At 33.9% G+C, this 54,699-nt stretch overlaps 6 protein-coding genes across 7 annotated transcripts in view; 1 reads left to right on the top strand and 5 right to left on the bottom strand.

The window, feature by feature from the left end:
* Nucleotides 1-9,764: 9,764 nt before the first annotated feature.
* Nucleotides 9,765-12,766, bottom strand: LOC106776963. Its single transcript, XM_014664446.2, has 3 exons — nt 12,327-12,766; nt 11,803-11,982; nt 9,765-10,165 (listed from the first exon to the last, which is right to left on the bottom strand). Exons 1-3 carry the CDS (start codon nt 12,390-12,392, stop codon nt 9,956-9,958), a joined length of 456 nt encoding a protein of 151 aa, XP_014519932.1. The 5' UTR covers nt 12,393-12,766; the 3' UTR covers nt 9,765-9,955.
* A 3,775-nt stretch (nt 12,767-16,541) lies between these two features.
* LOC106776332 lies at nt 16,542-24,983 on the top strand. Its single transcript, XM_014663754.2, has 12 exons — nt 16,542-16,956; nt 17,507-17,545; nt 17,684-17,808; nt 18,404-18,480; nt 18,581-18,924; nt 19,467-19,535; nt 21,037-21,119; nt 21,834-22,103; nt 22,186-22,292; nt 23,381-23,535; nt 23,934-24,133; nt 24,383-24,983. Exons 1-12 carry the CDS (start codon nt 16,621-16,623, stop codon nt 24,642-24,644), a joined length of 2,067 nt encoding a protein of 688 aa, XP_014519240.1. The 5' UTR covers nt 16,542-16,620; the 3' UTR covers nt 24,645-24,983.
* Nucleotides 24,984-25,196: 213 nt separating this feature from the next.
* LOC106777987 (disease resistance protein RPM1) lies at nt 25,197-28,936 on the bottom strand. 2 transcript variants are annotated; one of them, XM_014665845.2, is made up of 3 exons: nt 28,812-28,936; nt 28,088-28,526; nt 25,197-27,912 (listed from the first exon to the last, which is right to left on the bottom strand). In XM_014665845.2, exons 2-3 carry the CDS (start codon nt 28,500-28,502, stop codon nt 25,505-25,507), a joined length of 2,823 nt encoding a protein of 940 aa, XP_014521331.1. In that variant the 5' UTR covers nt 28,503-28,526; nt 28,812-28,936; the 3' UTR covers nt 25,197-25,504. The 2 variants fall into 2 exon arrangements, with proteins under 2 accessions (XP_014521331.1, XP_014521330.1); XM_014665844.2 differs by lacking the exon at nt 28,812-28,936 and having other exon boundaries at nt 28,088-28,752.
* An 11,553-nt stretch (nt 28,937-40,489) lies between these two features.
* Nucleotides 40,490-43,651, bottom strand: LOC106777031. Its single transcript, XM_014664531.2, has 3 exons — nt 43,382-43,651; nt 41,809-41,923; nt 40,490-40,759 (listed from the first exon to the last, which is right to left on the bottom strand). The coding sequence occupies exons 1-3, from the start codon at nt 43,595-43,597 to the stop codon at nt 40,686-40,688; spliced, it is 405 nt and encodes a 134-aa protein (XP_014520017.1). The 5' UTR covers nt 43,598-43,651; the 3' UTR covers nt 40,490-40,685.
* Nucleotides 43,652-44,368: 717 nt separating this feature from the next.
* LOC106777972 (disease resistance protein RPM1) lies at nt 44,369-47,572 on the bottom strand. Its single transcript, XM_014665819.2, has one exon. The coding sequence runs from the start codon at nt 47,397-47,399 to the stop codon at nt 44,568-44,570; it is 2,832 nt and encodes a 943-aa protein (XP_014521305.1). The 5' UTR covers nt 47,400-47,572; the 3' UTR covers nt 44,369-44,567.
* Nucleotides 47,573-52,089: 4,517 nt separating this feature from the next.
* Nucleotides 52,090-54,699, bottom strand: part of LOC106776444 (DEAD-box ATP-dependent RNA helicase 5) — a 4,394-nt gene continuing 1,784 nt past the window's right edge. Inside the window, exons 5-13 of the mRNA XM_014663901.2 lie at nt 54,396-54,474; nt 54,104-54,189; nt 53,969-54,025; nt 53,824-53,891; nt 53,681-53,749; nt 53,472-53,565; nt 52,760-52,924; nt 52,554-52,646; nt 52,090-52,439 (exon numbers count right to left, since the gene is read on the bottom strand). Of these exons, the coding sequence (XP_014519387.1) occupies nt 52,347-52,439; nt 52,554-52,646; nt 52,760-52,924; nt 53,472-53,565; nt 53,681-53,749; nt 53,824-53,891; nt 53,969-54,025; nt 54,104-54,189; nt 54,396-54,474 (804 nt within the window). The 3' untranslated portion in view covers nt 52,090-52,346. The remainder of the gene's footprint in view (nt 52,440-52,553; nt 52,647-52,759; nt 52,925-53,471; nt 53,566-53,680; nt 53,750-53,823; nt 53,892-53,968; nt 54,026-54,103; nt 54,190-54,395; nt 54,475-54,699) is intronic.

Genomic DNA, 54,699 nt, shown 5'->3' with positions numbered 1-54,699 from the left:
CAATAATTATTTTTTACCAAATGTATTTACTATGATAGAGTCTTATATTTATTGACGAACTTGTACTCTCAAGTCATTTTCGAATCAATATGTTTACTTTTTTCTTTAGCTTTTTCCTTCTCTTGATATCAAAATTCAACTTCTTTTCATTTGTCTTATTTGGCTTTCTTTCATCTCATCTCGTTCATCTTCGTTCAAGTATATGTATTCATTTCTATTGTTTATAATTTCCGTTCTGCTTCGTTTAACATTTTATATTTACTTTTATTATATTTTGCATGTATCAAATTTCGAAATCCAGTTTAGAAAACTTACTAAATTTCAAAATTCAATAAAGGTTTCTTCTGAATTTCAAAATTTGATGAAAGTTTTTCTCAGGTTTCAAAATATTGAATATGTTTCTCCTGAATTTCAAAATCCAATGACGATTTCTCTAGGTTTCGAAATGCAATGAAGGTTTTTCCTGGACTTTGAAATCCAGTAAAGATTTCTCCTCAATTTCGATATTTGATGTTGTTTTTAATATATTTTTTAAATTTTTAATTTTTTTACTTATTTTGTTTTACTAATTTATCGATCTCCAATTATTATTATTTATTGAAAAGGTGAGATACTTAATGATGGTGTTATGTTATAGGTGCTTATAGTTTAAGATGGAAAATCATCCTTTAAATTCTAACTTCATGTCAGATTTCTCTTTTTTTACAAATGAAATGTTTGAGAAATATTACACTGATGACTTTATAACTAATAATATTTTTTCACTCGTGATGAGTTAATTCAATAGATTTGAGGGACTACTTTTAATATTGGTTTTGTTGTTGTCATTATAAGATCTAATAAAGTTAATGGTCAACCTCAAAGAAAAACATATGTATCGTTAGGACGTGAAAGGGGTGAAAAGTACAAGAAATACAAATTTGATATTCATCTTAGTATAAATGCATTGTTGCTTTTTTGGGGATAGGTGAAAAGTCATGTCTCCTTATTTGACATGATTTGTTTAAAGAACTTAGTCAGTGGTGTGATGAATATACAAGATTAGTGAGAAGCTATGATCGACTAGAACAACTAAGGAAGTCTTTACTAGTCGACTCACAATTAGGGGTACATGTTGTTATAATTTACACTTTACTTATTATGTCTTACCTTTTTCTTTCATAATAATTTATTTCATTATCTACAGACTAATATCGATAAGTGGATGACTATATCAGACATTAATTATGTTATTGTTAATTGATATAATGTCATCTTAGTTGTTTTTTCATATCGTCAAAATATTACGATATTCTCACTACATATTATGTCAACTTCATATATAAGACAACATCCACTAACTTATATAGGACATGTTCATGGATTTCCTTTTGTGCAAATAAAGTGATTATTAATTTCTACCATTATAAAATAGGCTATATTTACTAGTTTTATATTTATAGATTCGCCTACAAGAAGGTTGTCCATTACTGATGGTGGATTTCATCATATCGTCTATCCACTATTACCCCGAGACTCGGGCATGGTCATCTTTTCATGTTAGTAGGATTTAAACATTTGTAGAGTTAACGAGCGTCAATACTAGTTATGTAAACTTGCATCATGATTGTTGCATACATTGTGACATTCTCTACTCTTGGGGGCATGTTCTTCAAATGTCGCATGAGTTATTTATAATGCCTCATTAGTCTAGTCTCAGGTTACAATGTCATCACTCACACCATGACAAGTAATCATCACCTGCAAGATTGTCATAACACATCTGATAAAGCCCTACAATGACGATAAGAACAAATTAATTAACAATGTTTAATATCATAAACACATAAACATTGTATGGTAACATACCAACAGACCAAATTCTAACTTCAATCTCCTACGAACTGGAATGTCATTTGGAAGATGTTGATGAAGACGGGGTACAAGACTTATCTAGTTGTCCTTAGTAGTAAGAATAACATAAAGATGAGATACCCTTCTAAATTAACTGAAGATATCCCTAAACACATGCAGATAGAAAGGAAGTTGCTGGGACATTCACCAACATGTGCTCGGTAAAGCATAACCAACAATTATCAATGGTTGCTAAGTCAATATTTAGAATAACATTTGACGACTACAGGATAGGTTGCTCATACCCAAATTGCTTTAACATACGTTTAGGCAAATGACAATGCACAATCTCAACCACCCTGATTAAGCAAGATAACATATTGATTGCAGTTGTGATCAACTAATTCAATGTGATTCACATGGATCTAGATCACCCCATCATATTTCAAGACATTGTGACTTAGCCTCATAAAGTCTGTAAATCTGCCTCCCTGTTTGAAAGTGTGTGTCCCAAGGTCCACCATCATCATAACTAGCCAACAATTGTTTCCTTCCCATCTCAGGGAAATCTTCATATATTCAACTCTACAAAAAATAAAAATATTTTACAATAACGAAAAAATAAAGGAAATAAAAGTGTAAGATACATGTGTACCTGTAAAAGAGTCATACATCCAGCTAATTGTTTTGTCTTTGTAATGCTAGCATCTCCAAGTTGCTTGCATAAGTGGACAAGTGCAACAACTCCCTGGATATATGTGTCACGTGACTGCAGGTCTTGAAGAACATCAAGTACGATACATGGATGAATGTAATGTTCTTATCCATAAAAATTGTGTATCCAACAAAATGCAACAAGTAAGCTCGTGTGACATACTCCCATTGTGGGAATAGTCGTTATATAGGTCCCTTAACCAGCTTAGTCTTACTTAAGGACCTTGACATTGTCTCAACTCATATGTAGCCCTCACGTAATCCACATCCAATAAATCATGAGGGTCTCCAAAGCCTTTTCAAAGTCTAGGACTTTATTCGAACATAATTGTCCCATTATAGATAGATGTAGCAGCGCAAACATGTCATGTAGTATGATGGTCATCTCACTAATACGGGCATGAAAAGTATTTGCCTCTCTATGTCATGTCTCAAAAAAACTCCAATATCAACTCCTTAACAGTGTAATTGTAAGAAATACTGCATAGAGACATTAAACCAAAATTCATCACAAAATTATAAACAACCACATGACATGTCCCAAATTTGTTTCATTTTTTTTTTCATGGGAGACTATCTTTATCTCTTCTCGGTCCTAGACAGAACAACTGCATATAATGTTGAAAAAACTCATCAAGCATCAAAAGCAAAAAGAAAAGTCACGGTGCAAATGTAACATGATCGACACAATTCATCAATAGAGATGTATCGTGTGGACCTTCAGGAAATCCATCAACTTCGTGTTCTTGTTGAACAACATCATCGTGTTGCTTAATAACATCCAGTAATAGAAAAGGTTTTTATCCTCCGCAAATTGAATATGATAAACCCCTACATATAAGTTGTGATAACTCAAAGTACGACAATTTGAAAAATCATTGAAAATTACTTTGCGGAGGGTAAAAACCCTCGCAAATAAAAAAAATTCACAAAATAATATTTTTTTTTATAATATATATATATATATATAATTTCAAAATGTTAATTAGATTTTGAATTTGGTAGTGAACCAAATTTGATACTCTAGATTTTAAAATTCCATATATACTTCTAAATCAAATTTTAAAATCTAATATTCAAATCTAAATCCTTGTATTCATAATTTGATATTTTCTTTTTATTTATATATATAATTGATTAAGAAATTAGTTGGATTTCAAAATTTAATAGTGTCTAATACTCTTGTAATTAGATTTTAAAAATTAATATACATTTCTAAATCAAATTTCAAAATCCGATATATAATTCTAAATCATTGTATTCATAATCCTAAATTCTCAATTTCCTTTCTATGTTCATTTCCGGATTTCGACTAAACATTTACAAATTTAAAAATGTAGTAAACGAATGTTTACCTTGTTGGTGACATGAATTCTTGAAGGTGGGTTGTAGGGTGCGCAAGGAATGTGTGTTGTGTAAGTGTGCAGTGATAGAAATTCCCTTTTGCACCTCCATTATTTTTCTTTTGCTTTCCATACATATTGAATTCTCGATTTTACCCTTTATTTTGAAGTTCTTTTTAGACTGAGCAATCCAAAAACCTCTTATTATACTAGAAAAACCACTAAAAATTGTGATATAAATATTTTAAATTACATAATTTATAATAATAATTTAAAAGTCAATGTCGACTTTCAAAGTAATCTAAAAACTAATTTTGTATTTTATATTATTCAATTCACAAACTTATAACTTTTAACTTATTTCATCTAAACTCAATTTTTGAATTTTGAAATAACTTCCATACTATACCATTTAAAAAAATTTCTTTTAAATAAAAGAAAATTTCAGAATGTGAAATTTAAAAGACACTTTGTTATCGTACATTTAAAAATCATTTTTTATATAAGAATACACTTATTATAAATTATATAATCTATCCACAATTAGAAAGTTGTTACTAAACTAGAGTTCATACGTTTCTTCTATAGGTCAACTATACAGGAAGTTGTCACTAAAGTATGAATTCATACGTTTCATTAATATTATCCAAACAATTATCATTTAAATAAAAGTATTTTTAAAATAAAAATATCCAAAAATCAAATTATACTGAATTTACCTTTTACTAAATTAAAATTGAAAAAGTTACTTTCAATCAAACTTGACTTTTTGAACTTAAATCCAGACGCACACATAAAATTGGAAAAGAAAACCATGTGCAACATAACTAAGATACATCAATCACGTGATAAGACCTAACTTCGTCACCAAATCTGAAGATGAATATTAGAAATTTCAAAATTAATTTTATTTTTACAGTTTCTTTACTTTTCAGGTATCCAGTGAATATACAATTATGTTTTTTTTTTTCTTTCTCAAGTAGATATTTTTCATAAAAATATGATAGTTAATTTTTTCTTTTTAATTTTTTTTTTCTTTCAACTTTATCGTGTCCATTTTTAATATAACAAACATAATAAAAATGGTAGAAACGATATTTCTCACACCCTCCCTCAAGATGGGTGGTGAATGTTCAGCAAGTCTATTTTTGACAAATTAATTTTGAAATGCTCGAGATAGAGTGACTTAGTGAACATATATGCCAGTTGATGCTTCGAAAAAACATGAGAAAGAACAATGAGTACATCAAGAACCTTAACACGAATAAGATGACAATTCACTTCAATATGCTTAGTACATTCATGAAAGGATGGATTCTTAGCCAGTTGAATGACAGATTAATTATCACAAAATGTAGGGAAAAGAAGTGAAATTTGAAGACATAAATCATCCGCAACATACTTCAACCATTGCAATTCACAAGCAACAGAGGTTAAAGCTCTATATTCAGCTTAAGTAAAGCTCCTAAGCACAGTGGATTGCTTCTTTGATTTCCACGACATAAGACAATTCCCATACAATACACAATAACTAGTAGTCGATTTTCTAGAGATGCAACATGCAGCCTAATCTGAATCAGAAAAAACTTGGAGTTTGTGAGGATTGTTGAAAGGATAAAAAAGGACATAAAGCCAGGACAACCTTTGAGGTATTTCAAGATCCTGAAAACAACATTGAGACGAGAGGATCTGAGCTTGGACATGAACTAACTAACTTGCTGAACAACAAAAGAAATATTAGGTCGGGTGTTTGTTAAATATTGTAGCTTACCAATTAATCTCCTATAAGGAGTAGGGTCTGGAAGAAGATCATCGTCAACATCCTTAAGCTTTTTAGTAGGGTTCGAAGGAGAAGGTGTTGGTTTGCAATCAGTGAGACCAAATACAGCTAAAAGTTCTAAGCAGTATTTTCATTATTTCAAGATAAGACTCTGTCGTGATCTAGCAACTTTAAAACCAAGAAAATATTTGAGATTGTCCAAATCTTTGATTCTGAATTCTTGATGTAAAAATTTCTTAACAACAACAATATCCTCCATGCTATTACCAGTTAGAATGATATCATCCACATAAATCAAAAGAGAAGTAAAAGGAGTAGTAGAGTGTCTAATAAATAAAGAATGATCAGTAGGACTTTGAGAAAAAACACAAGAGATTAAAGTAGCTATGAGTTTAGAATTCTATTGTCGATAAGCTTCTCGAAATCCATAAAAAGACTTGTGCAATTTACAAACCAAATGAGATTCTAAAACAATCAAGTCCGGAAGAAATTTCATATAAACCTTTTCATCGAGATCACCATGAAAAAACACATTATCAACGTTAAGCTGGTATAAAAACCATTTACGAAAAATGACAATAGAAAAAAAAAATCTGACGGTTGTGATCTTCTCAATATAACAATATTTTTCACGTAATATAACTTGTAAACATCACCATGTTATGTTTAGATAACGTAATCAATTTAAAATGTTTTATAAATTTATTAAAAAAGTTTCAAATTATTACCGATTATACATAATAAATAATTTAATTTATGTCTCCAATATATACTATTAAAATTGGTTTTATAGGAATCTAAATGATCATGTTTATTGTTTAGTTGTTCTCAACTTTCCTCATCAAATATAAAACAAAAGAAAAAGTATAATAATTCTATCTCGAATTCCTCGTGAGAAACAAAGGATGTGGACGCAATTATATTTTATATTCATACATATTTAAAAAAAAAGACAACTTTTTTACATCCAAATGAAATTAATTATTTTCAAATTATGTTATTTTAAGTTACACAAACAAAAACTAATTCTATGATAAATGAAATTTTACATTAGATTATAATATAGGAAAAAAAGGTTAGTTACATGATCATTTACATAATTTTTATTTTTATAAAGGGTAGGAACTAAATAATTTCTCATTTAATTTAAAAAAACACAAAATTTAGGTAAAAAAAACAACATATTTTTGTAGAAACTATATGCAATAATGATTCCTTGCTTGCACAGCATTCTAGAGAGGAACTGAATGATATGATTGAGGTCATCCAACCAAACAAACAACACTTCCACCAAACAAGTCATTTGAAGTGTGACAACATAAAGTGTCTTTAATGATAGGTTTTTTCTGACTTTGGTGCCATAATCAGTGGCAATTAGTAAATCCACCATCATCAAAAACCAACCCAATCTGCAACAGTTCCACCAATCCAATTACTGCACACACCGCAACTAATCATTCACCATGTGACTTCATAACAAAGCAAACCTATCCAACCCACAAAAATCTTCTATATTAACACCACACAACAAAAGTCACAACAACAACAACACAAAAAAGCAAAATGGTGCACCATTTCAGAGTCTCACTCACATGCTTTATTCTTTTCCTCCTTCTTCTGCCCACTTCCTTCCTCTCAGTTCACTCCAGGAACACTCTCATCTCAGAAGATCACAAGATTTTGCAGAGGAAAAGAAGGTTTAACCATGGAAGCCACCGTGGTCCCAAGAAGCACCTTCTCAACCCAACAATTCCGAATCCATTTCACTCTCGTCAATTCCCTCTCTAGCTCTGTAATATCAATCCATTAAGTTCCTTTTCTTAGCCTTTTTATTCATTCATGCATTCCCATTTCTCTGTAACTCTCAACAAGTCCAAAAATGTTGTTCCTTGTGTTAGTATCTTGTCAGCAAAACACATTCAGTATCACCCTCCAATACTGTTTATGATATCTATTGTTTCTGTCTATTACACAGACATATCTCTCTGTGCGTGTGTGTATATATATATATATATATATGAGATGTTACAATTAAGGTTGTCTTTTGTGTTATAATTCTTAGCTCGTGTCTGATTTAGAGGAAAACCTGTGATTTGGTGGAAACAAAGTGAGGGGATCAGAGGGTAAAGAAAAAACTTACGTATGATGTGGAAATGAAATGCTGCATATGGATGATGGATGAGTGTTTGATCGAATGGAATTGCTTGTTTACACAAAAGTTTGTGGTCAATGCTTCAGTATGGGATTGAATGGTCGTTGCAACTAATGTTTTAAAAAAGCACAACTACCGTTATAGTATGAACTGTACAATTTATCAAGTTATGCATAGTAACCAAAAACGAAGGCTTTTTTTTCAAAAAGTTGATTATGCTGACTCATAATTTATCAGCCATTTTCTTATTATCTGTTTGATAAAATGTATTTTTCTATGGATGAGAGCTACGATTCACAAATTTCATGGTCCCAATGCTTCTAATAATTGTAAATAATCCAGAAGAAAAGAGGTTAATTTGTTGTCAATCTATTGATTTAATTAAGAATAAATCTTATATGTAGAAGCACTTAATTAACAATATTATCTTTTTCGTTTCGTTTAACACTTAGATTTTAGGATGCTACAACAGAAAATTTATTTTTTTTGAAAATCTGAAATAAAAATATATATACTTTTAGTTTTTTTTTTTTAAAAATAGTAATATGAAAGTGGTGTTTTTCAAACATAGGTTTTGATCAAATTTCCCATAATATTATTCCCGCAAAGAGATAAAAATCCAGCTTTTCTAAATTATAATAACATAAAAATGGCCACTCCAATCTTATAAACTCATTTAATGTTTAAATTTATATAAATCTTTTTTGAAATATTATTCGAATCCTTAGTAACTTGGATAAAGCACTGAAATTTCCATAATATAGTGTCAATGTTAGTTCCATTGAACTTTTGATATAAGAATTAAAAATACATTTAATAGTTTAGATTTCGTAGAAAATACTTTTTTTTTTTTTGTAAATATTTTTGCTTTTCATGTGGACTGGATTCTCTTGACCTCATTCTTTTATTTTCTCTATATACAGTAACATTTAATTATTTGCTGATATTGTAAAATAAGAATCAAAGCATAACGATATTTTCTTTTTATACAAAAATGGATCATAACGGGGACAAACAAAGTGATGGTAAACCGTGGATTGAGCCAATGAAGCCCTTTTTCCACTCCTACTCAAACTAAGATTTACCATACAAAAGTATGTTCAAATCACAACTCAACCTCTTTTACCAAACATCTCGTGGTTTTGAATAAAACTCTATATGCAAATATTCACTTTATCTTCTACTTCATCATGCATAGACAAAAGGATATATTTCACACAAGTCAAAAGTGTTTTCAAGAACTTGATTGTGAGAATATACAGATTCCCTAAATTGTTAACTCTTTCATACATTCCTGTTGATTATAACTGACGAGTAGACATATAGATACACTCCCCTAACCTATTTGCTGCATTAATGTATCTAGCAAAGCTGATTTTGGAATATTAGCCGTGCAAGGCAAGACAGGCATGAGGCACAGGATTCAGAGAGAAGCCTGTTTCCTAAAATGAACTAGCAGAGAATTCTAGTCATTGTATTTTGAGCTGGAGCAATAAAAAGAACAGCATTTGATATGAAGCTCCTTCCATATAAAAGGGAACAGGTTTAACCAAAATATCATTCTGATCATGGTTTTGAATCTTATTACAAATCAGCTTATGATTTCAATCGTTTCATGGATTTTTGAAAGCAGAGTTTTAGAATGATGAGAGGAATGTGCTAAATATAAATAGAATGAATATAGGTTAACAAAGAGTTTCTTCATTCCACCTTTTGTTAAATTGTGACGCAATGTTGTGCTTGGCAGTTTAAGAAGAAAGAAGAATACACATGTAGTTTAATGCGAACAATGGTTTGACATACAGAAAACTTTCATTCTTAATTCTCCATTCCTCTGATTTTAACATCTATCATGCATAGCCTAAGTAAATTCAGGTATTCATCAAGGGTAGATGCTGCAAAGGAAAGCATAAATAAGCTTAATAATAGTGGATCCGAAGCAGAAATTTGAAGCATATTACCAGAGTCTTCATATAAAGCAGATAGCGAAAATGTGCCACACTTGACTTTTTATGAGTATACATTTGAATATACATATTTGAGCCGCATAATATATAGAAATAGCAAAGAACAGTAAAAAGAGATGAAGGGGTGTCACGTTCAACAAAATACAACATTAAAATCAATACCAGTTTAGATGCCTGAAGCATTACACTCTTCAAGAAGTTTTAAAAGATTATGCTCCGGAGCACTGACAGATGGTAGGATCATTCGATTCGACCGGGATGTCCGGGGCTTGATTCCAGCATCTTCAGATTCAAGTGCTCCCCCTTCCTTCATCACTGGCAGGTCCCCTCTTCTCCGCACAGTTGCAGAAACTCGTTCTTTCCATATTCTTCCATCCTAACATATAGGAACAAATTTTCAGAATCCTATTATTTCCAATAAATGAAAGAAACCCTCCTGTTTTTTTTTTTTTTTCTTCAGATTTGACAAACAGAAAAGAAAGACACTCATGCATGTAAAACCTCCCCGGGTCCTTAACTACACTCTTTTTCTTTTTCAAAATAAAATTTTGGTTTTCAAAAGGTTAACCGTAATTACCAAGAAATAGCAGAAGGTAAAATTACAGATGGAGATGTCTACTGATGATAATTTTTGTAATGGCCAACTTCCAACCATCCCTGGATCTTCAGCTTTGAAGTTAGAAACACTTAAAGGTTCAAAAACCAGTGACTGGCTACGCCACATTATTTTCAAACCAAGGCAAAAATATGGCTGCTCTACCACAACTATAAATTTATTGAGGGTATACAATGAACAGGAAACCCAGAGGAAAGATGAGTTGATTACCAAAACCACCTTACCACCAAGTTAAGTGGAACCCCAGCTATCCCCTCACGTGTATTCCACACTAAAACACATAACTGGCTGTAGTGACAATAATAGGTTGCAATCATATTCACATGGATGCACAGAAAAACTAATATAGGAAACAACCCAAAGAATTCTTCAAAAGCCCAAATCCCATATTTACCAATTGTGTTAGAGCTTTGTAGATAGTTGCTAGCACGCTCAAAATTAGACAAACATCTTTATCTTATGATTTTTGTATCAAGTGTGGATTGAGCTCATAAAGACTTCTGAAAGGTAACCCCAATAGAGTAGTAGTAGGGAAAGGCCTGGATCTCTAGCATAGAGTAGTGGCTATTCTGATCCCGTTTCTATCAGCTTCCCATTTGCTTGGTGTGGCAGGTGAAGGATGGGTCTATCCTAAGCATCTTTAGTCTTTCTTGTGCAATAATTTTAGAGGCTTGTTGCATCAATAGAGATGCCAAAAGGACAGATATTTGCTTCTCATTCTTGAAGCTAATAATGCAAAACAAGCTTAACATAATGATATGCAGATGTTAACAAAACAAATTTGTTTGAGTTTGAAATATGTTTGTTTTAGCCTAATTCTAAACAAATAATTTAAAAACAATGTGTTCTCTAAAAGGTGCTAAAAATAGTTTCTTCCTCATAATAAATTAAATAAAAAGCATGCCTAGTATCCAACACAACCACATTCCATGCTTGACAAAACAAGTCATACTTTCATTGAGCTAAAGAATAATAACGAGATAAAAAAATTTGTGTACACTGAATATTGGTATTCAATCATCAATTGTCATATTTAGGTGCTACATATTGGTTAAAAGAGTAAAAACCTATCATTAACACTATATCAAAATCAAACTCAAATAATAACAACAACAATAACAATGATGATGACTATGATAACAATGTCCAGTTTGATACCATACGTCCAAACAGCTTATATTCGTCCTAAAGTTGGCAGGACTGACTTTGATAGAATTAATTTTAAACTGTTGCATGTAAATGGGAGCACGCCTATATTATTCTGACACATAGATTTTACAATGAACCACAGTGAGAGAAATTAATTACGTTTATGTAGGAAAACAGACATGCATCATTCCACAGTTCAAATGATCAATTTTGCAATATACCATAAGACAGCCAGATATTATTCTTACATTAAGAATAGATGGCTCTGGCAACGGGCACTGAATTGGCCTATCACTGTCAAGAGGTTCAATTGGATGTTCAACAGGCTTAAACTCCACAGCCACTTCAATTCCATGAGAAGTGGCAGTTGCAGCACTCGCCACTGCAGCAACAGCCTCTGAGTTTGGGGGCATCACTTCCCTCTCATCCTGCAACATGTGAAGTCAACGCACAAGAAACAATATTAAGATCATGCCACCAGTTAAACAAAATTCTAGACCAAATCGCATGGGCCTTCCTAATTTTCTTCAATCCAACAGCAAATCACATGAACATTTATATTGATTATTGCACTAACGAGACAGAACACGGTTTATAATCATTAAATTTAATGTGAGTAATAAAATATCACAAAAAAAAAAGAAAAAAACTAGGCCTAACCAGCATTTACTGGTCAATCAAAGTCTACTCCCAACAAAAAATCAATAAAAATCATTGAATTTGAATTGTAAAAAAAGGGTTCATGAGAAGGAAAAACAAAAGGAACTCTTACCAAAGCACTTTGAGTACGTCGGTGGACATTCCTTCCAACAGAGAATCTCGAAAATATACCCACCATGGTTCTTTTCTCCCCAACTCAAAAAGAATCAATACCCACCAAGAAAAAACGTTTCTTTTGACGTTTGCGTGATTATCTAGCGAAAGGTCTATTAGCTATCTATAGTTGTTGTCTGGGGGAGGCAAAAAACACTTGAATCAATGGTTGCATGAGAAGGGTCCTGATCCGGGGCAAGTTTTGCAACCCGGAAGCAGGTGGTGTTGGAATTGGAAAGCCACAGAGAATAAGGAGAGAGAGAAAAAAAAGAGAATGAAGAGAGAGAAAGGTTGAGGTGGAGAAGAGAGGAATCGTTTACTTGGCGTGAACGATGATGGTGTTGGGTTTGTTGCGTTGTGCTGAGATGTGTTGCGCGAGGAGTTTCTCGTTTGGGGAAGTTAATAATAATGTAGTAATAATAATGCTTTGGAATCAGCTGAACAGACAGCATCAAACTGTAATCCAAAACAAACAAACAAATATAAATTAATTAAGAAAAAAGATAAATAGAAACAAATAATCGAAAAACTGAGTAAAAAAATGAAATTTCTGTTTAGTATGAATTAATTTTAAAAAGTAACTTGTTTATTTCAATTACATAGATTAACAAAAGTGAGTATTTTGGATTTAACTGCAACATGAACGTGTCTGTGATTTTATTCTGTTCTTGACATGGATGTAGCTGTTCTAATGAAGAAATTAAAAGAAAATAAAGAATTATAAAATATATATATATATATATATATATATATAGATAAATATCAATATCCATGTTCTTTAAGTTTCATCATTAAATAATGAATATTTAAAGAATGAAAATGTTAATACTTATAAACTGCATAAATCATAGTATGGTGGGATATAAAGAAAAGGAGTTAGTTAATGCAGAAAAAACATTTATAAGAATTTAAAATGAGAATGGTGGAATGAAGGTGTTGTTGATTGGGCAGAGAAGGGTGTCGCAGTCGAGTGACGAGTGATGACTCCGCCACATCCACCGCCCTTGCTACGGTGTCTTCTTCAACTACACGCTCAGATTCTTTATTGCACAAAGGAATATCATTTTTCTGATATCTGCTTTTGTTTTTATTTTATTTTTTATTCATTGGTGGAGAATCCATAAACTTGGTGCATTAGTTTATGATGCCAGCTCTTCTCAATAAACAATTACAACATGTACAATCTTACTAATTTAGTCAGTCAAAATAAAGTTATTTTTCTTAAAAAAGTCCAATAGAATGTTAAAAAATCGTTTCATATATATAATAGTTTCATACCTTATTTTAAATTAAGATACACAATTTTTAATCGTTTTCATAATCATTTAACGTTCATTTAATTGTTATTTATATAATTATAATTTATTTCTCAATATTAAATATTTTATAAAGTAGTGTCTTTTTTATCGTGGTTTTTATTTTAAAAAAAAATATATATTCATTTAATATTTAAAACAGTAAAAATAAGTATTCTATTCCCAGATGGGAACGGTGATAAAATGAAAATTTTATATCCACTCCGAATAAAGATAAAAATGAAGGTTTATTAAAAGTACGAGTAAAGTAACGGGGCATTTAAATTTCAACATGGTTAAATTTATATAAATAAACAAGTATGATTATTGTTTTTCACAAAGTATGCACGTATAAAATATGAGGTTATTTGTTAGTAAGATAATAAAGGATTGTGTATTTATATTTAATTCAAATATATTTGTAATGAACATGAAAACTGCAGCCATTAGATATATGTCTTGTAAGATGTAGTGACCATACAACTTTCCCAAAAGCAAACACAGGACGAATGGTGGTAGTTGATAAATCATTCCAATAGAAGGTTGGTAAAGTAGTTTATAAAGTAGTTAATAAATATAAAATATTCAACTTATTAACATAATATCAGAGAAGTGTTAATTAGAATTTATTCTAAATATAACTTTTTTTTTATCCTATTGATACGTATGATATTAGAATCAAACGATTACAAGAAATAACTAATTGGCTATGTATAATATTCGAAAAGTCGAACGGTTCTAAATGATCATCGGTCACAATTACAGACTTCTGCAGAATTTAGCAGAGTTAATAATACCTCTATTTCTATCCATTTCTTGATTTCTTACTAAACATTAATTCATTCAGACAAACATGCAATGTCATTAGATCGACCAATTCTTCAAACACCATCATTCAAACATGAAACATCACAATATCAACCAATTCATCAACCTAATATCATTCAAGCATCCACTGATTCAAAAACAAAAACAGATAAACATAACTAAATTATATAAGCTTCCCTTACCTCTAAATCCAGCAATATTAAGCTCTCACGGTGGTACAAAGATGGAAACCAAATTCTAAGAGTCCTACACGTTCGGATTTGTGAAGCAAGATCCACCTTATCGTCAGGAAACAAAAACAAAATCAAGCAAAAACTTGGGTAACCACATGCAAGCCGAAATAGTGTTGCATGTATTGAAACCTTAAGGATGGCAAAGAGATTTAACTCACTAGACTTAGAACAACAACTTGTCCTGTGCAAACTAAAGCTCTCGACGCCAAAAATGCCTAATCAAAGGCTGATTGATGATCGGAGGAAAGGGTAAGAATTTGTAGAGAGAAGATAGAGAAGTTTAGAGAGAAGGAAGAGAAAGTGAGTTTCAGGAATTAGAAGAAGAGTGCATGCAGAGAAAAATGGCACCAATTTTGAAATCCCACTTTAAATACCACTTCCAAAAACCAATCGGTCCACTCAGCTACTACCACCTGCTCTCCACTTTCTGAAATTAAGACACATTGCAACGCCGCTTGGATCCCACTCGACTGGGATTTTATTGGTCCTCACAATTTCTACTATATATAATTTTTCACACAACATAATGAAATATTTATTATTTTAATTTATAATAATAAATATTATTTAGTTAAAATTCGATAAAAAATTATAATAAAATAAAAATAATAATGTTTCGGAAGTGAAGTTAAGACTTTAGGTCTAAATATTCACATGTTAAGTTTTCTTCAATTTGAAGAATCTCTCTATGAGTTCAAACTATTCAAATGGTATACGAAAAAGATATTTTCAAGTCAAAGGTATATGACCAAAACATGACTAATCATGCTTTATCCTAAAATAAAATTGTTATAGAGTTGATATGCTTTGGTCTTAGTTGGGTTGTCAGTTTAAGTGATTAGTTATCCGGTTTATTGTTTAACAATCTAGTATGGTGATTTATGCTATCACTGACTTGGTATTTGATCGTTCGATTTGATAGCTGACTGTTCGATCTATTAGTTGTCTGTCTAGATTGATGACCCGCCGTTCGATCTAGTAGTTGATCGTTCGGGTTAATAACCACCATTGAGTTTGTTAGGTAACTATCCGGGTTGATGGACAATTCTTCATGCTGTTTGTGACTTTGTTAGCTTGCACTCTAGTCTATTAATTAACTATCCATATTATAATTGCATCAATTTTGTGATTGACTGAACAATCCTACTATACAAATACAATAATTAATACCATAATTCACTATAACAATAAAATATATTAAAAACATAGCAAATGTTAATGAAAAGAAACTAAATAAGTCATGAATCTGAATTTAACTTAAATAATTTATTTTTAAATTAATAAATCTTAAAATAAATAATTTAAAATTATGTATTAAATAATTATGTATTAATTAAACTAATTTACAAACTAATCAGCTGAATTATTAAGATATTAGCCTCAAAACCTTTCGAAGAGAATGTAGGTGCTAAAAGGAGAGTACAAGTGCAAACGTTTTTGATCACTGACCTTTTCAATTATTTTTTACAAGTCTCTTCTTATTCCGTGGTATCCTCTTTTTCAAATTATTCTTACTGCATGCTCCATTTTATCACTTCATAGCTTAAGACGATATATTTCAATTTCATTTACTTGAATTTACACAATTATTATTTATGAAATTAAATATTATGATTTTTTAAACTATTCTAAAAAGTTGCGGGACAGTATCTAGTGACATTACCTCGAGTAACACTAAATTTAGGATAATTAATTTTAACTTTATAAAGAAAAGTATAATATAATAAAAAAAGGAGTGACGTAGGAAATTCCCATTTTAATTCAAATAAAAAACAGTATAAACAATTTTCTCATATTCCAATTTCCAAATAAAAAAGAATAATCGAAGGTTTAAATTCGGCGAGTGTTGAGAGTTGAAGGAAGAGCCTAAGAAGTGAGAGAGTGAGGGTTTGAGACGATGGAGGACGACGAATTGTTCGAAAAATGGGATGATGCGATGCTCGAAGAGGCCGTTGCCCTCGCTGACAACGCACCAAAACTAACCTCAAACTCTTATGCTTCTTCCTCCTTCTCAGACGACCACCGCTTCGTACCACCAAAACCATACTTTCACTCACTTCCTTCAACTTCTTATCACCCTCCGCGTCCGCTTCCTTCCGCCAACTTTTCCTCCGTTTACTCCGCCGCTTGCTACTCGCCTCCGCGGGAGCTCTCTCAGAGGAACACCGCTGTCATTGTCGGTCCGCCTCCGAATCCTCCTTCCGACAAAGACCTCGAGATTGAACGCTTAAAGGTAGTAGTCACTAATCTCCAAATGGAAGTAAATGCACGCCTCTTCCGTTTTTAGGTCTTTCACTTTATATTCAAACGCTGTGTTGTTGTTTATTGTGTTTTTATTTTTATTTACAGAACTGCCACTTTGTCATACTACTACTTTCAAATATTTCTACAGGAGAAAAAAAACAACTGTTAGGAAACAGGTTGAGAGCAAATGTCGGTTTAAGTGAAAACGTAAATATTTTCTCAAAGGGGATTCAGTTTTAGTTTTGGAATTTGGACGAGGAGGGTAAATAGTAGAGGGACTGTAATATACCTGTTATTTGGTTTTGTCGGTCAATTATTGTCAATTGATTTTAAGATGCTGAAGATGTTTTTTCAATGGTTATCATTTGAGCTTTTTTATTGGTAGTGCTCCCCTAGTTGTGTTGTTTGTTTTGGAAGTTACAAGGGAGGGAAAAAGGTATTTGCCATGGCTGGATTGTTCTAATGTTTGTCAAAATGTTCGCTTATTTTTCTCTTGTACTAAACTTGGCATTTTTGGTTGGTGGCACTGTCATGTACAGAGGGAGCTGGAACATGCAACACAGCAGATTGAAAATCTGGTATGCCTGGGCAACTATATACACGCATTGGACTTTTTGTTTTCTGTTGACTAGATTATGTTTAATTTGTTGACACTTCTGTTGCTGCTTCAAACTTTTAGTTGAGAGTAATATCATAACTCAATTGCCTGCTTTCAGGAAAAGGAGCGTGTCAAGTTCAAGAAAGAAAGAGACAAGAAAGAAGATAAACCCAAATTCACGTCTTCTAGTAACGAAGGAGAAAGTGCTTGCGCTAACTGTTCAAAGGCAAAGAGTATAAACAAGTAAGTCATTTAAATTTTTTTTTTACACGATGTTCTCATTGTGTGGTTCTAAGACAATAATGTCCCCTTTCAGTTGCATCTCAGATTAGTCAACAAGAAGGCTTGCAGTTTAGCTCGTTAATTTATTGCAGCTTTATACTTGTTGCGTATGTGTGTGTGTGTGTATATATATATTGAATCATGTCATGAGGTATAAGCCACTGAAAATGAAGTAGGATGAAAAAGGTTCACATAACTTTCTGTTATGAAGTTTATGAGCTGAAGCGGAAAGTAACAACTGTTGGAGTAACTTTTGGTGAATATTTCCCTATCTCTGTTTGTATTACTTATGTCTAGGTGAGAGTGACCAGAGCTTGTTGTATAAAGCCATTGGAAATTGTGTCTTGTGTGACCAATCTCTCACGCCTTAAGTATTTTGTAATTAAGTTGTTGGAGTAATAGTCTAGAATGAGTTTAAGCCATAAGAAGAAGGGTCAAGGTACACCATGACAAATAACTATCCATTGTTGCATATCAGGCCAGAGGTTGCCCTTTATTATTTTTTATCCTCACTCATTCTAATGCAGTGTTGTGTTCCATGTGGCAAAAATGGCAGGGATTTTGGAACTGTTGATCCCAACTGTCATAACACTTCAAAATTTAAAAATGGAGTATCTTCACACGTTCCAATTGGTGAGACATGAGAAAAACCTCTTTCTCATTTTAAATATTTTTCTGGTTACTTGCATGTGACACCCTCTTGAATTGTTTTTTTTTTTTTTTTTTATGCCAGCTGAAACTACTTTTAAAGCTAAGGGAGTTCAAACAGAAATAGAAGCCCAAGGTGCTTCAAGTGACGATCTCTCGGCTTATCTTGATCTTTCCCAGAAATTGCGGGCAATATGGGGTTCTCCAACTAAAAAGATGGGACATAATGTGATATCCAAGTTGCTTGCGGGTTGTCAAAGAGATTTTCATATTCTCTTTGGCTGCATGAATATGAGTCTGCCCTCTGAAATAACTAGAGAATTATTTTCAGATTTAAGCTCTTCAGGAGTAGCTTTGCATCACCTCAAGGATCGTTATCTTACTCCAGAGGCAGCAAAGATATCAAATTTCTACCTTGCATTAACAAAGGTATTAATTCAGCTCTCCATTTTTACATGTCTTCCTGTAGAACTCACATATGAAGTTTTGCATTTCTGATCCAGTGGAAATTTCCAGACATCAAATTGTTTGGTTTAAAGTAGTGATTAGTTAGTGACTTTCACTTGATCATTGCTTTTGAGTTTTTTTCCAAAAAAAACTTCAGGTAAAAAATATGCACAGACTCTGAATTTTGTGTTAGATTATAATTCTTGCTTCTTTGGTTTCTCCACATGGTTGTTATAAAGTGGTTTTGTTGTTAGATATACGGAACACTCTTCTCTTGTGCATAATTATTTTTATTTCTGGTAATTTATCCATGTCAAGTGTGCTATTAGAAGGATTTCCCAGTCATCATTTTCTGCATTTCCCTTCTCTAATAGTATCATAGTTTAGTTTGTCTTTATTTTTTTTTGAACTGGTTCCTTTTGCATGTTAACATGTTGGATATGTTAACTGTTGCTATTAAGATGGTTCCATTGTTCAATAATGTCAGTGAGATTGTATATCATCCAGTTATTGATGTGTTACAGATAGCTGATGGAACAGATGTTTTGGAAACTTTAATTGGACCACTGCTTGATCTCTGTGGAATGGAAAATGTAAGTACTTTGTGAATTAATATTTTGTTCTCCAATTGCTTGCAAACTTGTATTACTATTACCTGTGGGTCATAAGTTTTCCTTTAAAGTACTAGGTCTACAGAAAGATGATTTGATAGAGATATTTTAATGGATTATAGAGGTTCTTAAGGATTCAATTATTTTCCTTTGTAAGTGAAAGTAATAATTAATATTCATAGTATAGGAAGCAAGATTATAAATGAACAGAAAAAGAATTTTCTTGTAGAATTGAATGGAAAAAATTGCAAATGGGGGAACTATCCTTCAAGGGTTTCCCATTCACAAAGGATTTATCCTTTGAGCGAATGCTTAATCTACAAAATGATACAAGCAATGATGAACCTTCCCCTTACGTGTTGGTATTTATTAACTCTCTTTCTGGCTAACTAACCAGTCCAACTTTTACTAACTAATTTGCTATTTCCTCTCTCCTAACTCTGTATTGCTAACATATAGGCAATACATATTGGATTAGAAGGTTGTCAAGCAGATTCATAAAACAGTTTGCTTTATGGTAGGCACTGTAAGATGCATGGGATATTAAAATTCAACAAAGCTTTTGATTCTTGAATGATTGTTGACCATTAATTCAATTGCAATCCTGAGGCCCACATAGTTTACAAGGCCAAAAGCTTTCTTGTACTCTTCAAAACCTGAATGTTGTATATTGAGCATATGAAGAGTTGGAACGTTGGACATAAGTGTCCACCTGCCCTTGGCCTAAAAAATGGTTAGAAAGAAAGGAAAGAGATAGGAGGCTCTTAGGCACAGTTAGATCAGTTAGTTAGGGGCAGTTAGAGAGGTTAGCCAATGAGAGGGGATCAATAAGAGAGACTGGGGGTATAAGGGGGAAAGAAAAGGATTTGTAATTATAATGATTGTATGAACAAGGGAACTCTTTGTTAAGGGGAAGCCCATGGAGGGGAATTATTTCTAGTTGTTTAACGAAATTGTTCATTCCCTTTGTTTGCCTTCTATCAACTTCTCATTCCTCTTTCCTGGGCTGTAACAGAAACTAATAACAACTCCCCTCATTATAAAGGTTCAAGTATTTGAGCCTTGTATTCTATATATTTGACATAGATTGAAGTTCGTTAAATCTGTTTTCTGGAGCCAAGTTTGATTGTATTATAATGGACATCTTTGCAATGCAGTTATGATTTTTATAAAATGGTTTTTTATTTATTTAGGGTTTATTGAGTCACTATTTGCTCATGTCATTTTATGCTTTTTATGATATTCTAAAACTGGAAGTCTAGTGTGGGGTTTATAGGGGCTTGGTCTTGCCAACTGCTAGCTTTTTGGATGGTTCTCTACCAAGGTTCTTATCGGTCAATATGCTTGAAAGTTATCATATTGCTTTCTCAAGTTTGTGAAACTAGTTTATTCGGGTGTTTTTTTTTTTTTTTTTTTTTTTCTCTTGCTCGCTATTTTTATAATCCATGAACCTTTATTGACAAAGCTCCTCCCTCTTGCATAGGTTGTTATTGTCCATAGTTCTCTATGTGTACTGCACATGCTTCTGAAGCTCCTACTGGAATTGGAAAATAATGCTGGAAGGAGGTATGGGTTGTTTGAATGACGTTTTCCCTTGTTTTTAACAACTGTGTTAACTGTGTATTCCTTGTCCATTAGCCCAAGGTTACCATTTGAACTGGTTCTTTTTTCTCTGTCATGAATCATGATATTTATATTATATTTTAACTAACAACTCTATCAGATCCGTGAGTTGTGATCAATTGGCTGATCTGGGTTTGATTTGTATGATGAAAACATGAGAAAATTGAATGTCTTCTCAAGCATGTCAAACTTACCCTATAATTTAAGTATGAATCAAGTGTGTAAATTTGTATGCCCTTGTGCATCTGTATGGGTAATACTATGATCAAGAAACACTCACTGGTTGGAATGTTGTACCTGGACTATCAATCTGTCCCTGTCCCCTAGTTTGACTGTTAATTTGGGTGTGAGGACTTTGGTGACCTGGGGAGGGAAATCATGGAATGAAGTCTGGTCAACATTATTGTTGATTTACTGAAATGCATCATTGTAGTAAACAATTCTTTAATATGACGCAATCAGAAATCTAGAATGTCTTTTCTACAGTTTAGTGATCTGTACTTTTTTGCCACTTTGGCAGCTAGACTAAAAATCCAGGATAGGTTATAAGTTGGTGGATGGCTGTACTTTTTGTGAAGTCACTTTTTCTTTCTTTCCTTGTTGCTGTTCCGGTTCTTATGAACTTATGATTTGATCTTTCCAGTGCACTCTGCTCAGGGACAATGTCTTCATTGAAGGACTTTGCGATGGGAAAGACCTGGTGGATTTTGGTGTAAAAGATGAAAATCTTGTTGATGAAGAAATAGAAAGTAGAAAAGAATGCCAGAACCATCAAAACGCCTTACAACCTCATGTAAATTGGGTGTCTCTTTTTGAGATAACGCATCAAATTGCCATGAGGATCACAGAAGAAAGAGTGAGAGTGGAGGCAGTATCTATTATGAAGCTGCTTTTCCTGAGAAGTAATGCTTACTTTGAGAGGGAACAGTAAGTCTAATTGTCCTGTTTTACTTTGAAAAATTGACTTATGAAGATATCATGTTCATTCCAAGAGTTTGTGTGAACACAGGTTTAGCCAGAAAATAGTTTTTAAAACTATTTCCGAATTGCTAAAGAAGGATGCTGGGCTGTGTGTGAAGAAACACACTCTAAGACTTCTATACCTGGTTTTGAATTGTAAGCTTCCTCTGCTAACGAATTTGTCAGTTTTTATTTTTTTCGTTCAGTACTACATAATTTCGTTCCTGGCGCCCTTCATTTCAATTGTTTTAGCAATTGCTACATGTAGCCGTACAGACTTCCCTTGTGTGTTTTGTTGTAGCTTTGTAGGAGTGTAAGGGTTTTGAAAGGAAATAAATAATTTGCTGATTGTTTTTATTTGTTGAATGCAAACCTAAGTTGTAGACATCGGTTGGCTTGAATGAAATTATTTTGCATTACTGCTTTTAATAGTATGTTCTAGTCCCAAATTTAAAAACATGATTTTATTCTCAAATTTGTTAAATATCAACAAAATTTTGTTGGCTCCTTTTGTTTCTTGCTGTTAAAATAAATAATTTTTAATCGGATTTATTGTCAGGTGTAATGTGCTTTGTGCTGGACCTAGTTCCTAGAAGTATTATTTAGAATTCTTTCCTATTTCCTCTCATTCATAGCATCTGATCATCCCAAGCTATTATAAATATGAACCCAACCCTAACAGAGTAGAAGATATACTGTCAAATTCACTCTAATTCCACTGTATTTTTTCTCAAGTTGGTGCCAAAGCGGGTCGGTTCTGCTGTCAAAGTAGTTGTCACTGTTCTTGTTGTTTACCACTTGAAATTCGTCTTCTAACACTTGGGTTTGCTGTGCGTTGGTGCTTGGAAGTTCTTTATTCAGGAACATTTTTCTCTTCCACTTTCTATTATTACTGCTCCTAATATCCACTTTCCAAACCTTTGCCCCATATTGGGTGCTATTGTTGGGATTTGATTTTCGTTGATCCTGAACTAACATAAGCTCTTATAAACAGTATAGAAGGTTGTGGCATTTCTAAAGTAAATTCTATATCATGTTACTTTTACACAAGGTCTGATACTTATTTATATAATAAAGGATGTTCAGATAGATCATGCCTTGAACCTCCACATACCGTAGGATATCTATTTTAGATTTCTAGCTTTAAATTGAGAGTTAATATCAGTTTGTATCTGCTGTGCGTTTCATGCAGATCCTGACTTTTTTATATGTATTTTTTGAACTTTTATTTTCACGCATTCAAGGTCCAAAATTGTTGGCTGCTTTCTGCTGTGGATGCAAAGAGGGTGATGCTAGCAGTGCTATGAATGAGAATGAATCGACTTCAGATTTTCAATATTTTAAAATCATCCTTCAAGGATTGTCTGATTGTGTAGCCCCTCATAGGAGTGGTTTACTGGTATGTTTGCTATCAAAGATTCTGCAATGTGATATCAATTGAGATTTGATTAATTTATTATGAATTATGTTGGATAGCACATTTATTGTGATATAGTCCATTTGATTATACAGTTGCCAGTGGAAATGCCTTGTGGATTTTTTTTGGGGTTCAAATTGAAGATAATTTATAGAATGAATGAGTAACTTACATCTAGAAGTGAAAAGCGTAGCCATCTAAATTACTTTGATTTTATTTTATCATTTACATGTACGTTTGCACACTTCTGAAACTTTTGAGAGGAAAATTAAGATTGAAAGCTTTATGATAGGGATGTAGTCAAGCGACTTCAGTTTGGGGAAAGTCATTATATATATTTCAAAATGTTACTCCCTAAATTTAGGTAATTCTAATTTCAGGGATTGAAAGTCAGCAGAAATGTGATTCTTGTGCTGGCATTCCTTGCATCGTCTGGACAACCGGGTTTTGAAATTTTTGTTGGTCATAGGCTCTCTAATAGAGGGGTAAACTATCTTATGTTGATTTTGCAATTACTGGTATCAGAGATGGATCTCGAAGCTGAATCATATGAGCAGCAGGCAGAAATTTTCAGGGAGAGGTAATAAAACTCACTTTTTGTGATATCCTTATTTTGAAAGCGATATATAATATGACAAAATGTATATAAATTCTTGAAACATAATAAATATATAATTATAATCGTAGAAATCCTAATTAAAATCACATTTATTAAAATATTGTCAAATAAAAATAATTATGAATTATTATTATCTTTATAAAGTATTAATATTTTTTAAATAAATAATTTCTTATTGATTTTGTGCGACTCGTTTATTGTCACTGTCAGGACATTTTTGATACGGGAGATACTGATATTACTTAACAGACTAGTGTCGAATCCTTCATATTCTGGCACGGTCTTGCGCGGTTTAACGAGCACTAGGGATATGGCTGGTTTGACAATTGATGTTGCAAGCAGATTATCTCGTAAAGGGAAAAAAAATGAGCAGGACAGTATGGTGAAGCATATAAGAGAAACTGAAATTATAGACCTTGCTCGCCTCTTCAAGAAAAGAGTATTCGCTTATTTAGGTGATAACGTATCGTGAAGTATCCTCTTCCAGTGGTCAGATTTTGTACATATACACGTTTGTATCATTCTATTCAGGTGGGAGCTGGTACTCAAATGGTGCACATGCAGCAAGGGCACGATGGTCGTTCAGCCCAGAATTTTGACTGCGATGATGAAGAGTGTTTCTTATTCAAAAATTTTTGTAATTGAAAGTTATAATTTATTGCTCGAGATTAAGCAATGTCAGGTTTGAGAGAATGACGTACCGTTTATTTTTCTGTGATGCACCATTTTTGTCGAAATGTTATTTCCCTTGAACTATTTCACACTACCATTTTTTCTTCATTTTTTAGGCAAATTGACTGAATTTTTATGTCTTAAAAGATCATTAGAAGTAAAATTCAAAATAATGCATTTAAAATTAAAATTATATTATTTGGTAGTTTTTACTGTTAATTTATAAGAGAAGACATAAGGTGAGAAAGGCAACATGGAAACGAATGGATAAACTTCAGTTTGGATATCTACACTACACGGATGGAAAATTCACATATTAATGTTAATGTGAAGTCATTAAATAAAACATGTAGACTACGTTATTTCAGTAATCATGAAAAGATAGAATCGAATCTGAATATGTAATATAGGAAGAATTGTATTATACAATTTGTGTATTCAATAATGGTGATTATACAATTTATTTACATTGATCACTTTTAAACAAAGGTGAACAAAAACCTACACCTTTATTTAGAGCACTGACTTCTATACAGGAAATGAGTCTGCTCAATTTCTAGTACAGTTTAGGTAGTATAAAGAAATTGTTACATTTCCTTTCAATTCTGATTCAAATTCAACACATACTCTAGAATTGTAGCATCATTTCAGAATTTAGAGCTACACCTTCCACTGAATACGAGGTTCATGACTTCTTATGAGAGTGCCTGATCTAGGAGAACAATCTGTGCTGAAAGTGTCCAGAGCATAAACATCCCAACCTCCATCTTTCCAGTAGGTAGAATAGACATTTGGAATATGTAAAACTTTACAGTAATCTTTTCCGGGACCATGTGGACATATAGTTTTCATCAGTTCATCTGGCATATCGAAAAACTCAAGGACTTTCAACTTGGTCAAATTCTCAATGCCTGATGGAACCTTCTTCAACAATTCACACCGCCCTATGCTCAGTTTTTCTAGGCAGTTCATTGCATCCTTCCCCACTGTCACCTCTTTCAGTCCGTCAAATTTGTCAAGACCTAAAACCTTGAGCTTCTTGAACTTACCACTCCTAAAATGCAAAGCGTCACCATCATAAACCTTAAGTAGTTCAAGATGTGCAAGGTTTGGAAGATCTTGCAGATGCACTAGAGGATCGTATTTTAAACAGCTCCATTTCAGAAATAACCTGGCTAGGCTGTTAAGAGACTGTATCCAACTTGGTAACTCTTGCAGACGCCCTGACAAATACAAGCGTTGAAGAAATGGAGGTGGTGAACAGAGAAATGTCAGATCAATGACTTTACTCTCACCCTCAGAAGCAACAGAGAGGGCATGAAGATTAGTTAATCTCTCAATGGACAAACAGAAAGCCATCCCATCTTCCTCTCTAAGCTTCAAGATTCCCAACCTTCTTAGTTGACTTAGCTCCCCTAATTGCCTTATTATCATTCCACAGTCTTGGTTTGCCTCCACAAAACAAAGCTTTTGTAGTGACTTTAATTTTCCTATTTCAGAGGGAGCCTTAAGACCATCTTTGGAGTGAAACTCTGCATAACCTTTGAATTTCAACTGATACACAAGGAGATGACGAAGCTTTTGAAGCTTCAGAATATCTACAGGCAATTCTCTGACACAAGTCTTCTTTAGATCCAGTGTTTCTAGATTATGCAACTTCCCTATTATGTGACCTGGAACTGTTTTCACCTTTGTGTTCCTTAAGCTTAGATATCTTAAATGATATAGATCAATAACTGCTAGTGGAAACTTCTTCAAAGGTGCATCTTGATAATCTAAGACACTAAGCAGTTTAAAACCACTTGGGAACAGTTTTCCAAGGGGTACATATTCTCCAACCCCAAACATTAAAAAAGAACGGAGTTGAGAGACAGACCTATGTTGCTGCCGATATGGTAATGTGCCGTGCACTGAAAGCCGCCGAATCTTTTCTGGCCATGCCGCACTTTGTTCGTTGACAATGGATGCAAAGTTTTGGTCTTTAGACTTCAAAATGATGATCTCCCGTAGAAGATCATGGACTCGCAAAGTTTTGACCCTTCCATCAGTTGTTGTACCTGCTACTTGTATTAAGTTTCTATTCAGGAGCTCCTTCAGGTAATCATGTGCAACATCTTCCTTTGTTTTTCCTTCTTTGGCTTCAACAAAACCTTCTGCTATCCATAAGCGAATCAATCTCATGCGCTGAATCAGATAGTCCTGAGGAAAGATGCTTAAGTACAAGAAACAGTATTTCAAATGGTAAGGTAAATCATTAAAACTGAGGTTGAGTACAGTTTTGAAATTATCGAGTTTGCCATTGCCTTGAATTTCAGCTCCAAGACTATGGCAAATCATACCCCACTCATCAATCCTGCGCTTGTCTTTTGTGGCCAGGACACCACTGATTGCTACAATTGCAAGAGGAAGACCCTCACATTTTCTTAAGATATATTTACAGATGTCAATCAAATATGAGGGACATGAATCACCCTGAAAGGTGTTCCTACAAAATAGATCCCAAGCCTCATCTTGTTTCAAGGGTTGCAAGTTATACACTTTACCGTTGGATTCTATTGTGGAGGTAAAGGCTAAATCAGATCTACGAGTGGTGATCATGATCCTGCTACTACAATTGTTGTTTGGCAATGCATATTTGACAGCTTCCCATTCATACATATGCCACACATCATCAAATACTACTAGATACCTCTTCCTCTGCAGCAAGTCTTTGATCATCATCTTGAGCTTATCACTACACATGCTTTCCATTCCCTCTGGAATTGGTCGCCTTATCTCAGAAAAGAGCTTCTTGGCCAAGTCTTTGAGAAGCTCCTCAATTTTACAAGATTGAGAAACAGTCACCCAAGCACAAGCTTTGAAGTGCTTTTTTACGTCTGGATCATCATATACTTTCTTCACCAAAGTAGTTTTTCCTATCCCTCCCATTCCAGTAACAGAAATCACTTTTCGTCCAGGACAACCATTGATCAACCATCCTATAACCTGTTTTTTTGGCCTGTCTATGCCCACTAGATCAGTGTTGTCCAGGAGAAGAGCATCTCCTCGTTGATCGTGCCATGCGGTACCTGTTTCAGGATATGTAGTAGTGTAAACAGCAAAACAAGTACATTTGTATTGATACTGATCTATCTTGAACAAAGTGAAAGAACACAAAAAATTTCATAATTGAGTGGCTCCCCAGCACATGACCATTAAGGATATTCATCACTTGTGAATGGAATCTGTGGCAATTAGTAGTACCTGTATTAATGGAAGTTGAAGCCACTGAAGAAGAGTCCAGTTTACGACTTGAAGAAATAGCTTTCAAGCGCGAGTTGATGCTTTTTAAGTCATGTGCAATCCGATAGCGAGCTTTCATATTCCTGATACGGAGATAAATAGAGAATCCATTGGTATGGTTATGTAGCTGGACAAGTTCCAATTCATCAAGAAGATCTTCGGCCTCATGAACAACATCTCTGACTTGCTTAACCCAAACTTTAAGTTCATCGTCGCTCTCTTCTAACGCATCTGCAACCCTTAAGAAGGCTCTTATTAGCTCCAACTGTCCTTTCAGGCATATCACTTCTGCTTGAACTCCAGTAAACAATTTCACCTTATTCTCAAAAACAGGTGCAAGCCTTTGGAGAAGAAAACCCACTGCACTCTCAGCCATGAACTCTGTACATTTCTACAGCAACTAGTGGAAAGAAACTTGGTTTCAGACTTGCTACCTATTCAACTCATTGATGATTTACAAATAATACATGAGATAGAGATGCAAGACTTTTTTTTTTTTTCTTACAAACAATTGAAATATGACAGCAATATCAGTAGATAACTGTTTACGTGTCAGAAAATGAAACAAAAAAGAAAAGTGCAATTAAAGCTCAAAAGTTATCTTAGATTATCTCAAGTGGAGCTTAAAAAGCTATCTTAAAATATATATGAAGAGAAAAATCAATATATAAAATTGCTGACTTACTATTAGTTTGATGATGTGAAGAATAAACGCGTCAAGGATTTTAAAACAATATTCCTTACCACCATGCAAGTTGTACTGTTTAGAGGGTGCCTGATTAATGCCTTAAGAAATTTGATTGAAGGCCAGATAGCCTCTTCCTGTTTCCTGGAAAAACTGTATTTTAGGAAAGACCAGTTGTCTTTTATACAACTAAATATTAGGCTTTACTGAAAGGCAATGAAAGCATCTCCATATGCCAAAAGTATAAAAAGAATATTACTAGTGATTAAGATTTAGCTATATCGTATGTTAGACTAATCACGGTTAGTTTAAATCCTACAAGGCATAATGAGCTTTTGTCACAATTTAAAACACGTTACCCTAAACTCTAAATCATAAATTCTAAATCTTAAACTCTAAACCTTGAACTTTAAAGTTTTTTATCGCAAAAAATCAGAACAAACTAAATTTTCCCACAAATAAAGGGACAATCTAAGTATCAATCCAAAGAATCAATTAAAATTAAACTTAAAGTGTTAGTTCTTTTTTTTTTTTTTTAATTACTACTAACTATAAAGATAAAGTTGGGAAAAGAAATTAAAAAGAAAAGAATAAGGAAAGGAACATGTTTGAAAATAAAAGAAATAAAATATAAAGAACTAAAATCAAAATTATTAAAGTGATGAAAAGATTGAATGTAACTAATCATATAAATCAAAACAGTAGCTAATATAACCTAAGAATACTATGAAACAATGATACAAGAAAAACTGGAAGCAAGTGAATATGAAATTTAATGAAAACAAAGAACATTTAAAGAGAAAGAAGAATTTATGCATATAACAGAACCGAAATTCAAGATTTAGAGTAAAGAAAATTGGTTAGAATAAAAAACTAGAATTAAATTCCTGTAGGATCAATGCACATAGTGGTTGATCATATATCAGGAAGACATCCTGTTAAGATAAGCCCATCACAGGATCTTAAAGTTCATTTTCAAAACTTAAAAGTCAATAATCATCACTCAATTCATCCAAACCATAATGAATCTAAATCCAATTCATGCTTTTAATCAATATCAGAGATGGAATCTATTCTAATGGCAAATAAAACCTACAATCTACTCTAAAACATACAAAATTCTATTCAAAATGAACTGACAGAAACAAAATATGAATTACAATATTTTTCTTTCATTAAACTCATCTCCAAACTTGAGAAGACATCTCGGTAAGTCATACTCACCGTGGAATCATGTAATTCCCTAAGGAATTTCAACTATGTGGAGTCACAAAGTCTAAATCAGATTTTTCAAGAGTTTACAGAAGCTAAAAATAATATTTTTTTTCTTGTTGGACTCAACTCTGACTCGAGAAGACATATCGGTCAAGCACGCCCACCTCGGGATCGTTTGATTCTAAAAAGGAATTACAGATGTGCAAAGTTAGGAGTTCAACTCATTTTCAAATCATAACACACAGAAGAAAGGCTCGCACATCATCGATAAAGAACACAAAATTAATGAAGCATATCAAAATAACAGAATCAACAAACACTCAAAACATGACATCAAGAACGAAAATTTTATTACAAGAAACAAGGATCACAAGAAAGATACCAAGCAAAATGCATAATCAGAGCCGCCACAGGCTGTCACCACCATGAGTGTTTCGCTCTAAAAGCAAGAACACGTTAACATAAACCTTAAACCCTAAACCAAGTTTGTTGTTTTTAATTGATGTGAGGTTCGTGTTGTTAGATCCCTACAATCCCCCCAATAAGTGTATGAGTCCCTATACTTATATACTAGTCATTTTACACATTTTTAGCCGTTGTGAGACTTCAAACTAATCTCTTCCAAGATAGGTTTTCTACATACTCACAAGTAAACCCTAATCCTAAACCTTAACCCCTATACCCTTAAACCCTACCCCAACCCGTAAACCCTAACATTAACCCCTAAACCCTAGCACTAAACCCTAACCCTAGCCATAAACCTTAAACCATAATCCTTGCCATAAACCCTAAGCAATAAACAATAAACCATAAACCCTAGCCCTAAACCCTAGCCATAACCCATAAACCTATAACCCCCTAAACTCTAACCCTAGTCTAAATCCTAAACCCTAACCCGAGCCATAAACCCCTAACCATGAACAATAAATCATAAACCCTAGCCATAAACCATAGACCTAAACCATAACCCTAAACCCTAACCCATAAACCCTACTGTAACCCAATCCCTACACACACCCCGATCCCTAACCATAATCCTACCCCTACCCATAAACCATACCCTTAAACCTTACCCCACAACCCATCATAAACACCCCCAAACCCTTCTCCTAAACCCCAATCATAAACCTAAAGCTAAACCATAAACCATAAATCCTAGTTCCTAAAGACAAGTTGTCTTTTATACTAAATACAAGGTTTTCCTGAAAGGAAATGAAAGCATCTGCATATGCCAAAAAGTATAAAAAGAATATTACCAGTAATTTTGAGCTTTTGGGACAATTTTAATCAAGAAGACTTTAGCTATATCGTATGTTAGACTAACCATTGTTAGTAAGCTTTGGTACGTTAGACTAACCACAATTAGTTAACTCTGGTTGACCCTTAAATCCTAACCCTAACCCCAAACTCTAACCCATAAACCTTAACCCTTAACCCTAACCGCTAACCCTAACTTTAACCCCTAAACCCTAACCCATAACCTTAACCCCTAAACCTAAACCAAGTTTATTGTTTTTAATTGATACGGGGCTTCGTACTACCGTTAAATCCCTACAATCCCCCTAATAAGTGTATGAGTCCCTATACTAGTCATTTTACTTATTTTTAGCTGATGTGAGACTTCAAACTCACATTTTAAAAAAACTAATTTCTTCCAAAATAGGTTTTTTACATACTCATCACTAAACTTTAAACCCTAAATCATAAACCCTATGAGCCCTAGCCTTAACCCATAAACCCTAACATTAACCCCAACATTAAATCCTAACCCTAGCCCTAAACCCTTAACTCGAACCCTGACCATAAACCATAAGCCATAAACCCTAAACTCTAGCCTTAAACCCTAGCCCATAACCTATAAACCTTAAATCCTAAACCCTAACCTATAACCCCACCCTAACCCATCCCAACACACACCCCTAACACTAACTGTAACCCTACCCCTACCCATAAACCTTACCCTAAAACCCTAACCATAAACACCCATAAACCCTAACCATAAACCCTTCTCCTAAACTCTAATCATAAACCTAAACCCAAACCCTAACCCTAAACGCTAACCTAAACCCCTAACCCTTAGCACTTGTTTCTCATTTTATATCCCTTCAATCCCCCCATTCATTGTATGAGTCCCTCTACGTATATATTATTCCTTTTACTCACTTTTAACTCGAAGTGAGACTTCAAACTCATTTAATCAAACTAATCTCTTCCTAAATAAGTTTTCTACATACTCATTAGTAAACCTAAAACTTTAAACCCTAAACCCTAAACAATAAACCCTTATCCCATAAATCCTAACCTCTAAATCCTAAACAATAAATCCTAACTCCTAATCCTTGAACCCTTACCCATGAACCCTAACCATAAACCCTTACCCTTATCTCCAAATCCCTATCTCCTAACCCCTAACCCATAACCATTAACCCCTAAACCCTAACCCTTAACCATAACCATAAACACCTAGCCTAAACCCCAACCTTAACCTAAAATCATAACACTAACCATAACATGAAAACCTAACCCCAAACCATAAACTTAACCATAAGCCCTAACCTATAAACCCTGCCTCTAAACTTGACCCATAAACCTTAACCATAAACCTAACCTTAAACTATAAACCTTAACCCTAACCCATAAACCCTAACCACTAACCCTTACACACTAACCCGTAAACATTAACCCCTAAACCCTAACCATTAACCCTAAAACCTTAACCCCTAACCATAACTCTAACCCTAAACCTCAAAACCATAAACCCTAAACCATAATCCTAAACCCTAAACCATAACCATAAACCCTAATCCTAAACCATAAACCTTAAAGTGTAAACACTAAACCTTAACTATAAACCCTAACCCTAACCATACACATAAACCTTAGCTCTAAACCATAAACCCTAACTGTAGCCCTAAACCCTAAACCACTAACACTTGACATCGATTTCTCATTATCAATTGATGTTGGGCTTCGTACCAACGTTATATCCTTACAATCCCCCCATTTAGTGTATAAGTCCCTCTATGTACATACTAGTTATTTTACTTATTTTTAACCGGTTTGAGAATGCAAACTCACATTCGTAATAATCTCTCACTAGATAAGTTTTCTACGTACTTATTAGTAAGCTTGAAACTCGAAACCTTAAATCTTAAACCTTAAACTATAAACCCTAACCCATAAACCCTTACCACTAACCCCTAAACACTCACCCATAAACCATAACCCATAACCCTTAAACCATTACTCCTAAATCTTAAACCCTAACCTATAAGCCCTAACCCCTAACGCATAAACCCTAAGCCATAAACACTACGCATAAACCCTAACCCTACCACTAACTCTAACACCACCCCTAAGTCTAACCATTCCACTAACCCTAACCCTACCTCTAAACCCAAACCCTAAACCCTAACAATAAACTCTAACCATACACCTTAACCATAAACCCTGCCCCTCAACCCTACCCCTACACCCTAACCCTAAACATAACCTTAAATGCCCTAACCTTAACCGCTAACCCTTAACCCATAACCTCTAACCCCTAACCATTAACCCTAACCGTAAACATTAACCCTAAACCCTAAACCCTAAACCTTAAACCATAACCGTAAACACTAAGCCATAAACCCTACCTCTAAACCCAACGCATAAAACCTACCTATAAACCCTAACCATAAAACCTACCCATAAATCCTAACAATAAACCCTAACCCTATACATAACCTTAACCCTATACATAACCATAACCTTAAATCCTAAACTATTACCTTAACCCCTAACTCTAACCCTAATCCTAGCCCCTAACTCAAAATCCTAAACCATAAACCATAACTCATAAATCCTAACCCATAACCCTTAAGCCCTACCCTTAGCCCTACCCCTACCACAAACCCTACTTCCGCCTCTACCTCTACCCTTAAGATTAACCCTACCCCTACCCCTACTTATAAACCCTAACCATAAATCATACCTCTAAACTCTAACCATAACCCAAGTCCTAAACCCTAACCCTAACAGTTGTACTAAACCTTAACCTTAACCATAATACTAAACCCTAACCATAAACCTTAATTTTAACCATAAACCATAACACTAAACATAATCCTAATCATAATCCAAAAACCATAACTATAAACCCAAACCCTAAACCCAAACCCTAAACCATAACCCTAAATAATAACAATAAACCTCAACCCTAAACTCCAACCTTAAACCCTAACTATAAACCTCACCATAACCCTAATCCGGACCCTAACCATAACCCTAAACCCTAAACCTAACCCTAAACCCAATCCAAAACCAAACATAAACCCAACCCTAAATTGTAACCCTAAACCAAGTTTCTCATTTTTAGTTGATATGGGGCTTCGTACCAACCTTAGATCCCTATAATCCCCAATTAAGAGTGTGAGTCCCTCTACCTATATATTAGTCATTTTTCTCATTTCTTACTGATGTGAGACTTCAAATTCGCATTTAACTTAACTAATATCTTTCTCAGTAGGTTTCTACATACTCGTTACTAAACACTAAACCCTAAACCCTTACATGTAACCCCCAACCACCAAAACCCTAACCCATAAACCTTAACAAATAAACCCTAACCCTAAACTCTACCCTTTCCCACATCCCTAACCCTAACCATACCCTAAACCCTAAGTATACCTTTAAACCATACCCCAAACCCTAACCATAAACCGTACCAATAAACCCTACCCCTAAACCCTAACTATAAACCATGACCATAAACCCTAACCATAAAAGTCTGACCCTAAACCATAAACCATAAATCCTAACGATAAACCCTACATATAAACCCTAACCATAAGCCTTAACCCAAAATCATAACCCTAAACCTTAAACCTTAAACTTTAACCTCTAAACTTAACCTCTAACCATAAAAGTCTGACCCTAAACCATAAACCATAAATCCTAACGATAAACCCTACATATAAACCCTAACCATAAGCCTTAACCCAAAATCATAACCCTAAACCTTAAACCTTAAACTTTAACCTCTAACCTTAACCCTAACCCTAATTCCTAACGCTTAACCCTAACCCTAACCCTAACCCATACCCACTAGTGCAGAAATGACCTTTAACGTCACGCGTATAATGTTTGACCACCGAAAATCCAATGTAAAAAATGACCGGTGGCATTTTTGTAAATAAAACATCATTATAAAAGTTGGTTCCCCAAGGGTCAAACATCAAATCCTCCTTTAGACGTTGGCTCCCTCAGATCAGATGTCAAAAAGGTCCAAAAATATCTCATTTTAAGCACTAATATTTATTTTTTTACGACATAGAAGTTGGCCCCCTAAATCAGACATCAAATCCTTCTTTAGACATTGGATCCCCAAGATTAGACGTCAAAAAGGTCTGAAAATATCTTATTTTAAGTGCTAATATTTTTTTTTTACAACATACACATTACGTCAAATCATTCTTTAGTCGTTGGACCCCCTAAATCAGATGTCAAAAAAGTTCGAAAATAAAGGTTGGTTCCCCCCAGATCAGACGTCAAATCCTCTGCAAGAAGTTGAAAAATTAGAATTGAAAGGTGACTTTTGCAAACATTAGGCGTCAAACGTAGAAGGGCCCAACGTATAATACAAATTAGACGTCAGATCCCCTTCCTAGAAGTCGATAAGCTGCGAAAATATCCCAAAAGTAGCTCCAAAATGGATTTTTTTAGCAATTAAACGTCGAATCTAGAGGGGACCGACATCAAATGCCTTTTGAAACCCCAAAAACTCAGAATATGAGCCTCACTTTCTTTCACGTTTTCGTTTGAGTTTTAGCTTCGTTCTCTACTTTCTCTCGTTCACTAGTTATGCTCAGGTAAGTTTTCTTCCACTTTGCACCGTTTAAAATCATTTTGCATCGATTATATTACGTTTGGAACCATTATCTTTCGTTTGCACCGATTAAAATTTGTTTTCATTGGTTTTTGATGAAGTTCTTAGGTGCATTTTAGGACAACTGCAACGACGATTTTCGAACTGTTATTGTGTATGTTTTTCTTCTCACCCTCACAATGGCACCTGTTTACTCCGTCACCTTCATCGCAACGATTTTTTTTTTTAAAAAAAAGCCCATAAATTGACGTATGTTATAAATGCAACAAACGTGAATTGACGTCTGTTCAAAGACAACAAACGTCAATTTAACGTTTCCCGCTATGACGTCGGACATTTAACAAATGTAAAAAGCCTAAAATAACATACGTTAGAAGCTATTTTTGTGTTAGTGACCCCCTAACAACCTATCTTTAACCCTTAAATCCGAAATCCTAAACACTAACGCTAAACAGTCACCCTAAACCACAACCATAAACCATAACCCAAAACATAAACCCTAACCCGAAAATTTAACCCAAAAACCTAACCTTACACCCCAAACCATAAACCTCAAACCCTAACCCGAAACCATAACCTTAAACCGCAACCCTAAGATGTAACCATAAATCTTAAACCCTAGCCATAAACCCTAACCTTAACCTATAAACCCTAACCATAATCTAAACATCAACCCTCAAATCCTAATTCCTAAACCATAAACCCAAACCTTAAATTGTATCCCTAAACCATATCCCTACACCGTAACCCTAAATCTTATCTCTAAACCATAACCCTAAACCATAAACCACAAACCCTAAACTCTAACCCTAAACTTATCCTTAAACAGTAACCATAAACCTTAACCTTAACCCGAACCCCCCTAACGCCTAATCTTAGCCCTAACCTATATTCCCTAACCCTTAACCCCTATCCCCTAAGCACTAACTCTAAGCAGTAACCCTAAACCACAACCATAAATCATAACTCTAACCCTAAACCTTAACTTGAAAATTTAACCTGAAAACCTAACTCTAAACCTCGAACCATAAACATCAAACCCTAACCCTAAGACGTATCCCTAAACCATAACTGTAAACCCTAAACCCTAATCTTAACCCATAAACCATAACCCTAATCTAAACATTAACCCCCAAACCCTAACCCCAAAATCTTAAACACAAACCCTAAACCCTATCTCTAAACCATAACCCTAAACATTATCCCTAAACCATAACCTAAAACCCTAACCCTAACACTAACCCTAAAGCTTAAACCTAAGCCTAAGCCTAAACCCTAACCATAAATCACAACTATACACCCTAAATCGTAACCTTAACATTAATCCCTAACACAAAACCCTAACACGAACCTTAAACCCCTAACCCTAACACTGATTCACATTTTCAATTGATATGGGACTTCATACCAACGTTAGATCCCTACAATCTCCCCATTAAGTGTACGCGCCCTCTACTTATATTCTAGTCATTTTACTTATTTTTAGCTGATCTAGGACTTCAAACTCACATTTAATCAAACTAATTTCTTCCTAAATAGGTCTATGGGTCTTTCTACATACGTATTAGTAAACCCTAAACCCATAACCATAATGCCTAACCCTTAACCCTAACCCCTAACCCTTAACCCTTAACCCTAACCCCTAACCATAACCCCGACTTCTCCTTTTTAATTGATGTGGAGCTTCGTACCAAACTTAGATCCCTTTAATAAACTCGTTAAGTGTATGAGTCCCTCTTTTTATATACTAGTTATTTTACGGATTTTTAGCCGATGTGGAACTTGAAATTCACATTTAATCAAATTAATATCTTCCTAAATAGGTCTATGGGTCTTTCTACATACTCATCAGTAAACCTTAAACTCTAAACCTTAACCCTAACTGTAACCCCAACTTTATTCCATAACCATTAAGCAAAAACCTTAACCCTAACCATAACGACAAACCCTAACCTTAACACTTACCCTAACCTTAACCCCAGTTTCTCACTTTTAATTAATGTGGGACTTCGTACCAATGTTAAATCCCTACAATGCCCTCATTAAGTGTATGAGTCACTCTACCTATATACTAGTCATTTTACTCATTTTTAGCTGATGTGTGACTTCAAATTCATATTTAGTCAAATTAATATCTTCCTAAATAGGTCTATTGGTCTTTCTACAAACTCATTGGCAAACTTTAAACCCTACACCATAAACCCTAACCACCCTACACCATAAACCTTAACCCTAAACCCAATTTCTCTTTTTTAATTGATATGGGGCTTCGTACCAACGTTAGATACTTATAATCCTTCATTTTACCTAACCACCCTACACCATAAACCCTAACCCTAAACCCAATTTCTCTTTTTTAATTGATATGGGGCTTCATACCAACATTAGATACTTATAATCCTTCATTTTTAGTCGATGCAGGTCTTCAAACTCACATTTAATCAAACTAATCTTTTCCTAAATAGGTATATGGATCTTTCTACATACTCATTAGTAAACCCTAATCCTAACCCTAATCTCCAAACCCCAACCCCAAACCTTTAATCCCAATTTCTCATTTTTAATTGTTGTGGGGTTTCGTACCAACGTTAGATCCCTACAATCCCTAAATTAAGTGTATGAGTCATTCTTCTTATATATTAGTCATTGTACTCATTTTTAGCCCATGTGGGACTTTAATCTCACATTTAATCAAACTAATCTCTTTCTAAATAGGTGTATAGGTCTTTCTACTTACATATTAGTCATCTTACTAATTATTTTACCTAATGTTGGGCTTCAAACTCAATGAATTCTAACAGTATCCTCTTAAGTGGTTTTTGGTGTTTTTTACTTGTATATTAATCTTTTTACTCTTTTTTATCTGATATGGGTGTTCATACTCACATCGAATCTTGAAAACTTTTCCTTAATTTTTGAGTCCTTTTACATATATATTTGATATCTTACTCATCTTTACCCGATACATGAATTAAAACTCATACTGAATATTAACATTACTAAATTTATGGATTCTTTTTTGTTATATATTAACGATGTTATCATTCTTACTTATGTGAGACTCATTGAATTCAAATAATTTATAATAAAATTGCAAAATCCATCCACATAAAAAAATTAGTTTTGTTTGAATAAAAAAATTGATTTGGTTTGATTTAAATTTTGTTATGATTAAACCGAATCACATATACACTTTGTATGATTCAAACGAATTTTTATTTAAAAATCAAATGAACCCAGGGAAAGACTGAGATATGAGTTTATAAGCAAGTAAATGATTAACTTATACACTATCAATAACAAAAATATGACAGGTATGGGCTAAAACTAGAACCATACAGATGCAAGTCTTTGCTGACTTTTTCATGGGGAAATAGGAATGTCAATGGTGCACATCAATCATACTCAGAAGGTGATTTACACAGAAATTGTACATAAATTGGCACTTTCGGCTTTTCCTATGCCTTAAAACAGTGGGCACTGCAATGTTGTCATGTTGTCCACATAATTGGTTCTATGTTTGACTACAAATAAGAATATTGGAACATGTTCAGTGAATTCAATGTGCATTCACATTTTTAATTTAGCCTAAATAGAAAAATAATAAAGTCTAGAAGACACGTATTATATTATGAAAGGGAAATGATTTTTAGAAGCAAAGTCAAATACAATATGTGAACCACATATATAGATCTTTTATTCAAAACCTATTTAGTGGATTAGAAAATGTTTTGGTATCGGAAAAAGAGTATATTTTTTCCATCCAAACAGAATATTGCTAGATATGTATATTTTTTAATACCTTGAGTGTACTGTGGAAACTGTGCCAGAAAAGTGTATCATTGCAAGTGTCATTGTTGCTGTAATTTACAGAAGGACTAAGAGTTTGTACAGTCTTGAGTACTTTGCACGCAAGGTCATTGAAGCAATTTTTGAACATTATCCATATAAAAAATGGGTCTTATTTTCAAAACAAAGGGTTGAGTTACTGAAAAATCGACCAAACTAATTCGACACTACACAATCAGGTTTTTGTCTATTTTAGTCTTTCGAAGAGCTGATTCGTTTATTAACCAGAAGCAATTATTGTTATTATTGGTTATCAGGAGAATTATATTCCCTCAACCTTATAGATCACACCTTAGTTATCTTCAGTGAGCACAAAATGAGTAAACTGTTGTATCAATCCATGGAGTTTTTGCTTTACTCTTTTAGTAGAAGTTATCAAATATAGCTTCCTTTGTTACAATCCAAAATAACGTTTTACTGATAATTCCATCGAATTACAATTGATGTTGTAATTTTCATAAATTATAACTTATGGTTTTATCATTTCCCTTTGTTTGACTGCGCACCACCAGTTGTAAATCACACTGTCAAAACTAATATATATAAATTAATTTATTATCTAAGAAAATAAACTTGATGAGCTCCACTTATAACTGCAGAGGATCAAAATCCTATCTTTCGAGACTGGAAAATGATGATAATTAACGATTAATTTCCCCGTCTTTTTAACTGAAAATAATATTTCACCTTGCTCGTCCGATAGAGAACTTCATTGTTGACTAACAACTAGATTGTGATTAGATTAGAGTTACTATCAACATGCTCTAAGATCTTGCTTTTTTTTTCAAGATAATGAAGTAATCAAATCGTAGTGCTGCTCAATTTGTAATATATCTATATAACTGAATTACGAATTAAACAATACCACAAGTGATCAATCAGAAAAAGGTTAATCATAGATGACAAGTTTTTCGAATCCCGTTCTGTCTCTTCCCCCATTATCTTCAACGAACTTTGCGAACTTTATCCTCCTGTCCTATGCCCAAGGATTTTTGGGCATTTGCAATACCTTCAGGATCTGTAAAATAAACACAAGGAAACATTAAAGATTAACAAATACCGATTTTCCAAAATAAACATAATAGCTAATCCAATAAAGATGCAGAAATAACACCGATAACTTTTTCCCGTTATAGATCATACAAATTATTATGATCACTAAAATGCCAAATAAAACATAGAGAAACTGACATAATAAATTTAGACAGCAGATAATATATAATGAAAGAGAAAGGAAAAAAGTGGTTTGAGATTACTGTGCATGCATGAAGTAGTAAAGGTTAGCAACGAGTAACGGACAACTTGAAGGCTTCGCATAAAATGCGAGAGAAAATATTTGAAATAAAACTATGTTTCAAGAAAAACACCAGGAAGATACAATCTAAGACACTATTTTGAACACACTCTATTGTCATTGAAATTTAAGTTTGTATCAATCATAATTTTGTAATTTCCTATCAAAACATAACCAATAAACGAGAAGGATAGAAGAAATGTATTGAGTGAATTGCTAACAGTTCTCATTTTTTAATTGATGGAAAGTGGTATAAGGGAAGAATATGCAGTAGAATGCTCTTAATTACCATTACTTTGATTTTTTTTTTTTCAAAATTAACGGTAGAAAGAAATGAAACTTGATGAAATAGGTTCCATCCAACTCGAACAATGTTTTTCCCCTGATTTGGAATCATTGAATCAACTTACTTTTACTAATCCCCTTTTCCATTTTGTTCACTATCCAGCTACTAGAATGGAAACTTTGCTCCATTCCCAACATAAGATAATTTCATTTCATTCTATTCTACCGAATTCCATTTCATTCCACTACGCATCAGATACTCAAACAAAGCATAGAGCATAGCTTCATAATCGCCATACGAAAAATTAGGGAAACGTAAAAATTTCAGATCTAGAGTTAAATGGGGTGGTAAAACATCCGAGGATAATATATATTTGGTATTCTTTGTTTGTTCTAAAAAGAGATTAACAGTGATACTTATAATAATTGGCACAGTTTCGTTCCATATATTCTCAGCATTGGAAAAAGGAGCTGCAAATAAAACTTACCAAAAAATTGGGTGAAAATGCGAGTGAAGAAGCCCAAGTTGCGAGAGACATTGTATGCCATGACGGGAGGAAGAGGTTTCACAACAGTGTCAATGCTAAAAACCCGTTGAAGAAACTGCGTCATACAAAAAGAAAAAAAAAAACGCATCAGTCCAAAATTTGGAGAACACCAATGCTTAAATAAATTCCACAAACAAGAAGGAAATGATAGTAGTGTTTGTTTAGTTAATAGTTCCATCCAGCTAAACACACATTCATTACAAAATGCTACTTCTGCATTTCATTCTTTGACATCGGTTTCCAAACATGATTGAAGTCTTTATAATGAATGGGTAATAGTATTACCGTAATACTAATAATAACATAAATATGATAAATATGGAAAGAGAGAAAAGGGTAGCTATGAAGCACTAACATAAACATCGGACACAACATGGATGCCGAAGACACAAAAAAATGTCCTTTAAATTCGACATTTTACATGTCATACATGTATCGATGTTGGATATGTGTAAGACCAATAACGAGGTGTGTCCGTCCTTCACAAATGGGTAGCACTAGCATGTAATATGCTCGTATGGTGCACAAGAGTGTAATAGCAAAAGGTTAATTACTAGGAAGGAAGCCAACCTGGACATGCAGCAGTTTTTAACGATATCAGTTAAAGGTCATTAAAGGCTGTCAAACTCAAGTTTTCTTAAACTATGAATTTATTCTGTATAAAAAATATTAAAATACCTCTAACTAGCATAATAGTTCAACATTTTAATCCCGTAATAAAGTAATCAAAATAATAACTGCCTGGTAGTACCAAACTCGTGAGTACATCCGAGTTCACCCTGAGTTTATCAAAAACCAATTTGCTTCCAAGTTAACTCAAAACAAGGTTCTGTACTCAAACTCGCTCGACTTTATGAGCTAACTCTTCAAAAACCATGAGCAAAGAACATGATTCTATGTTACATAACAGTGAATTCCGCAGACGAAACTCAGACTCTGAAGAGTACATTAAGAAAGCAATGATCCACATCTTACAAAAAATTTCGCACTAAAATCTGTCACTTGCATAGCCTAGGGGAAAGTCCCAAGACAACGAACATTCCTGGGCTTTAACTAGTTTGACAAAGGAAAAAGAGCACTTATAAGAGTAAAAACAAAAAATAAAAAACTTCTCCATAACCTTAAAATTAGCTACATAATTAATTTCTCAATCTTTATCCTATCAATTTCTCATAACATCAATTTTTAATTTACATAGAGACTCTCTCTCAAGACAAACTTCTCCAAAAGAAAAATAAAATAAAACAAATAACAATACACAATTTAAAACAAAAAAAAAAAATACAAAGAGCTTCCACGCATTGAAAACACTACTAACTAGTTTCTATGTAAAAGTTTGTTCACACAGTAATAGAAACTAATCTTAACTTATTCAACAATTTTGTTTAGTTTTCTTACTTAGTTTCTACTGGAATGAGTGTTTGTGCATAAATTTATCCGAACAGACATATACCTAATTATGAAATGAAATTCCCCTTACATAGAAGAGTTTTGTTAAGAAAAAAACAAGAACCTGGAAATTGCGTTGGAAACTGTAGCGTAATTCGGGATCAATTTCGATGGAATCTTCATCCTGGTGAAGATGGTTGGACTTGGAAGCCGGAACGTGCATGGTTGCGGTGCCATCACCCTGCCTCGTCACTTTCAGCTTTCCCTCTTCAATCACTTCGCTCTCCTCGCCTCGCCACGGCGCCGATGACATCAGTTGCTTCTTCCCCTTCTTCGCCATCTCTGAAATTTCAATTCTCCTTATCCCGATTCTCTTACTTCTTCTTTTATCCTCTTATATTAGGTTATGGTTATCGTTATTCGTCTTTTTCTGGGAACTCTTTAAATCAAAATAAAATTGAATAATTGAATTAATAAAAAAATTAACTAACTGTCATTTGTAATTCTCAGGATAAATTATAAACGTGTATTTTATATAGTTCTGAATTTTTTTAAAATAAATAACTTATATTATTACAATTAAAATTTATGATAGATAATTTATACAGTAATACTAAATTACTAATAATCGGTTTAAAAATATAAATAAAAGTAGCATAAAAGAAATGACAATTAAAAGGTTAATTTTTAGTTGAGTCAGACAGAAATTTTACTATATTGTATTTTATGATATAATAAAATTAGTTTAATTTAAAATAAAAAGTAAATTAGTCTTACTCAAAAATGACACGAAACCCTGTACAGTGGTGAATGGCATGTGATGGATTAATGGATCTTTTAAGAGGGATTAATTGAAATGAGACAATATGAATTTAATTTATTTTAAAGATCGTATCCAAAAATTATAAAATAATAAATTTATGGATTTTTTGTTATACGGTACATGGTGATCAACTTTTTTAATACGAGATTTACAGTCTGAACATAGATTAATGGAGATTATTTTGTACTGCTGATCTTTGTTATCATATTTTGTTTAGAATGTCAGGTTCTTATTTCCTTGTTCAGAAATGGAAGATCACAGTGAAACATTCAAAAGCTAAATGTTGAATACCTTATTTTATTCATTAACCTCAGAATACATGTTGAAGAAACAGATAATGCTCCCTGAATTATTGGTAGAAAGTTTAAGAATTTGCAGTGAAATGACTGCAGAAATGAAAGACTGAATTCACTAGCATATGCAAGCAGATGTGAAACAAAAACTTGTCATCACTCGCATATGCATGTTAGAATAGAAAAAATGAGAGTTAAGCCTTCCAGAGAGGGCAATTTTCAAGACTTCTCATTGCAGTACTGCGACTGAAATCAGTCTCTCGCTCCTCTAGAGTCTCCAATGAGTACACATCCCAACCTCCATCCCTCCAATATGAGGAATAAACTGCTGGTACATTTTTAGCTCTCAAATAATCTTCTTGACCTCCTTTTGGATGCAGTCTTGTGATCAATTCTTCAGGCATGTCAAAAAACTCAATTGATTTTAGTTTCGTTAGATGTTCAATGCCAAAGGGTAGCTGCTTCAGTGAACCACAGCGTTGGATGATGAGCCTTTTAAGACCAGGCATTGCTCCCTCCTCCACAGTCATAGATTTGAGTTCATTTAAATCATCAAGGCCTAACACCTTCAGACTGGGAAACCCTTTAGCCTTGAAATTCAATGTCTCACCTACATAAACTTGAAGAAATTCCAGATGTCTTAGATTTGGCAAATCTTGAAGGTGTACCAGAGGATCTTCTGTTAGCCTGCTCCATTTCAGAAACACTCTGACCAAATTCTTCATAGAACTTATCCAGCGGGGGAAAATGTCTAAACGGCCACTCAAGTATAACTGGTGGAGATAAGGAGGAGGCCTGAAAATGTTGTGAATATCAATTATCTCATGTTTTTCAATTGCTGTGATGGACAGTGAGCGGAGATTGATCATCTTCTCAATGGATAAACTTAAAGCAGCACCATCTTGTTGCCTCATCTTTCTGATGCCAAGCCTTCTGAGTTGAGTGAGTTTTCCTAGCTCAACCATCAAAGCCTGGTCTGCCTCTATAAAACATAGCTTTTGCAAAGATCTCATGAGTCCTATAGGGGCAGCCACCTTGAAGCCGTGCCTTGAATGGAAATAAGCATAAGATTCAATCTCATAGCGATACACCAAAAGATGTCGTAATTGTTGCAGCTCCACAATTTCAACTGGTAGTACAGTGACAAGGGATTGTTTAAGATCCAGTGTCTCTAGCTGCTGCAGCTTCTTAATGGTACCTGGAATGCTTTTCACCTTTGTATTCTTCAGACTCAGATACTTGAGAAGGTAAAGGTTGACAATTTCAGCAGGAAAAACCTCCAGTGGTGCATCCTGCAAATCTAACACCCTGATTAACTTATAACCAGTGAAACATAATCCACGTATTGAAAAATGCTCCAGTGGATCTGATAAGTCAAACATTAGCAGAGACCGTAGTTGGAATGAAGCTCTATTTTGTCGCACATTATCCAATGTATTTATTATTGATAGGCGTCGAACTTTGTCTGGCCAGATTATGTCTTGATCTTTGGCTATTGTCGCAAAGTTTTGATCTTTTGCCTTCAAATTCACAATCTCCCGTAGAAGATCATGCATGCGACAAGTCTTCATTCTGCCATCACTGGTTTTTGAAACAACTTGCAGCAGACTTCTGTCCAAGAGCTCCTTGAGGTAACTGTCTGCAACTTCCTCCCTTGTCCTTCCATCTTCACCATTCACAAAACCTTCAGCAATCCACAAGCGAATCAGTCTCATGTGCTCAATAGCATGAAACTCAGGGAAGATGGTTAGATACAACAAACAGGATTTAAGATAGTAAGGCAACTCATTGAAACTGAGGGAAAGTACTTTCTTCATATCCTCCAGTTTGTCATTGCCTTCAATTTCAGACCCAAAACTTCTGCAAACCATCTGCCACTCTTCAATGTTTGCCCTCTCTCTGGTAGCCAAAGCACCACCAATTGCCACAATTGCTAGTGGCAACCCACCACACATTTTTAAGATCTTTCTGCAAACCTCCTCCAGATGAGGAGGACATGAGTTACCCTGAAATGTTTTCTTGCAGAAAAGATACCAAGCTTCTTCCTCAGGTAAGAATTCATGGACAAAATCCTTACCCAGTTCAGCACAAGAATACAAAGCTATATCTTTTTTGCGCGTAGTAATCATCACTCTACTTCCACGGTTGCTACTAGGCAAAGCAAGTTTAACAGAATCCCATACCTTTACATGCCACACATCATCCAGCACAATGAGGTACCTACTACTTTGAAGCAAGTTCTTGATCAACTCTTTGAGCTCCTCACTTTTCATTTGCCCAACTGCTTCCGGAGCTGGTTTTCCAATGACATTATGCAGCTGTTGAACCAGGTCTTTAAGGAGCTCTTGTAGCTTAAAAGACTGAGAAACGTTAATCCAAGCATGAATCCTAAAACGCTTCTTCACTTTTGGATCATCATAGACCTGTTTTGCCAAGGTGGTTTTTCCCAACCCTCCCATTCCATAGATTGGAATCACAGCCCTCCCTGGTTCTTCATTGAAAAGCAAATCACAAAGCTGCCTCTTGGGTTTGTCAATACCCACCAGATCAGCTTCTTCAAGCAGAAGTGCATCTCCTTGGCTATCAAGCCTTGAAGAAAGCCGTTGACTTGACCTGGAGCCTATGCCAGGTAACTCTGGTCGTCCCTGGGATATAACGTTCACTTTGGATTTGATACTTTGCATATCTAAAGCAATTCTACGCCGAGCTCTCATGGTCTTAAGGCCGAAAATAAACCTATGAAGAGAAGAACCGTTGCCTTGTCCATGTTGATCAACAAGGCGAAGGTTGAATTCATCTATGGCATCTTCCATGTCATGAGCAACATCTCTCACTCCTTTGACCCATGCTTTGAGTTCAGGGTCTCTGTCCTCCATAGCATCAGCCACCCTTAAGATGGCTTTGTGACGTTCAAGCTCATATTTGATGTACTGAACATCTTCCCGAACCCCCCTCTGCAGATTCACTTCTTCTTGAAGCAAAGCATTCAGCTTTTCCAGTAAAAACGATACTGAACTATCTGCCATTTTTTTCTAATTCCAAGAGTTGTTGCAGAACTTTATCATGAGATTTCTGGGTCGATTTTTTGTGTATAAGAATAGAAACAGTTTGTAGGATTCGATCTGCTTATAAGGCCATTTTCAAGGTTACGTGTCCAAATAACACTCCGAATATGTGAAAGAAAATGTGGTATTGCTAGAGCCACCAAGGAAATGGTCAACTGCTATTATTTGATTGAACGCCTTATGTTTCCGCGTCACAAAACTACTACGTAAAACGATGTCTTCGATGGAAAAGACGTTACGTTGTATTTTACGAAAACTAAACAAAAGAAGAAGACTAGCAAACTTTTTGTGAGATTAATGAATCAAAATATTCGCATCAGTTGAAGAATTCTGGAGAATAGTTTAAATATTACGCGTATTGCGCCCGTTGTTTTGAGTCAAAATCTTGCGTGAATATCAACTCTACTACCGTTGTACGGTGTTATTGTGAAAGAAGTAGAACAATGAGTAAATTTGACTCCTTTAAAATTAAAAATGAAAAGTAATTATTTATTTGGTTAAATAAATCTGCCTTCGATAACTGTACATGAAAGTTTAGATTAAATTAAAAGAGATAACTGTCGTTCTCCGCCATGGATGCATCAAGCTTGGATTCAGAGAGCATGCATCTTCAATTAGCAGAATCTAAAATCATTCATATAAGTGAATTTCTCAAATTCATTTTTGGAAAGTCGTGATAATTGAATTTCACGCTCACAATACCAGTTTGTTAGTTGCTCAATTAAATTCATTATAGAATGTTTACCACACAAATAAAACTATTATTATCTAGTTTTATAGTTTCATTATGATTTTTGTTTGTGTAGTAGATATTCTATAGTGAATTTCACTGAACTAATTTCTTACAATATTACTTCATCAAAGGATAAATGGGATGCATTTTAATTAAATCAAAATTTAGTTTTGCTAGAGAAGACCAACCAACTTTTGTTTTTAATTTGAAGTAATAAAATGTATCATAAGCTTTGTTTACTATTTTTTTTTTTCTTAAACAGTAAGGATAAAGTCATAGTCTCGTATAAAGACAACTAAGAGAAAGTTGTCATGAGAAATGTGCACTAAGGAACATGATGGAAAGAATAGGTCTAGGTCGATAGAGATAAAGCAAGTTGAAGGTAGAGTATAAGGTACACCAAAATGAACCACTGCTACATGAAATTGAAATTGTTGTTTTTGTCAGTACAATAAATATGTAATATAGAATCACTGTAGAAAATTATTAATTTTAGTGGCTAAAAATAATTAGTTAAGAATGACCAATTTAAATAATAATTTATAACTTAAATGATTTTTATTATAAATAAAACATTATAATTGATTTTTAAATAAATAATTAAAATAGTTTTTATTATGAATTAGTATTTAAATTGGTCATTACTATTAGTTATCAAAGTTTTAGCTATAAAAGAAATTGGTTCCTAATTAGAAAATTGATCTTTGAATATATTTTTTATTATTAAAATTAATTATTATTTAAAAAATTTCTTGTGGTGGAGAAATATTTGTTATCTAAGATGGCCATTTTTAGTTTCATAATGGTGTATATGATACACCACTTCATATTTTAATTTATAGCTTTATCATTAACCCAAAAATGTTTTAGTGATTAAATTAAATTTGCTTAAATACTATGAATAAATTACGATATATTGTTTAAGAATGATTAGTAAGAACGAATTTGCCTAATTTTAGAAATGTAGAGATTCAACCAAGTTAAGAGAAAAAACTTGAATAATCAAAACTGCATATTGTTCAAACTAAGAAAAAGTAACAAAAATAATTTGCCCCCTTCAACACGCTGTTATGTCTCCTAATTGGAACATGAGATAATGCATCCTTTGACCACCAGCCATTGAAGTGTTATAAAGAGCATTAACTAAAATAAATTGCTTACAAACAGAAACCCGTGATAAAGGAATAACATTTTTTTTACTTAAAAATATGTGGTTATAAAAATAAAAATATATATATTATATTTAAATGTAAAAATTGTTAAATATTTAAATAATTAAAAATATTCAAGAACAGATATTGGATATTTCTGTCTTTGTTGTATAAAGGAAGAACATATATTTTTCCAAAAATGGTGAGTTTCTCTGCAGCTTCTCAATGAATAGTTGCTTCCTATGCACTGCCAAACTCCTACATTACGTAGGTAATTGGCTACCTGCGTTCAATTTTTTGGTGTTTTCTTCGTACCCAATGAAATGTAGTAAAATCGAATGTTGACATAAATAACGGTCAATTTCTTAACGAGAGTTTTTTAGAGAGGGCAAAGTAGGAAAAACAAAATTGTTATTTCAATCAATATTTTCACATTAACTTAAAAATTAACTTATATAGCACAACTTTTCATAAAGTAATTTTTTAAACTTTATCTCATTTCCCGCATTAATTCATATAAATCTTCTTCATGCAACATTGCTAGTTGATTATTAGTTTCATCCTTATTTTATTTAATTTTAGAATTTAGAATTTGTAGTGAGTTTTATTTCATACAACTTTTCATGCAATGTAATATCTGTAAATCCTGTTTAATGAGCTCCACTCCACTTATACTTTTGCAACTTATGTTTAATTTTATCAAAAGTGAATATGAAAATAATAGGTTGCTCACACTACTTAACCGCTTATAAAAAAGTAATATTTAAATTATTTTTTTTTCCTAATTTATAAGTTGTGTTCAATTTAGTCTCTACTTTTAAAAATGTCAACCTTTGGTCCTTAAGTTATAAAAGATGTATCAAATCAGTCCCAGCCATTAACTAAATCAATGAAATATATACCAAGTTGTCATCTAGATATGAAAATTTTGCAACCTTAAAAGAGCCCACAAGTATGAAAGAATATAGAAGAGACTAATTTGATACATATTTCATTAATTTTGTTAACTTCTGAACTGATTTGATACATTTTTTATAACTTAGGGACCAAAGGTTGACATTTTTTAAAAACAGGAACTAAACTGAACACAAGCTTATAACTAAGGGACAAAAAAAGATTTAAACCAAAAAGTAACCCTAGGTGAAATACTTAAAAACTTAAGTAAAGATTATCCACACACCCAAAAAACTAAAGATAATATATATAAAAAAAATGTTTAATAGATTCGCATGTCCCTATTGTTCGTTTCAATTAGATTCTCCTATTTTGGAAATGGTCAATTAAATCCTTATTTTGGTATAATTAAATCAATACAGTCTTTGCCGTTAAATATCAGTGAATGGAGTTAACTTTGTGGTGAGGTGGCATCCTGAGGCACCCTTTAATTTCCAGGTGGCAGAGTGTGAAATTATTACGTGGTAATTAAACTCATTTTAAATCCTATTGGATTAAAACCTTTAGACTTAAGTCATCATCAACAACTTTCATTTTTTAAGGATTCCTCAAACTTCAAAAGCAAAATTGAGTCTTCATTATCAGGAAAAGAAGATTATAACATGGAAAGATAATCACCAAAATTGGATCGGTGGAGTGGATGATCACCATTTTCTCCCTCTCCATGCTTCCCAACACGCTCGTCATGGGCATCCCCCTCCTCATCGCCATGTACGGTGACCACTCCGGCTCCCTCATGGTTTAGATCGTCGTGCTCCAATGCATCATTTGGTACACCTTCCTCCTCTTCCTCTTTGAATATCGAGCTGCCAAAATCCTCATCATGGAACAATTCCCTGAAATTGCCGCCACCATCGTCTCCATGCCTCAGCCTGTCACTGTGGCTTCTCCCCGCTTTGTGATTTGGGGTTTGATTGTTCTGTTTGCAAGTTAGCTTCATCAATGGCGCACAAAGATGAACGAACTGAAGGAGGTTCACGATTTGGGGGGTTTAATTATTGCGATTTGTGCGTTCTTGTTTTTACGTTTTTCAGAGGTTGCTCGTTGCTAGCGATGTGGCAGACAACTGTGACTTGCGACTCTGGGTTCCGTGGTTTGATCTTCTGTAGGTTGCTTACAATTGACGAAAGAGGAGAGTGACAGGGGGTTTGCAACGACCATGGAGGTTCACGGCGGGACGACTACCAACGAGGATGGCAGACACTCCTTTGGTTTTTCTGATTATAGGTGGTCGCACGATGAAGGATGATGCGATTCTGAGTTCTGTCGCCATGTTGTTGGAAAGGTGGTCGTGGTGGCGACGCGACATGTTGGTGCTTTGTGGTGCGACGTTGATTTAGGCTGATGCGAGGGTGATGATGCGCGAAGATGGCGACCTGAAAAACTCTCGAAGAAGAAGAAAGGTTGTGTGATGATGATGACGAATTGGATTTGATTCTGGGTTTGTGACGATAGAGGCACATGGATATTAGGTGATGGAGGCCACCGACGGTGGCGGCGTGGCTGCTTACGACGTGGTCACTGATGATGATTAGGGTTTGACAGTTTAGGATTTCTGTTGAAGAAAGTGATGACATGTCAAGTCAGTATGTCACCTATTTAAAAAGTTAACATCGTTCATTACATTTAACGGAAAGAATATTATCAAATCAAATTTATCAAATTAGAGACCCAATTGAATACTTCCAAAATAAAGGAACCCAATTGAAACAAACCCGTAAAAATAGAGACCTGAACATATTAAACGTAAAAAAAATGAATGGCATAATAAATCGGTGTAACAAGCCCCGATTTAAGGAGATGCAACCAAAGGAAAATAGTAAATAAATTAATTAATCAATTAAAAGTCTAAAAATATGTGTGAATTTAGAATTATCATCTCGTAACGAGAAAAAAAAACAAAAAACAAAAGCTTACAGGCACACATAAGTGCAAGCTACAACAGGAAAAGACTCACTAACCTATTTATAACTAATCTTTCTTTATTACCTTTTAGAGTAATAAATACCTCGAATAAAGAGTAAGAAATGACTGAATTCACTTATTCCTTCAGCCAAAGATAAACACAAGTCATTCATCGTCAGAGTCGTCAAATGTTTTCTTTTGAGACTTTGGAGCATCAACAGGGATTTCCTTGAAGTGCGCCCCGTAAAGCTTGGACTCCTATAATAGATTGCAAAATTATAATTATAATCAACCAAAATCAAATTTTTATCCTAGATTTTCATGGACAAAATCTGAACAGGTGCAAAGAGAAAAATGGAGAAGAAAAAGGACCTTTTTCTTTACATGTGTGCCAAATTTCAGGAGGTCATCGGGTACGACTTGCCCTGCTTCCCTCAAAACATTCACCAGCTCCCCAGCAAGTCCCTGAAATATTTCAATTCTTAATTGATACCAGGGTGAAAAAACTCAAAAAGCAACAAAGTAATACTATAATCTAAGAGGACATATACACCTATAGAGTTGTTAGTTAGTACTACCTTATTCTGCTGTGTGAAGAATGTATGGGCAACACCTTTCTTACCAGCTCGTCCAGTCCGCCCAATTCTATGAACATAATCTTCTGTAGTCAGAGGAAAACTATAGTTTATCACTACTTCAACATCTGGAATATCCAATCCCCGTGCAGCCACATCAGTAGCAACCTGTATCATTGAATTATGTCAAATACTTGGATATAAAGCAACAATGTTTGAGGGTTCATGTCCCGTTCAATAGACATATAAAGCTAGTTCCGTCAGAAGATTTCATACTGTATCCACTAAAGGCATTAGCAGGAGCCCTGAAAATAATATTAAACTTCAAAAATAGATTGACCTAAAATTTCTTTCCTAAACTGAACTGAATATTTTTCGCTGAGGACTAACGGGAATTAAAAAGTGGGTTTAAATTCACCCACGGTTCAGGAGTGTAAAAATACTAAAACTCAAGCTTTGAAAAGGGTAAGAAACAATAAGTACTGACAAATTTGTATAAAAACATTTTCCAGAGTTAGCAAGTGCAGAAAATCATATTGGTAAAATATAAAGTCAAATTGATGCGAAGAAAAGAACCACTCTCATATATAGCTACAGTATCATGTAGAAAACAGTCAAACATTGCTGTGATACCAATTCATAAATTTCATTTAACTTTTGAGTTGTCATGTTGATATAAAATTATCACTAATAATAACAGTGTAAAACAAGTTACCATTAAAGGACAGCTTCCCTTCTTGAACAATGAGAGTGCCTTTGTGCGATCATGTTGAGCTTTGTCCCCATGTATTGAAACAACCTTCCAACCCCTGAAGATGGTATTTAACACATCCTAAGTATCTATTATATTTATATCAGCACGCGCTTAGAGCAACCACCAGATATTTTCACAAGGAAATTATTATAAAGTGTGAGTTGACATACCCTTCTTGAAGCATATTTTCAACTCGTTTGGCTTCATTTTTGTACAAAACAAAGACCAATACTCGATTGCTGAGAAACAATACACAAGATCTTAGCAACACGTAGCAAAACAAAACACGTAAGAAGCAGATTGCAGAATATACCTCTGAGATTTGTGGTACTTTTCCAGTAAAGCAACCAGGCGCCTATCACGAGCGCGATCATCCAAGACCTATGAATGTGAAAGGAATCAATATTAACCAAAAGCATATATATGGATGAGTAATATAGATTTGATCAAATTCACACCTCAACTATCTGCATGACATCATGATTGGCAGCCAAGTCTTCTGAACCTACAACAACCTGTCACGAGTTTAAGCATTTTTTCCTCCAAAAACTTGCAAAAAAATAGTTGAAATCTTTTTTGAGAAAGATACAGACTTTTACAGGATTGGGATCCATGAACTCCTGAGCCAAGTGATGAACTGCCAAAGGCCATGTAGCACTGAACATAACCATTTGACGATCTGCGGACAAGTATACTCTTTTTATTGAGACAAAAATGAAATGGAAAAACTTGAGCAAACAAACTTTGTATGTAAGCTTCTTGGAGAATCAGTCGCATAGACCAGTTTTTACAATAGCCAAATATTAAAAAAACAGTAGGACAAGATTAAAAGGAATAAATTAATGACCAGTTATAGGGGTAACAGCTGATAACAATGCATCATACCAGAACTTGTCTGACCCAGTATAGAGCGGACTATTTGCTCAAAACCCATGTCAAGCATCCGATCTGCTTCATCAAGTACCTGGAACAACAAAAAAATGACAATGTTTGCAAAAGTCTCACTACATGTTGCTTATAAACAAGCATCTACTTCTAATTCACATATTTAAAGCCAGAGAAAAGGCAACCGACAAGCAAATTGTGTGGTAATTCAAAATGCATCATGTCTAGAACAAAGAGACTCAGACTGACCTTCCCACCAATGAATATAGTAAACAAAAAGATAAGATGCGTATAACAACTTGCT

The sequence above is a fragment of the Vigna radiata genome, chromosome 11 (genome assembly GCF_000741045.1).
Source record: "Vigna radiata var. radiata cultivar VC1973A chromosome 11, Vradiata_ver6, whole genome shotgun sequence".
In the NCBI taxonomy this organism is placed as follows: domain Eukaryota; kingdom Viridiplantae; phylum Streptophyta; class Magnoliopsida; order Fabales; family Fabaceae; genus Vigna; species Vigna radiata.
The sequence above is the reverse complement of the archived record's forward strand: the minus strand, read 5'-3'. Positions and strand labels throughout refer to the sequence as shown.

Excerpts from the sequence above, each read along its gene's own strand:
- LOC106776332 (XM_014663754.2), top strand. The coding sequence starts at position 16,621 with ATGGAGGACGACGAATTGTTCGAAAAATGGGATGATGCGATGCTCGAA. Across the intron at positions 16,957-17,506 it reads TCGAGATTGAACGCTTAAAG|AGGGAGCTGGAACATGCAAC; the intron begins GTAGTAGTCACT and ends TGTCATGTACAG. Across the intron at positions 18,481-18,580 it reads ATCTTCACACGTTCCAATTG|CTGAAACTACTTTTAAAGCT; the intron begins GTGAGACATGAG and ends TTTTTATGCCAG.
- LOC106777987 (XM_014665845.2), bottom strand. The coding sequence starts at position 28,502 with ATGGCTGAGAGTGCAGTGGGTTTTCTTCTCCAAAGGCTTGCACCTGTT. Across the intron at positions 27,913-28,087 it reads TTCAACTTCCATTAATACAG|GTACCGCATGGCACGATCAA; the intron begins GTACTACTAATT and ends ATCCTGAAACAG.
- LOC106776963 (XM_014664446.2), bottom strand. The coding sequence starts at position 12,392 with ATGGTGGGTATATTTTCGAGATTCTCTGTTGGAAGGAATGTCCACCGA. Across the intron at positions 11,983-12,326 it reads GACGTACTCAAAGTGCTTTG|GATGAGAGGGAAGTGATGCC; the intron begins GTAAGAGTTCCT and ends CACATGTTGCAG. Across the intron at positions 10,166-11,802 it reads CAGAGCCATCTATTCTTAAT|GATGGAAGAATATGGAAAGA; the intron begins GTAAGAATAATA and ends CCTATATGTTAG.
- LOC106777031 (XM_014664531.2), bottom strand. The coding sequence starts at position 43,597 with ATGGCGAAGAAGGGGAAGAAGCAACTGATGTCATCGGCGCCGTGGCGA. Across the intron at positions 41,924-43,381 it reads GTTTCCAACGCAATTTCCAG|TTTCTTCAACGGGTTTTTAG; the intron begins GTTCTTGTTTTT and ends TGTATGACGCAG. Across the intron at positions 40,760-41,808 it reads CATTTTCACCCAATTTTTTG|ATCCTGAAGGTATTGCAAAT; the intron begins GTAAGTTTTATT and ends TTTATTTTACAG.
- LOC106777972 (XM_014665819.2), bottom strand. The coding sequence starts at position 47,399 with ATGGCAGATAGTTCAGTATCGTTTTTACTGGAAAAGCTGAATGCTTTG.